Below are 70,328 nucleotides of genomic sequence, written 5' to 3'. Positions count from 1 at the left end.
ATCAGCTTATTTAAATTCCACTTAGTTAACGTGCCACGTGGTATTGGTTGCAGGAGCAGAAGTGATTCATCTGTTACACACAACACCCAGCGCTCATCCCAACAGGTGCCCTCCTTAGTGCCCATCACCTGTCTGTCCCATCTCCCCTCTCCCCCCTCCAGTGACCCCTAGTTTGTTCTCTGTATTTTTTTTTCAACGTTTATTTATTTTTTTGGGGACAGAGAGAGGCAGAGCATGAACGGGGGAGGGGCAGAGAGAGAGGGAGACACAGAATCGGAAGCAGGCTCCGGGCTCCGAGCCGTCAGCCCAGAGCCCGACGCGGGGCTCGAACTCACGGACCGCGAGATCGTGACCTGGCTGAAGTCGGACGCTTAACCGACTGCGCCACCCAGGCGCCCCTGTTCTCTGTATTTAAGAGTCTTTTGTGGTTTCCTTCCTTCTCCGTTTTTATCTTATTTTTCCTTCCCTTCCCCTATGTTCATCTGTTTTGTTTCTTAAATTCCACATCTGAGTGAAATCATATCAAACTCTGGTTCCATCCACGTTGTTGCAAATGGCAAGATTTCGTTGTTTTCGATCGCTGAGTAATATTTCAGCGTGTGCGTGTGTGTGTGTGTGTGTGTGTGTGCGCGCGTGCGCCTGCAGCACATCTTCTGAATCCATTCATTCGTCGATGGGCACTTGGGCTGTCTCCATACTTTGGCTATTGTTGATAACACTGCTATAAACATTGGGGTGCATGTGCCCCTTTGGATCTAGAGGAGAACACAGGCAACAACCTCTTTGACCTTGGCCCCAGCAGCTTCTTACTAGACAATCTGCAGAGGCAAGGGAAACAAAAGCAAAAATGAACCATTGGAACATCATCAAGGTAAAAAGCTTCTGCACAGTGAAGGAAACAATCAGCAAAACTAAAAGGCAGCCACCGGAATGGGAGAAGATAATTGCAAATAACATGTTGGATAAAGGGTTAGTATCCAAAATCCATAAAGAATTTACTTGATCTTTTAAAATACATGGTAATTCTTTACCAAAACCCTCCATCCGGTTTTTCATTTTCTCCAAAGTCACAGTTACTTTGAAAGTCTTGGTTCAATGATTCCAAAATTGTGGGGTCTCCTTGGGTCTACTTCTGTGTCTGTTTTTCCCTTGGTTCTGAGCCTCCCACATGTCCACGGATGCTGTGTCATTTGTTTGCTGAATGTCAGATAATGATGTGAAAATGGTGAGGTGACTCAGGGGTCCAGACGATGCCTCTTCCTTCTTCCCGAGAGGATCCACTTTTGCCTTTGGAAGTGAGGGGACGGGCAGACCATCGTAACCCAGGCTGGGACTGCGCACGCTGGAAGCCAGGCTTCGGTCCTTGTGCAAGCCCGTCTGTTGCTGCCAGGCTTCGGGTCCCGTCCAGAGTTGGGGCACGTGCCCGTCTCCCAGGGCTTGCCCTGTCCCCCACTCCCGCTCTCCCCGGGGGTCAGACGACAGGGACGTGCTTGGTCTCACAGCCTCGCGGCTGCTGCTTCTGATTTGTCTCTCCTTCTCTTGGCTTCCTCACTGACCAGCTTGTACAACACACAAGTCGACTGGCTTTTAGGATTTTCTTAAGAATCAGCAAACACTTCAAGGCAAATAGCGATGCCATCGGGTCTCCTTGTGGTTTCCTTCGGGGCTCGCTGAGCTGCCTTAAGACCTCATTGCAGCATGTTACTGTGGGATATTCTTAGATTCGATTTGTTTATTTTTGTGAGAGAGAGAGAGACAGAGAGAGAAAGCTGGGGAGGGGCAGACAGAGGGAGACAGAACCTCAAGCAGGCTCTGCGCTGTCAGCACAGGACCCAACTCGGGACTCAATCCCACGACCCTGGGATCATGACCTGAGCTGAAATCAAGAGTCGGACGCTCAACCGACTGGGCCACCCAGGCGCCCCTAGGGTATTTTTAAACAAAATTAAAAAACAATTTTTGTCCATAGTTCCTATTTGTTCTTTGGTAGAAGAGCTGATCTGTATAATTTAGTCTATCGTAGGCAAGAATGGAACTCGTAGGAATTGTTGTTTTTTTAACCTCCTTTTATTGAAATTGTAACGTGAGAAGTGCTGGACAAAATCAGCCCTTGGCCCGATCGTAAGAAATGGTTAAAAATTCTGATTTCCTGGTCCTGCCCCGGCCATACTGGATGGGACTCTCCCAGAAGACACCCGGCGGTTCGTGGTTCTGACAAGTACATCCAGCAAGGCGTTGTTGGGAAAAGTGGAACAAGTGATTCTTGAGGGTCCTAAGCGGGGGTATTGTCCTCTGGTTGCCTAAGCATCTTTCTGTGACCCCGGGAGCCTCCCCCCTGCCATAAACCCTCACGTGTGGCGGGGGGCAGCCTGGCCGTCCCTGGGACCCGCTCTGGTTCCTGTCCCTGCTGCAGCTGCAAGAGCGGTGGCGTCCTCTGTGATTTCCAGTTTCTTCCTGAGACGTTTTAATCAGCGATGAAGAATGATTGGTCTTTTGCCAGCATTTCGATCTGAGAGGAAGTGACGTGCTTCTTAGAGGGACATTAATTTCAGCGGCTTTAGTGCAGAAGGCAGTGATGTGGCAGCAAGGGACCCAGAGCCCGGAGACCAGGGATGTGCCGGTATACGTGGTGGCCCAGGGTGGTTGGAGTCCCTCAGCACCTCCTGTCCCTTTGCCCGCTCGACCTCCTGCACATGACCAGTCACAGGACTGGAGTGCACTCTGAACCTGTCCGTGGCCCCCTAACCCTGCTGGCTCCTCTGCTGTCCTGTGGACGCCCTGCGGTCCTGTTGGGTCCTCTGTCTTTCCTGAATGGACTTCCTTACCTTCTTTTCTCTCCCTGCCCTCTCTCCTCCCCCCTGCTCCTCCCCACTCACTTCTGCCCGCCCCAGAATTGGGACAGGGGTTGTGGTACCCTCTGCCCTGCCCTCCCTGTGTCACACTCCCCACCTGTTCTCTCCAGAACTCCCTCACAGACATGTGGCCACGTGGAGCTCAGCCAGGGGCCCCGAGCTGTCACCCCCCCCCCCAGCCCACCTAGCAGGCTGGGGAGCGCGAGTCTGATTGGAGATCTCTTGTTGTCCCGCTCCGCAGGCTGCCCAGCAAGTGCCCAAATCAGGAGGGAAAAGAGATGTGCCCGGTGGAAACAGAGAAAGGACGTGCAAAGGTATTCATAGAAGAAGAGGCAGAAATAGCCATAAATAGACGAAAAACGTCCAGCTGCGTGTACCACCAAAGAAGTGCAAATCAGACCTTGCGAGTGGCAAAAACTAACCAGAGCGGGTTGGGTTGTAGCTGCGACGCAGAGGGGTGGACACTCACCCGTAGTACTGGGTGAGCGTGAGTTTTTCAGACCTTCTGGAAAGCATTTTGGCAAAATCTAACAGCAATAGGATGATTTGCCATGACTTTTGACCCTGCGTTTTCACTTTCCACGAAATAACAGAAGGTGTTTGCAGAGTCATTTGCAAGGATGTCCAGCCTGGGGCTGTTGGCACCGCGGTGAGGGGGCGAGACCGCGGAGTATGGCCACGCGGCAAAAGCGGGCGGTCACATACCAGTGCACGCTGGGTGGCAGTAAAAGCTTGTTGGCAAGTACTTTCAAAGAGGAGGAATGTTCAAGTTCCAGAGTTCTAAGGAACATAGGTTATGGGACACGTAGGCGGCTCAGTCAAGCATCTGACTCTCGATTTCGGCTCAGGTCACGATCTCACGTTTGTGGGTTTGAGTCCCGTGCCTGGCTCTGCGCTGACAGCTCGGAGCCTCCTTGCAATTCTCTGTCTCCCTCTCTGCCCCTCTCCTGCTCGTGTTCTCTCTCTCAAAATAAACAAACATTAAAAAAGAAGAAGGTGGGGCGCCTGGGTGGCGCAGTCGGTTAAGCGTCCGACTTCAGCCAGGTCACGATCTCGCGGTCCGTGAGTTCCAGCCCCGTGTCGGGCTCTGGGCTGATGGCTCAGAGCCTGGAGCCTGTTTCGGATTCTGTGTCTCCCGCTCTCTCTGCCCCTCCCCCGTTCATGCTCTGTCTCTCTCTGTCCCAAAAATAAATAAACGTTGAAAAAAAAAATTAAAAAAAAAAAAAGAAGAAGGAAATTGAAAACAAAAGATGACAAAGTAGGATGTCAAAATATAATTACATTTTACGGGGAAAAAACGCTAGCAATTGCATTTTGTAGGAAAACAAATCAATGGAAGCAGATACACGACGCTGTGAACACGGCTGCGTCTCTGCTCAGGGCCTTTTAAATCCACGGTTCTATTTTGTCCTCAGCGAGCGCATCGCAGCCCCACGGCCCCGGTCAGGAGATCAGCCCGTAGGATGGATTTTGTCACCATTCCCGGCGCTGCCCTGCAAAGGGAAGCTTCCCTAGGGCCCCAGAAGGCAGGGGGTTGAGGGAAGCAGATGGCCCAGCCGAGGTGAAGCTGGTGGGATCTGGGGGCAGAGGGTCCACACGGTGGGTGGGGTCGTTACCAGGGCGAGGTGCCTGCGCTCAGGGGCGGTCCCGGGAGCGGTGGCCTCGCTGGAGGTCCAGGACCGGGTCCTGGTGGCCGCATGCTGGGACTGGGAGGCTCTGTTACAGCGGGGGCCGGCTGGGTGGCAGAGGGCCTGGGGGGGGGGGGCCGGGCTGGGAGCAGGCAAGGCAGGCATTCCTGGGGAGCCCAGAAACAGAGATGGGACGCGTGCCTGTGTGAGGGCCGCAAGGCTGCATTTCTGCAGAGCGGGCGGCTGTGCAGAACCGGTGACAGACGGACCAGCGTGGAGACGACGAGGAGCAATGAGCGCGCTGCAGTGAAAACCGGGCAGTCTGCTCCTGCCCCCTGCCCGGATCCTGACCTTCCAAACCGGTGTCCCCCCCGCAGGGCACCCGGGTCACCGCAGCCATCACCGATGGCTCTTTTTCATGCGTACATTTTCCTCTCGCGAACAAGCACGAAAGGGCGCAGGCTTCCGGACTCCGGAACCGAAGGGCTGGGTTTGCGGCAGAGGCTGCGCGTGGCCTGTGGGCGTGGCCTGTGGGCGGGCCGTTTCATCACTGACGTTTTCGCGACAGCACGCCCCCGATCTTATTAGCCAATTGTGGGCAAGATTAAAGTTCATGCGACTACTCATTCTAGGCGAAATTCCTTCATTTCCGAAAGATCAGAGGAACGTTCGGGAACACGTGAACCGGTCAGTTGCAAATCGCGCAGGTTGATTTATCACCCGTCGTCCGCGCACAGCAACGGGGGCGCGAGCGGCTCCCGGCGTAACGGGCCTGTGAGTGCGGCACACTGTGTATCTTTCCGTTTCGGCCTTGGAAGAAAATACGCCATCTCCCCGCCGGGAGCCATAACTTCACCGACCGTAGGGTGCTTAAGGCTCCGCGGCTCCTGCGTTTGTTACCGCAGATGGATGAGAGCCCACCGTTTCATGAAATTGCTTTGGAATATTTGCAGAATGACCTTTTCCCACTCTCTCTCTCACCAAGATGCATTAACTCCTTCCGCACAAGACGGGAAGACGCTATGCGGGCTGCTCTCCCGCCAGGCCTACGTGCAACACCGCACCCTTCGCTGTGACGGCTTCCCCGACAGGGTCCCCACCATCAGAGACACTGTCCCCCGAGGTTCCGCTCCAGAGAGAGAGGAAAGGGGAAGGCACGGAGGCACCCACCGGGTGGCGCCAGGATCACGATCCGGGGCTGGCTGTCTGCAAAGCCTCTGCGTTTCCCCGCCCTGGGGCACGTTGTGTGTCCCCTGCTGTGGCCTGTGTCCCCTTTCCCTTGAACTGGAGCAACTCGAGCCCGTTTTCCTTCTGTCCGTGCGGGAGCTCCGGGTGCGGCTCTGTGCCCGCTCTCTGCCTCTCCAGGTGCACCTTGCGCCTAGGCGGGTACTCCGCGTGTGAGCCGGGCACGGTCCCCGGAGGCTGGACGCGCGTGCGCTTGCTTCTGTGACAGGGTCAGTTAACAGGAGCGTGATGGTTCTTCTCTGGTGCGGCCGCGGGGGAGGACACGGAGGGCCCCCTCGTGTGCGGTGCGGTGGGGGGGGGAGGGCGAGGGCCCCCTCCCACAACGCAAGTACAAGCTGGAGACCATGAGGACGGGCTGGAGTCTGGGTCCGTTCTTCTCCTCTGACCTAAGGCGCGGGGGCTCTGCGTCTGGAGCGAACTTTCCGCGCCCCGTGGCTGGGGAAGCTGAAGAAGGATTCGGGGAGGATGCGCTGGTCGCCAGCCTGGTCGCCAGCTGGTCGTTGCAGCAAAGAGCTGGTCTGCGGCCCAGTGACCGTGCGTCTGAGCACCACGACTGCTGCTTCCCTGGGGGCGCCCAGGCCTTGAAGCGCGAGCTCGCCCGCCCCGGCCGGCCTGGCCACACACCTGTAGCAGGGGGCCTCCGGAAAATGCGGTCCAGCCCAACCACGGTGCCGCTCGAGAGCGTCACCGTGCTCCGTCCACCCTGGCGCCTCGACACCACACGCATCTCGCTTAGTCTCCGCATACAGACGGTAAAAGGTCACGTGTCTGGGACAGCCAAGCCCACGTGCCACCAAAAAGACACAGATCCCACCCCCAGAGGAGGATATCCGGCCCCCTTTTTGACTCGGGGTAAAGTGTTCAGTCTTCTCTCCGCTGATTAAAACTCTCGCTCTGATGTACGTACGACGCACGTACACACGCGAGGGCGACGGTGAACTGCCGTGCACGCGCCACATCACACGAGGGTTGACGGAGGGGAGAACACAAGTATAGTTGGTTACTACACACAAACGTGTACATCAAAACAGGAAGGAAACACCCATAAACACGAGTCTCCTTTCCACAGCTGGTCCGCGGTCGCAGCTGGTCATTGTCGTAACCTTCCGCCGAACCCGTTACTCCTTCGATGTTCCCTCTCCTTTCGGCAGGCACCCCAGGTGGGGGGCCGAGGCCTGGGAACTGGCGAACCTGTTTTGTAAAGGCTCAGGCAGCACACACGTGGCCTCCGAGGGCCATGCAGCGTCTGTCTCTGCTGCTCAGCTCTGCGCGGCAGTCAAATGGCTGCTGCTGTGTTACAATAAAACTTTATTTACAAACACAGGTAGGGGGCCAGCCTTGGCCTGTGGCCTCTGGTTTGTGACAGCCGGCCTCGGCCATTGGAATTGGATTCTCGTTTTCCAATCTGATCATAAGACATAGGAGACCCGAGAGGCACCCAGGGGACGTCCTGCATTGCACACACGCTCCTCCCGTTTCACAGTGTCACCTTCTGGGTCAGCAGAGCCACCGCCGCGTCCCCTGGCAGACACGTTCTTCCCTCTGGACCGAATGCCTCTAAACCCAGAGCCTAGTGGGTAACTACAGGAGAGGGCGGGAGAAGCCGCTTTCCCCGGAGGGAGCTGCCGGCTCCTGACCAGGTCAGGAGAGCTTAGCAGGCCCATGCCTTCATTCGGTCAGTGAGCACTTACTGAACACCTACTGTGTGTCAGGCAGGCAGAGACCATCACGCCGTTTCTGGAGCTCCCGGTCTGGTAGGGGAGACGCGTCTCACCAGTCAGTAGACACGTGATTGCAAATGGAGGTGGTGACAGAGAACAGAGGGGGCCCTGAAGTCGGGGGGCGAGGGGGAGCCTCTCTGAGGAGGTGGCTTTAGGGTGGATGCCTGAAAGAGGGGCTCTTGCTAAGGGCGTCGCAGCGAGGGAGGGCCTGGAGAAAGGCTGGTCTGTTCTGTCTGTTTGGCCAGAGTACCGAGCCCCACAGGGAACAGTGGGTGGGGAACGGAGTACGCAGGCTGAGCGCTGGCGGCCTGGACCTTGTTCTAGGGGCGCTGGGCAGCGCGCACAGGTCGTAGGTGGGGAGGCGGCCATACTGGTACCGGGGGACGGTGGACAGACAGGCGGCAGGAAGGGACCGGGAGGTCAGGCCGGGCCCTTCCGTCAGACACGGGTGCACGGATCAGAGTGGTGGTCATGGAAGAGGCGGGGCGACCCGGGGGCGCATCCGGAAGGTGGCTTGGACAGTGCCTGCTGGTGGGCGGTCCGAGGGAGGCCGAAAGGGGGTGACCCGGGGCTGGCGTCTGCTGATGGACAGAGAGAGGCCAGAAGGGGGTGAAGGGTGACCCCGGGTTTTGGGAAGGGGGCGTGCACACGCGCACGTGCACAAGATTGGCAGACGGGAGGGAGGGTGAGCAGACATTTAACAGGTTGTAGGAACGTGTTCTCGTCAAGCGGGTCTGTGCACATTTCAGCGGCAGGAACCGGGTTGACAGTGCTGTATGGTCGCGGCCACTGCCCGGCTCCGGAACCGTCTCATCTTCCCACTCGGGAGCTCGGTCCCTGTCCAGCAGGACCCCCGATCTCCCCGCCCCCCTGCCCCCCACACCCCTCCTCCGTGCCCACCCCTGCGTCCTCCCTTGCCCCCCTTTCCCCCCTCCTACCACTGCGCCCCTCCCCCCCGCACCCCCCACTGCGTCCACTCCTGCCCCCGCGCCCACCTGTGTCCCCCTCCCCCGTCCTCCCCTTTCGCACCCACCCCTGTGTCCCCCCGCCGCCCTGACGCCGACTACTGTGTTCCTCCCATGCACTGCACCCCCCACACCCACCCCTGCATCCGTCACCGTGACCGTGCCTGTCACAGGGACCACACGCTTGTTCTGTGATGGCCGCGGCCCACGTGGCGCCGTGGCACCAAGGCTCCTTCCTGGGTGTGGCCCCCGTGCTTCTCTGGTCACCTGCCCCCAACCCTGGCTCGCAGCCAGGTTTTCACAGTTGTGAGCACTGTTGCCCGAACGTGGGTGTGCAAGGACCTGCCTGAGAGGGGTCTCCCGGTCTTCTGGGGGTGGGTGGGGGGATCCCCGTGCCTGACACGGTCTTGCAGTCTTGGGGGGAGGCATCCCCGTGCCTGAGAGGGCCTCAGGGGTCTTCTGGGGGTGGGTAGGGGCTCCCCGTGCCTGACACGGTCTGATGGTCTTGGGGGGGGATCCCCGCGCCTGACACGGTCTGATGGTCTTGGGGGGGGCTCCCTGTACCTGACATGGTCTCCTGGTCTTGGGGGGGGATCCCCGCGCCTGACACGGTCTGATGGTCTTGGGGGGGGATCCCCGTGCCTGACACGGTCTGATGGTCTTGGGGGGGGGCTCCCCGTGCCTGACACGGTCTCCTGGTCTTGGGGGGGATCCCCGTGCCTGACACGGTCTGATGGTCTTGGGGGGGGCTCCCTGTACCTGACATGGTCTCCTGGTCTTGGGGGGGGATCCCCGCGCCTGACACGGTCTGATGGTCTTGGGGGGGGATCCCCGTGCCTGACACGGTCTGATGGTCTTGGGGGGGCTCCCCGTGCCTGACACGGTCTCCTGGTCTTGGGGGGGGATCCCCGTGCCTGAGAGGGCCTCAGGGGTCTTCTGGGGGTGGGTAGGGGCTCCCCGTGCCTGACACGGTCTGATGGTCTTGGGGGGGGCTCCCCGTGCCTGACACGGTCTGATGGTCTTGGGGGGGGATCCCTGCGCCTGACACGGTCTGATGGTCTTGGGGGGGGCTCCCCGTGCCTGACACGGTCTGATGGTCTTGGGGGGGCTCCCCGTGCCTGACACGGTCTCCTGGTCTTGGGGGGGGCTCCCCGCGCCTGACACGGTCTGATGGTCTTGGGGGGGGATCCCCGTGCCTGACACGGTCTCCTGGTCTTGGGGGGGGCTCCCCGCGCCTGACACGGTCTGATGGTCTTGGGGGGGGCTCCCCGTGCCTGACATGGTCTCCTGGTCTTGGGGGGGATCCCCACGCCTGACACGGTCTGATGGTCTTGGGGGGGATCCCCGTGCCTGACATGGTCTCCTGGTCTTGGGGGGGGCTCCCCGTGCCTGACACGGTCTGATGGTCTTGGGGGGGGATCCCCGCGCCTGACACGGTCTGATGGTCTTGGGGGGGGCTCCCCGCGCCTGACATGTCTCCTGGTCTTGGGGGGGGATCCCCGCGCCTGACACGGTCTGATGGTCTTGGGGGGGGCTCCCCGTGCCTGACACGGTCTGATGGTCTTGGGGGGTGCTCCCCGTGCCTGACACGGTCTCCTGGTCTTGGGGGGGGATCCCCGCGCCTGACACGGTCTCCTGGTCTTGGGGGGGGCTCCCCGTGCCTGACACGGTCTCCTGGTCTTGGGGGGGGATACTCGCGCCTGACACGGTCTGATGGTCTTGGGGGGGCTCCCCGTACCTGACACGGTCTCCTGGTCTTGGGGGGGGATCCCCGCGCCTGACACGGTCTGATGGTCTTGGGGGGGATCCCCGTGCCTGACACGGTCTGATGGTCTTGGGGGGGATCCCCGTGCCTGACACGGTCTGATGGTATTGGGGGGGGATCCCCGCGCCTGACACGGTCTCCTGGTCTTGGGGGGGATCCCCGTGCCTGACACGGTCTGATGGTCTTGGGGGGGCTCCCCGTGCCTGACATGTCTCCTGGTCTTGGGGGGGGATCCCCGCACCTGACACGGTCTCCTGGTCTTGGGGGGGGATCCCCGCGCCTGACACGGTCTGATGGTCTTGGGGGGGGATCCCCGTGCCTGACACGGTCTCCTGGTCTTGGGGGGGGCTCCCCGCGCCTGACACGGTCTGATGGTCTTGGGGGGGCTCCCCGTGCCTGACATGGTCTCCTGGTCTTGGGGGGGATCCCCACGCCTGACACGGTCTGATGGTCTTGGGGGGGATCCCCGTGCCTGACATGGTCTCCTGGTCTTGGGGGGGGCTCCCCGTGCCTGACACGGTCTGATGGTCTTGGGGGGGGATCCCCGCGCCTGACACGGTCTGATGGTCTTGGGGGGGGCTCCCCGCGCCTGACATGTCTCCTGGTCTTGGGGGGGGATCCCCGTGCCTGACACGGTCTGATGGTCTTGGGGGGGGCTCCCCGTGCCTGACACGGTCTGATGGTCTTGGGGGGTGCTCCCCGTGCCTGACACGGTCTCCTGGTCTTGGGGGGGGATCCCCGCGCCTGACACGGTCTCCTGGTCTTGGGGGGGGCTCCCCGTGCCTGACACGGTCTCCTGGTCTTGGGGGGGGATACTCGCGCCTGACACGGTCTGATGGTCTTGGGGGGGCTCCCCGTGCCTGACACGGTCTCCTGGTCTTGGGGGGGGATCCCCGCGCCTGACACGGTCTGATGGTCTTGGGGGGGATCCCCGCGCCTGACACGGTCTGATGGTCTTGGGGGGGATCCCCGTGCCTGACACGGTCTGATGGTATTGGGGGGGGGATCCCCGCGCCTGACACGGTCTCCTGGTCTTGGGGGGGATCCCCGTGCCTGACACGGTCTGATGGTCTTGGGGGGGCTCCCCGTGCCTGACATGTCTCCTGGTCTTGGGGGGGGATCCCCGCACCTGACACGGTCTCCTGGTCTTGGGGGGGGATCCCCGCGCCTGACACGGTCTGATGGTCTTGGGGGGGATCCCCGTGCCTGACACGGTCTGATGGTATTGGGGGGGGGATCCCCGCGCCTGACACGGTCTCCTGGTCTTGGGGGGGATCCCCGTGCCTGACACGGTCTGATGGTCTTGGGGGGGCTCCCCGTGCCTGACATGTCTCCTGGTCTTGGGGGGGGATCCCCGCACCTGACACGGTCTCCTGGTCTTGGGGGGGGATCCCCGCACCTGACACGGTCTGATGGTCTTGGGGGGGGATCCCCGTGCCTGACACGGTCTCCTGGTCTTGGGGGGGGCTCCCCGCGCCTGACACGGTCTGATGGTCTTGGGGGGGGCTCCCCGTGCCTGACACGGTCTCCTGGTCTTGGGGGGGGATCCCCGCGCCTGACATGTCTCCTGGTCTTGGGGGGGGATCCCCGCGCCTGACACGGTCTCGTGATCTTCCAGGGAGGCGGGTCGCATCCCTGCAAGCAGATGACTGGATCAGACACTGATTCTAGTTCCAATTTTTTGGAAGAGTCGCCCTGCCGGTTTCCACAGGGTCCCACCGTTTCACATTTCCGCCAGTAATTTCTTCACCCTTGCCAACACTTGTTATTTTGTTTGTTTTTTATAAAAATAACAGGGGCCCCTGGGTGGCTCCGTGGGTCTGACTCTTGATTTCCGCTCAGGTCTGGATCACAAGGTTGGTGAGTTGGGGGCCGAGCGGGGCTCTGTGCTGAGTGTAGAGCCTGCTTGGGATTCTCTCTCTCTGTCCCCCCCTCCACTCGCGCTCTCTCTCCCTTTCTCTCTCTCTCTCTCTCTCAAATAAACATTAAAAAAAATTAAAAAAAATAAATAATAGCCTTTCTAGTGGGTGTGAAGAGATGCTCATGGTGGCTTTGACTAGCGAGAGAAGACGGGTTCGGCTTGGATACTAGGCCTGGGCGTCCCAGGGGGTCAGGCACACAGTATGTGTCAGTCTGGAGCACGGAACAGAGGAGGGAAGAGGCAACACTTCCTGGGTGACGGTCTGCCCCGCCCGGGGAGGGGGCGGTTACCGGAGGAAGGAGAGCAGATCTGTCCTGCAGTGAGGCTGGGGACAAACAGTGATCCCTGGGGAGGAAGAGCCAGGGGCACAAGGAGAAGAGGGAGCTGCACAGAGAAGGGGTGGTTCCCTGTAAAAGGAGGGCCTCAGCAGCCTGGGGGCCCAGCGGGGGTGCCGGGGGCTTGAGACATAACGGCAGGTGTTCACTGTGGCCGCTGAGGTTCTTGTCCTCAGAGACGGTGACTCAACCCTGCATTCCTAACCTGCAGGGCAGGGGAGCCTGAAAACACATTGTTTTCAGTGGAGGATGGCCTTAGACACTGCCAGTGTCTCCTCTGATGCTGGTTTAGTTGGCTCTGCGAGTGTCCAGTTATCTAGAAGGGTACGTCATTCAGGGCTCACACCGGCCACACATAAGAAGAAACAGATCTACCAGTGGCTTAACTACACCGGAATTCATTTTTCACAAATCACAGGAATCCTGAAGAAGTCTATTCAGGACCAGCGCAGCTGTGTCTGGGGTTTTGTTCGTTTTTTGGCTCTCTGCTGTGTCATTCTTAATGTGTGAGTTTTATCCTCATGGTTGCAAAATGGCTGCTCCTCTTCCAGCCATCACTTTCACATTCCAGGCTGGGCACAGGCATAGGCCGGCTGAGTGGGCTTCGTTTTCCCTGAGGCCTCACACAGTAGACTTCTGTTTGCATCTCACCGGCCAACACGTTCACCTGGTCACTTCTAGCTGCAGTGGAGTTGGCAGGGATTTTAAGTTGGACACCTTGCGGTGCTGAACAAAATCAGCGTTCTGTTACTGACATGGAATTTTGAGGGAAGGAAAGAACGGGTGCTGGTTGAGCCATCATCACGGTCTCCCGAGGGAGAAGGAGATGGCAGGCGGGGCCAGCAGAGAAGGGACACCCGGGGTGCTCATTACAAAGCCGAAATGTCACGTCAGGAATTTTTAAGCAGGGCTTGAACCATTTTCACCTCCTTCTCGACTCAGCCAATATTTCAAACGTCTCTTTCTTTACAAATGCCCAACTCGTGAGACCGTAACATTTCCCTTATAAATAATCCTTTCTGGCTGCTTAGGGAAAAAAAAAAAAAAAAGAAGCAGGATAAGTTAAAAATACATAATTACCCAAAGACAGTGTTAATTGTACTTCCAGATCCCAGCAGGGACCTCCATCCTGGAGAATTCATGAATGCCTGACCCAGAGAACTGTAATGAGAAAAAATGTCACTGGAGACCAACATTTTGAATTATTGATTAGAAGGGGGTTTCTAGGCTCTTTCCGTTTAATTACCCAGAAGAGGTGAAGCAGAGAGAGAGAGAGAGAGAGAGAGAGAGAGAGAGAGAGAGAAGACACAGAGATTTGAAGGAGCCGGGGGTTTGGAAACTGCCGTGTGGTACCCCCTTTGTGTAAAGCTGTAGCTGTGGGGCCGCGGGCCCGGGTTCCAAGAAAGGGGGCTTGGCAGAGGGGGCGAAAGAATGAGTGCTGAGGACCCGGCTGGGACGAGAACGCCAGGTCTGTCCTGCCGAGTGAGCAGGCTGGGTGCCCTGCCGGTGGCCGCGAGCTTCCCTCACACGCTCCTGAGACCCCAGGACCTTAGCCAGGCACCTGCAGCCCCGCTGTCCTGAGGATTTGCTGGGCTGCCCAAAAGAAACAGCAGAGAAGCCTCTTGGGACTCAGATCCTATTGGGGTGCAAAGGGATCAAGATTTTGAGAGGAAGAGGGCAGATCGAGGCCGCCTATGTTTGGGGGGGGGGCGTCTACGAAATGAGAGCCCTCTGGGAAGGTGCGCACTGCTGACCGAGCCCAGAGCGGCCCTAGTGAGCTTGTCACAACTTGCTGTCCGGACTGGCAGTGCCCTCTGCGTCGCCCTCTGTGACCTTCCCCCGGGCCAACCCCGTTGCCCCTCGGGCGTTGTCGGCGGTCCCTGTTCAGCCGTGATCGCTCTACGTTGCCGCTCCCTCCAGGAGGACCTGCCCTCCCTTCCCTGCCCTGGACCGAGGCCTCCTGGCACCCAGTCTCAAGCTTCTGATACCGCGTTCTCAGCCTTTAACACTTTACGTGTTGATTCACGGACATAAAGCAGCATCCTAACCACTGGTAGGTGTAGGGGTGCAGTGGCTGCTGTGTGAGCACGTTGCTGTGTGACTGTCTGCCCCAGCCACCTGCAGAGTGCGGCTTGTCTTTTTTTTTTAACATTTATTTATTTTTGAGACAGAGAGAGAGAGAGCATGAACAGGGGAGGGTCAGAGAGAGAGGGAGACCCAGAATCCGAAACAGGCTCCAGGCTCCGAGCTGTCGGCACAGAACCCAATGCGGGGCTCGAACTCACGGACCGTGAGATCATGACCTGAGCCAAAGTCAGACGCTCAACTGACTGAGCCCCCAGGCGCCCCTCCGATAGATATTTCTTTTTTTTTTTTTAATCTTTATTTATTTTTGGGAGAGAGTCAGAGTGTGAGCAGGGGAGGGTCAGAGAGATAGGGAGACCCAGAATCCAAAGCAGCTCCAGGCTCCGAGCTGTCGGCACAGAGCCCGACTTGGGGCTCGAACCCACGAACCGCGAGATCACGCCCTGAGCCGAAGTCCGACGCCGAACCGACTGAGCCGCCCAGGCGCCCCAGAGCTCACTCGTCTTGCTGGACTGGAGCTCCGACCCCCACTCTGGCTCCCGCGACAACCGTGACCTTGCCGTGACCTTGACGAGGCCAGGTCCATCACATTCGCGGGGCCACACGCCGCGGTCTCTGACGCGGACTTCCTTTGCTCAGGGGTCCTCGGTGCTGCCCCAGGTGCAGCGTCTCCCCGTCTCCGAGGCTCGGTGACACGCCCGTGCGTTGGCCACACGGTCCTTCCCGCCGCCGCCGGAGCCGGAACCGCCACGGCGCGATCCGCAGCCGCCGTTGTACGTTCCCGCCCACAGCGGACACGGCTTGCGGTTCCGCCACGGCCCGGCAGTGCGTGTTGTTTGCCGCTTTGGGACGGGGGCCGCCCCGGTGGCCGCGGGGTGGCGTCTCTGGTGGTTTTGATGTGCGTTTCCCAGTGGTTCGCGTGCGGAGCGTTACTGAGGTTGCCGGACTTTGTGATGAGACACTCGCCCGGGAGGCCAGCGGCTCATCCCGCGAGCGTCCCTCGAGGCTGGGAGTCCTGGGGGCGGGGCCGGCCCGTGGTCAGCTCCTCAGACCACCCCCCCCCCCCAGCCCCGCGAGGCACCTTACAGTCCCCGTGTTACAGGTGAGGGGCTCAGAGAAGTCCGGTGACCTGCTGGAGGTCACACGGCCGGTGTGGGTTGAGCCGGGAGCCTTGCTCTCGGCACCCGGGTCCGCGGCGGCTGCCGCACGGGGGTGGGCACCACCCAGCAAGCCCGCTTCAGAGCGGACGGAGGGCGGCCCTGGTCCTGCTCCAACCGACTGGCCTCCCGTCCCGGGATTTGCCGTCGTGGCCTCTCTCCTTGTCTGGGCCCATTCGGCCCGGGACCCTCGCTCCACTTGGTACATGAGGACGCACCATTAGCCCTCTGTTGAGAGTTTAAATCACCCCGTAGGAGTCTGCCTTGGCATCCATTCCGTGTGGCCGAGCAGCCCGCGGGGCCTTGACCTCGCACGTCCCCCCCTCCCTCCCACAGGTCCCAACAGGTGCACACCCTAATAACGGCCCCGGGGGCCTTGACCTCGCACCAGCTGCTCCCGCAGGTGCGCACTCTAATAGCCCACAGGGTCCCAAGTGGGTGTGGGTTCCTGAGGTGGTTCCCCCCCCCCCGCACTCCTGGTGGGGCACAGCCTCTCCTGCCCCCCAGCTCCCTCCCCTTGTGTGGCCCCTTAGAGAAAACCCCTCAGGGCGCAGCCAAACCCTACTCTTTTCAGTGCAAGCCAGCCAGCCATGTGCCTGCCGGGAGTCCCAGAAGCACCCTGTCCGTGGACCCTAATCAGGGCGTGTGCCCGGGTCAGGCTGCTCCTGCCCGGTCCGCACCCCGTGCTGACTCCCCGTGGGGCCCCTCCAGGCGGGGTGCTTCCTCCAGACCTGTGAGTCATTCTCTTCCCTGCTTCACTTTCCCTGGTGGTCCCTGAGCCGTGCCTCCCCAGCAGACACCCCACCCGCACTCGACGGGTGCTCACGAAGTCCAGCACCCCTGTGCTCGGCCAGGCCGGCCTTTGGGATGCCGAGCCGGACTCCCCACCTCGTCCAGCCTGATTCTTCCCTCACTTTTATCCTCCGAATTCAGGACGCATCCCGTGCTAGCAGGATGTGCCATGTGACCGTTGTGAATTTAGGCCATTTTCACCCCAGAGCTGGCCCCTTCCACACTCCGGCCTTCCGTGGGGACGTCCATCCCACCCCCACGCCCTCCACGCGATTCCGCAGCTGGGACTGGGTCCCCGACCCCAGACCATGTGTCTGCCCACCCGCCGTGGGTACTGATCCCGTGGTGGCCCAGGGACCCTCTCAGCCAGGGGGAGCCTGGCAGGCTGTGCGGAAGCAGATGGTGCTGGAATGTGGTGGGCTCCCCTCCAGGGCAGGGGAGGAGAGAGAGGCTTGGACGCGGGGCTGGGTATTATTCCCACACCGAGATGTGCCAGGTGCCTCCTGAGAGCCCTGGGCAGAGCGAGCGGCCTGCAGCCGGATGGGCCCCGAGGCCACCAGCCTGCCGCGCGTGTCCTGGCTGGGGAGGAAGGCATGCGGCGGAGGGGCCCGGAGGGAGGGTGGACAGCCAGCCCGAGCATCTGGCCTCCCTCCCTCCGCCCCTCCTGCACTGTTATCTCAAACCCCTCTTTACAGACTCGTGTCCCTGAGGGTCCCGGCGTCTCGTGCCCCAGGCCCAGCACTAAGCTGGGGGTCCCGGGCCCCACCGCCCGGGAATTCTGGTCCCGCAGGCAGACGCCCTGGAGACGGGACACACCATCCACTGACAGGTGTGAACTTTGCTGCCGGGACGCCCTGAAGAAGCAGGACGGGAGGGGGCGAAGGGATTCCGAGCAGACTTGCTGAGGCGCCCAGGCCGCGGCCGGGAGGACGCATGGGTGCCGAGTGGGGGCAGAGAGAGGACCCGCGTCCCAGGCCACGGAGCGGAGTGTGTGTGGTCAGGAAGGGGCAGGGGGGGCGGGGTGCGGGACCTCTGCTGACTCTGAGATAGATGCAGGGGGGTGGGGGCCCGGCAGGCTCGTTCCGCTGCAGGAGGCACGTTTTCCGGCACAGACGGGGAAGGTGGCTGGTGACGATGGCCGTGGTCCCGGTGCCCTGTGGTGGCAGTGTGGGGGCGGGCTCCACGGGCTCCCGGGTCCCCCCAGGGAAGAAGGGGCCAGGCCACCATGTGGACCCGCAGAGGGTGGCCGGGGCTGCTCGGGCAGCACAGAGGGGGCGCCAGCAGCCCCACACGCACCCCGATTCCCACGCTCATCAGCGCCACCACTTTACGGTCAGGCTGGACGCGAGGCCGGTGATGGAACGGGGTGGAAAGCCGCAGCGTCTCTCCTGCTTGGCCTTTCACCTGCAGGGCTGTCCCATGCCGTCACTGGTCTACAGTCTTCCTCATGCCACCTGGTGTGACCCTCCCACATCTCCAGCCGCCATTTCTGGTGGTGCTCCCTGGCAGCAGGCCACAAACTCGCTTCCCAGCACACAGTGCCAAGCTCTCACTGCCTCAGGGCCCTTGCACATGCTAGGCTGTCTGCTTGGAATTTCCGTCCCCTACTCAGCCTTCTGGTCGGATCTCAGATGTCGTCCCCCACCCTCCTTCCACACAGATCGCGTGTGCTCATTTCCCACCGCAGGTAACCGCGTGCCTGTCTTTGCGATGGTTCAGGTTGGGCATCCCCACGAGGCCTCCTGGAGGGCAGAGTGGGGTCTGTCTTGCTCGTGGCCGCGTCTGCAGCACTCGGCACGGGTCTGCACAGAGCCGGTGCTCAGAAGTAGGTGTTTCTGCGACTCCGTGAAAGGCCGGGCCAGACGCTCGTAGGCCTGACCAAGCTCGCTTTCTGGCTCGCTTCCCCCAGAAGGCCCTGTGTGCACTTCCTGCCCAGAAGGCGGGTCTTTGTCGTGAAACCAGCTTTGCCGCTTTGCCTGGGACGGAAGCAAATGCCACCCGGTCCCTATGCGCGGCTTCTGGCCAGCAGCTTGTCGCCCGCGAGCGCCTGAGTTGGTCTGTGACCCTCAGTACCTGCCCACGCGGTGGGCTCAAGCCCGGGGAGGGTGGCCCCGTGGGGTTAAGCTCTGTCCCCACAGCACTGGGTCATTTGGTGATGTGCCCTTTCCTCCCCGCTCCCCCTCGGCCCCCAAATAAGCCACTTGACTTACTGACTTATTAGCCATGTTGACTAAGTAAACATTAAAAAATTAAAAAAAAAAATAATTCGATACTTTTTAAAAATGTTTTACTTATTTTTGAGAGAGAGCAAGTGGGGGAGGGGCAGAGAGAGGGGGAGACACAGAATCCGAAGCAGGCTCCAGGCTCCGAGCCGTCAGCACAGAGCCCGACGCGGGGCTTGAACTCATATACTGTGAGATCGTGACCTGAGCAAAAGTCAGATGTTTAATCAACTGAGCCACCCAGACACCCTCACTACTGTTTTTTTAATGTTTAATTTTTTTTGAAAGAGAGAGAGAGAGCACAAGCAGGGGAGGGGCAGAGAGAGAGAGGGAGACACAATCCGAAGCAGGTTCCAGGCTCCGAGCTGTCAGCACAGAGCCTAAAGTGGGGCTCGAACTCACAGACTGTGAGATCATGACCTGAGCTGAAGTCGGACGCTTGCTTAACTGACTGAGCCACCCAGGTGCCCCTAGGAATTAGGAACTTTTGTGTTCATTTTATAGATGGGGACGTGGAGACACATCAGAGAGGTAAAGTGATTTGCCCAATGCTGAACAGCTGGTCAGCTGTAGCCCCACCTGCTGCTCAGGGCTCTGTTCTTTCTGTCACTGGGCCCCCGAGGCTGTGGGTGACGGGTCTGCACCACGCGGGTGACTGTGTGGAGACTGGCTGTGTGCGAGGCCCAGCCTGTGAAGGGTGAACTCACACCCAACACCACTGGCCCTTAGAGGTCAGACAGTCAGGCGTAGACGTCCACACACAAGTCCCCAGAGACTCGTGCAGACCCACGAATGCCATTGTGTGCACACTTAGACCCCACGGGGAGGAACGTGCACACCTGCTAGCAGTGACCACGGTTCTCGACGAAAACCAAACAGCGGGACACGTTCGCACACGCGAGCTCAGAGGACCTGGAAGCTTCCTCAGGTTGTCTGGCCCAGCTTCCTGCTTCTAAACTGTTCAGACACCCAAACCAGCACGGAACGAGGCCTTGTCTGCTCGGAAAGGGCACGCCCCCCCAGCCATCGAGTGAGCGCTGGGGACCCTGGGGTAATGACAGGCTTCTCAAAATGGGAAGGTCGAGTTTTCTTTTTGACAGAGGTTGCAGACGTGCCCACCGTGCTCCCTCCCGCTGTTGAGACGTGCCCACCATTGAGAGGAGCCCACCGTGCTCCTCCCACTGTTCAGACGTGCCCACCGTGCTCCCTCCCGCGGTTCAGACGTGCCCACCGTTGAGAGGAGCCCACCGTGCTCCTCCCGCCATTCAGACGTGCCCACCGTGCTCCCTCCCGCTGTTGAGACGTGCCCACCGTTGAGAGGAGCCCACCGTGCTCCCTCCCGCGGTTCAGACGTACCCACTGTGCTCCCTCCCGCGGTTCAGACGTGCCCACTGTGCTTCCTCCCGCGGTTCAGACGTGCCCACTGTGCTCCCTCCTGCCATTCAGACATGCCCACCGTGCTCCCTCCCGCTGTTGAGACGTGCCCACCGTTGAGAGGAGCCCACCGTGCTCCTCCCACTGTTCAGACGTGCCCACCGTGCTCCCTCCCGCGGTTCAGACGTGCCCACTGTGCTCCCTCCTGCCATTCAGACTTGCCCACCGTGCTCCCTCCCGCTGTTCAGACGTGCCCACTGTGCTCCCTCCTGCTGTTCAGACGTGCCCACCGTTGAGAGGAGCCCACCGTGCTCCCTCCCGTGGTTCAGACGTGCCCACTGTGCTCCCTTCTGCCATTCAGACTTGCCCATCGTGCTCCCTCCCGCTGTTCAGACGTGCCCACCATTGAGACATGCCCACCGTGCTCCCTCCTGCCGTTCAGACATGCCCACCATTGAGACGTGCCCACCGTGCTCCCTCCCGTGGTTCAGACGTGCCCGCTGTGCTCCCTCCTGCCATTCAGACATGCCCACCGTGCTCCCTCCCGCTGTTGAGACGTGCCCACCGTTGAGAGGAGCCCACCGTGCTCCCTCCCGCCGTTCAGCCATGCCCACCGTGCTCCCTCCCGCTGTTGAGACGTGCCCACCGTTGAGAGGAGCCCACCGTGCTCCTCCCGCCGTTCAGACGTGCCCACCATGCTCCCTCCCGCTGTTCAGACGTGCCCACCGTTGAGACGTGCCCACCATGCTCCCTCCTGCCGTTCAGACATGCCCACCATTGAGACGTGCCCATCGTTCTCCCTCCCGCGGTTCAGACGTGCCCACTGTGCTCCCTCCTGCATTCAGACTTGCCCACTGTGCTCCCTCCCGCTGTTCAGACATGCCCACTGTGCTCCCTCCCGCTGTTGAGACTTGCCCACCGTTGAGAGGAGCCCACCGTGCTCCTCCCACTGTTCAGACGTGCCCACCGTGCTCCCTCCCGCGGTTCAGACGTGCCCACTGTGCTCCCTCCTGCCATTCAGACTTGCCCACTGTGTTCCCTCCTGCTGTTCAGACGTGCCCACCGTTGAGATGTGCCCACCGTGCTCCCTCCTGCCGTTCAGACATGCCCACCATTGAGACGTGCCCATCGTGCTCCATCCCACTGTTCAGACGTGCCCACTGTGCTCCCTCCTGCCATTCAGGCATGCCCACCGTGCTCCCTCCCGCTGTTCAGACGTGCCCACCGTGCTCCCTCCCGCTGTTGAGACTTGCCCACCGTTGAGAGGAGCCCACCATGCTCCTCCCACTGTTCAGACGTGCCCACCGTGCTCCCTCCCGTGGTTCAGACGTGCCCACTGTGCTCCCTCCTGCCATTCAGACTTGCCCACCGTGCTCCCTCCTGCTGTTCAGACGTGCCCACCATTGAGACGTGCCCACCGTGCTCCCTCCTGCCGTTCAGACATGCCCACCATTGAGACGTGCCCACCGTGCTCCCTCCTGCCGTTCAGACATGCCCACCATTGAGACGTGTCCACTGTGCTCCCTCCCGCGGTTCAGACGTGCCCACTGTGCTCCCTCCTGCCATTCAGACATGCCCACCGTGCTCCCTCCCGCTGTTCAGACGTGCCCACCGTGCTCCCTCCCGCTGTTGAGACTGCCCACCGTGTTCCCTTCCATGGTTCAGACGTGCCCATCGTGCTCCCTCCCACGGTGCTCCCTCCCACTGTTCAGACGTGCCCACCGTTGAGACGTGCCCACCGTGCTCCCTCCCACCAAGTGGCCTTTCTGTGAGCTCTTCCCTCTGCCTCGGATGTTGTTCCTGCTGCTGTTCGTCTAGTTAGCCCTCGTCTGCCCCCAGCTCTCAGCAGACGTCACCTCCTCCGGGAAGGTTTTCCTGGCTTCCCCGACCGAGTCAGTGTCCCTGGTACAAGATCCCCCCCACCGTGTAGTGTCCCCTCTCACTGTACAGTGTCCCCCCCCACCGTGTGGTGTCCCCCCGCCATGCGGTGCGCCCCCTTGCAGTGTTCCCCCACCATGTGGCGTCCCCCCCCCCATGAGGCATCCCCCGCCGATGAATGGGTTGTTACGGTTGCAATCTGACATCTGTGTGTGTAGGTGTTTGTTGTGCGTCTTTCCCATTAGCGTGTAGCGTCCATAAGGATGGGAACTGGTCACCACTGTATTCCCGGCGCCTAGACCGGTGCCTGGCCCGCGCTGGTGGAAGGAAGGAGTATTTGTGGAAGGGGCTGCCAACAAAGGACAGCTTGAGAGAAAGTGAAACAGGGGACAGATCGCGGGGCCAATGCTGGCGGGTGCTCCGGAAAGGCCGGCGTGTCGAGGACGGGGAACGTACCCTTTGGGTCTGGTGAGTGGAGGTCCTGGCGGTCAAGGTCTTGCAGTGACGGAGGCTGGAGGCTGGGCCACGGCGTGGCGGGCAACTGGAGAAGGAGTGGACGTGGCCCCTCCTAGAAGGGCAGGGGGCCCAGAAAAAGGCCCCGGAGGCGGCGGGGGGGAGCCCGACCCCTCCTCTCTAAAGCCTGGTTCCACTGCAGACATGCCCGCCGTGCCCCCTCCAGCGCATGCCAGTAAGCCAACGGGCCCGCTGGAGTCCTGGGGTGGCAGGGAGGCCGGCCTTTTGTGGCCTCCCCAGGGCCGTGTGTGCCTGGAGCCTCCGCGCTGCCCTGGCGCGTCCTTCAGCACAGTGGCTCCTGTCCGGGTGGCTGGTGTCCCGTCCCACCGAGAGCGCCCCTGGGGACGGAGGGACTGGAGCCACAGGGCTTCTTCAAGGTCTAGAGCAGGAGGTAAGCTTGACGGACACAGGTCACTTCCGTGGAAGAATCAAACTGGGCGCTGAGGCCGGGACACGGCGATGTCCTAGTGTTAAGGTGCCGGGAGTGTGCAGACCGGCCTGTGCGTGGAATTGAATGACTTGTGGCCCTCAGACCCTACAGACCACCGGGTTCAGCAGCCACGCGTGTCACGTGGCCAAATGCCAGCAAGGTAGCCGTGGTCCTGTGACCTGACACCTCCAGGGACAGGAGCTCCTGCTTCCTAAGGCAGCCGATGCCATCCCGGGACAGCTCTCAACCGCGTTTTTGTAAAGGTCTCCTTTCTTCTCAAAATAGATCTCCCTTCACATTGAAAAAAGCCTTTCTTCGCCCCCGCGTATCCTTTCCTCCCTGTCGCCTCTCGTCGGCCCATCCCTCTGTAGGCTAATGGAAACAGAGCTACAGAATGTTTTGGTTGTCAGGTCAGGGACCTCAGTCCACACTGCATGTTTCTGGGGAGCAGACCCTGTGGCGTCTCTGAGACGAGATGTCTGCCCTGCGAGAGGGGCCCTGGGCGAGAGAGGCAGGTAGGAGCCTCCCCGGCTGCCATCCAGGCTAAGGAAGGCCTGGCAGAGCCACAGCGGGTCCCGGAGAGGAAGCCGGCCATCGGGGAGCTCTGCGTCCTCCGGGACCTGGCCTGCCTCAGTGGCCCTGCTGGACCCCATCACCGGAGGGAGTTGCTCCTTGGCACAGACGTGAGGCTGGATTTCAGAGGCAGCTGGAGTTGTCAGGGAATTACTCTCTCTGTAGTTGGAGATCCGTGAGGCGCGTCGTGGTGGTCAGTGTGCCACAGTCTCCTCTCTGTGTCTGCCTCAGAATGAAAAGGTGGCCTTGTTCCTCCTGGAGAGGGCTGTTGGTGACCGCAGATATGCACATGTTTGGGTCTAGGGTTCCCTTCACCTTGTTCGCTAGCTCTCCTCCCAGGCAGTCTGCTCTCTGTCAAAAGCACTGCTTCCTCTGATTTTGTCTGCTGTTGGCCCTGAGGTGCCCCTCGGCTCCCACTGCGGGGGGCCCGGAGTGTCTCCGTGGGCACGGTACATTTGCTTCAAAGGGTTCTCCCACCCATTGTCCCATTGGACCCTCACCAGAACCTTGTCAGGTTTCCATTTTATGGATGAAGAGACCAAGACTTAAAAAAGCTAAAAGAGGGGCGCCTGGGTGGCTCAATAGGTTGAGCATCCGACTTCGGCTCAGGTCATGCTCTCATGGTTCGTGGGTTCGCGTCGGGCTCTGTGCTGACAGCTTGGAGCCTGGAACCTGCTTCGGATTATGTGTCTTCCTCTCCCTCTGCCCCTCCCCTGCTTGCGCTCTCTCTCTCTCTCTCTCTCTCTCTCTCTCTCTCTCTCAAAAATAAACGTTAAAAAAAAATTAAAAAAAAGAAAAGAACGGAGAGAGCCCCTCTCATCCCTTCCTTGCGGCGTGGAAGTCCTGCTCTGCCCATCAGGTACCAGGACAGAAAGGGTCAGTTTCTGTTGTATTTGGCCAAGGATGCCCCAAAGCTTCAGAAACAGCTGTACCGGGGACCCGAGAGTAAACTCAAGGCCCCCTGACTTCTGCTCTGGTAATAATAGCTGTCACTATAGGAATGTAGTGATAGTAACAACTAACACTTTAAAAACCATATAACGGCTTACAAAGCGCCATTTGTGCAAACTGACTTACTGCATTTACTTTCTCTCCTGCTTGCAGGTTCTCTGCGCTCCAGAACCACAGGTGACCCTGCGGAGATGACCGTCCTCGAGGTCAGCAACGTGCTACCAATTTCACCTGATCACTGTGTGCAGAATCCGGAAAGCCTAGGTGTGGTCCCCAAGGGTAATCTCCAAAGGGTGCGTCTTCCGTGGCCCAGCTCGGATTTCAACCCCGCGTACTTGCTCGTAGCGCCCCAGCCTCCACGTCACGTTCTTTACGAGTTAACGGTGCATTTACTGAAAGCAGAGTTAGCCCTCTGTTAGGACACACGTGTGACAGTGGGTTTCTGCCTGGCGCGATTCGATATACTGGCTATTAAGCCACCGAAAGACGGCTGAGGTCTAGGTGAGTATTCAAGTTGACTCAGACTAAGGCAGCCCCTACCATGTTTTTGCCAGGAAAGAGGCGGGGGAAGGCAGCCTGATTTGCGTATGCAAATCCGATCACCATACTGTGTAAATACGCATCCCTCGTCCGTCGTCGCTTCTGTGGTCGGCAGCCCCACAGCGAGCGTCCGTGCCGGCCAGGCCTGTTCCTGAGCCAGGAAAGAGACTTCTCCACACGTCATCCAGCTTCTGTGCAAGTGCAGTCTCAGCAGGGCGAATTGGAGGCTGAGTGTGTGCGTGTGTGACGGGTATGGGTGTGTGAGAGTGTGTGTGAGTGAGTGTGTATGCGTGTGTGTGACGGGCATGAATTCAAAGTGACACCGTTTAGTGGAAAGGCTGATTTATGTTCCCTCCTGCCTTGAGAACGCTAATTAGGATAATGGGAGAGCCTTTCTGGTTTGGAAAAGCGTTCGAAGGAGGTCGGGGAGGACTTTTTGTCTCCTCTCTCAGGCCTCCTGCCCCTCAGCTGTGGCCCGTGGGCTCACGGGGTGACACGGGGGAGGACAGGTGGCTGTTAGGGACACTTTGTAGACTCCAGGGCGCCTGCCGACATCACGGGGGCAGAGAGCTCACCACGTCTCCTGGTCGGTAGAGTCCACTTTGATCAACGTGTCCACGAATCAAAGTCCTGTCATTCAGACCAAAAGAAGTAACACCAGGGCGCATAGGACGTATGACAGGACAATCCTTACAAAATTCCAGCTGCCGTTTGGGACTAGGACAAGCTGGTCCTAAAATCCAAATAGAAACGCAAAGAACCCAAAATAGGCACAGAGAATTTATCGAAGAACTCACACTTCCCAGACTCAAACTTACTACAAAATGACACAAATCAAAAGAGTGTGACGCTAACACAAGGGTAAGTATACAAATTAATGGGATATAGTCGACATTCCAGAAATAAAGCCTCACGTTTATGGTCAACTGAGATGTGACAAGGATGCTAAGACAACTCAAAGGGGGAAGGAGAGTCTTTTCGACAAATGCCGCGGGGACAGCTGGACAGCTCACACTGAAGAATGAGGTTGGACCCCTGCCTCAAAGCCCTGGCAAAAATTAACTGGAAAGGAATAGACGTAAGCACTTTAATTATAAAACTCTTAGAGGAAAACACAGGAATAAATCTTCCTGATGTTGGATCGGGAAATGGTTTTACAGATACAAAGCCAAAAGCAAATGTGACCAAAGAAAATACGGGTATTTTGGACTCGCAGAGATTTTTAGTGCTTCGGAGGGCACTATCAAGAGAGTGAAGGATGGAGGAAAATATTTGCCAGTCAGGCGTGACAGGACTGGTTTTCGGAACTCTCAGGCCCGCGTAACAAAAAGACAAAAAAGGGCAAAGGATCTGAAGAGACTTTTCTCCAAATAAGATGTGTAAATGGCCAGTGAGCACAGGTGTTCACCTCGCTGACTATTAGAGAAATCAAAGTCAAGACCACAATGAATGACTGTTTCACAGCCATTAGTGCTTCTAAAGTAGAACACTCAGGTAATTACAAGTGTTGGTGAGGATGTGCCGAAATTGGCACCCCCATTCGCTGCCGACAGGGATACAAACACGGCTCAGAACGTTAACTATAGAGTCGTTACTTGACCCGCAGGTAGGAGACAGGACAGACCCGCACAAACGCTGTAACGTGAATGTACGTAGATTAACGTGTAGTGTGTAAACGGCCACGGTGTATAAGCAGTCCCGATACGAATCAATTGGGGAACGGGCAAACACAATGTAATCTGTCCGTACAGTAGAACGTTTTCGGTAGTACGTGGGAAAGTTGATTCACGCTCCAACGTGGATGAGCCCTAAAACATTACCCTGAGTGAGAGAATCTAGACACAGAAGGCTGACTGTTGTATGATCCCGTTTGTAAGAAGTCCTCAGGCGGGGACCTCTGTAGACACAGAAGGTGTAGCAGCAGCTGGGGAGGCTGGGGCTGGGGTATGGTGGGTATTTGCAGAGGCGTTAAAATGTTCTGAAATTTCCTGTGCTGTTGGTTGCACAACTCTGAATATACTAACTGAATCGTACAATTTAAATTGGTGAATTGTACGGTATGTGGATTATTTCTCAATGACACTGTTAAAACAGGGTGCAAAGGTAAAGGCCCCTTGTCTCTCCTTCCCCGTGTCTTCCCTCCTTTCAGAAATAAGGGTGGCTGTCGGTGGCACCAAATCCCGTTAAGTAAGTTTGTAAAGTTCCTAAGCTGTGACTTGAAAGCCGCCCCTGTGACTCCTTTGCGGGGAGGCGTCTTTATCTGAGGGTCCCACGCAGGGCCACCCTCAGGGGAGGCCTGTCACTGGCTGCTGGGAAGGGACCAAGGATGGATGAAGGAGCAGGTGTGCGTTCAAAGCTGGTGAGACCCAGAGCTGAGATTTCAGGAGTTGGGTGTTTAGGAGGTCCTGAGGGTGTCCTGATCCTTGCGTCCGGGCGGCGTGGCTCCCTGGGACTGGTTCTGTTTTGGGGAGGAAGTGAGTGGAGAGAGGTGTCAGTGAGGCTGAGAGAGCAGAGGGCCGGGGTCCTGGAGCAGAGGTGGCCCTGAGAACCCACAGCCGCCAGGATCCACAGACACCGTGATCCCTCTCAGGGCTGGAAAGAGAGAGTTTGCATCAGGCCTGCCTAAATCTTGAGACAAGGTGACCCTAAGATGGGGTTCACGTGCTGGTGAAGTTCTTAGTTCAGAGCAGGCTGTGAACAGGTGCCCTTTCCGCTGGGTCTCCCCTGGGGGAGGGGGGGGCTTCTGCTGCAGCAGCGTGGCCCCTGCTCTCCACCCCTCCTTCTGTCCCCACCAGAAGCTCAGAGAACATAGTGGCTGACGCTCCGTCTGGACAAAAGCTTGCCACGGTTTCTGCCCAACCAGGACCTGTCTCTAAAGAACCTCATCCGCAGCTTCAAAAACGTTTGGGGGCATCTGGGCGGCTCAGTAGGTTGAGCGTCTGCCTCTTGATCTCGGCTCAGGTCATGATCTCACGGTTCGTGAGTTCGAGCCCCGCGTCGGGCTCTGTGCTGACAGCATGGAGACTGGAGCCTGCTTCGGATTCTCTGTCTCCCTCTCTCTCTGCCCCTCCCCACCCTCTCTCTCTTAAAAAAAACTAAAAAAGAGTTTGGGAGTCAGACAGGATCGGCATCACCGTCAGCCAGCCTCCCGGACCCTTGGGTATCTTGCCTTCTCCCTTTGACAACAACCCGTGACCCTTTATGCTGTACGAATCTTCGTTACTGTAGTCACTTCACGTCTGGCTCCTGTCGGACGCTTCTGGACGGGGCTGCACTTCTCCCGGACACATCAGTCACGACGGGGTGACCCAGGGAGGCTTGCCGCTGGTTCGGCCGTTCCTTGTACCGTTTCTGTAGGCTGTTCCGTGTCCTTGCTGGGGCCGTTTCCAGGGACAGAGCGGACGTTTGCAAGCCCTTCAGATGAGTCAGGCCCTTGACTCCACATTTACCCTGGAAAAGAGGCAGGGCTCCCGTGTGGACTTTGTCTGCACCAGAGGTGGTCAGTGGGGGCAGTGGCGCCCCCGGGGAGCACTGTCGACGTCTGCAGACATGTGGGAATGCCAGAGCTCGAGAAGGGGCTCTGGTGTCTGGTGGGTAGAGGCCAGGAATGCTGCTAGAAGTCCCATAGTGCACGGGGCTGAGAACTCCAAGCCTTGGGGTGTGTGTGTGTGTGTGTGTGTGTGTGTGTGTCTGCTCACAAGTGACCGACACCAGGGGTCTTGACTGGCTGGGATTTTAGGGCTTGGATGTGAGGAAACAGGGATACAAGCAAACACCGACTTTGCAGTAAGACAGATGAAGATATTAAAGAGGGAATATCAACCTCTCTGGTCAACGTGGAAGAACTTTCTATTCCTAGTGGAAAACAAACTAGCGAAACTGAAAACCGCCACCTTGGGGCTTCCAGGCAAGTCCACAAAGAACAAAACCAACATGATAGGCCCCCCAGCGCCGTCACCCACCCCCCTGGCAAACTAGGACTTCCCTTGTTTAAAAGGCTGTCTAGACGATGGTGTCTGCAGACGTGTTTCGCACTATGAGGGACATTTTGGTTCTGAAGAATGATGCTTAATTACTCTCCAGGCACTATGCTAATTTCTCAGTGGGGCATATTGGAAATTCTGTTTACTCTCAGCAAACGTGATTGGCCGGCATTCTCAGCGATGTCACTTCAGACGGGGGCTCATTAAATTCTGGCTGAATAACCAAAGCATCGGCTTAACAGAACTACCTTTCCGATGACTCATCTACTCAGCTACTTGGTTTAATTAAACATAAACGTGTGCAGCTTCAAATGCTTATATTTGGCTTTCCCTTCAAGACTGGCCGGGACCCTAATTTGGCAATTACCCGTGGCAAGGAGCAAGGGGATGTCGGCATCTGGTCCCAAATGCCCATCCAGCCAGGGGCAGGTCCCCACATTCCCCAGAGCCTTTGCACGGGCATCTGGATGCGTGAGTGCCAAGGGCTCGGGGTGAAGAACCCATAGGCCAGGCCCACCTTCTCCCCCAGGATCCTCCTGAGACGTCCCTCGCCCATTGGCTTGGTCACCATTGGGGCGTTTGATGACCCCCTTTCATCGGGCGTTTGATGACCCCCTTTCATTGGGCGTTTGATGACCCCCTTTCTGCTGTCTGCAGGGAAAGACCAAGACCAGGACCCCGGCTGCTGTCGCCGGTGTGGCTGCCTTTCCCACTCTGTGCTGGAAACAGGTCTCTTGAAACATAAACATGGTCTCTGAGCCAGACCCAGGCGAGCCTGTTCTGTTGTCGGGCCCCAACTTGGCCAGAATGGCGAGGTGTCCTCACCTGAGAGTGTGGGGGGCGGGGTCTCCTGCCAGCTGGGGGCTCTGCCTTTCCAGAATTAAGCCCAGCAAAGCGCTTCGACGCACACCCCTTCAGGTCGGCATCGCAGCCCTCTCTGGACCACAGCTTCGTAGCCCTCGGTCCGTGCACATAGCTGCCGGGGTCCTTGAAGCTGCTACCTCTCCCCCCCAGCTGAGGACCTGCCTCTTCTCCCCTCCCCGCCCCGTCATCCAGCTCTCGCCTCTCGGACCAGATCCAGCACTTTCTCTGCATTCCCGAAGCCAGCGTCCACAGACCCGTCCTCTGTCTTCTGCGTCCACCAAGCTGCCTGTGGATTGTGTGATTTATGGAAACACGTCGCCCACACGAGAGGTGAAGCTCCAAGTAGCTCGGGACAAGCTGAGATTGTACTCAGCAAAACAGCCAGCAGCCAAGAGCAATTTTAGTTTTTTTAAATTTTTTAATGTTTATTTATTAAAAAAAAATTTTTTTTTTCAACGTTTATTTATTTTTATTTTTTTTGGGACAGAGAGAGACAGAGTATGAACGGGGGAGGGGCAGAGAGAGAGGGAGACACAGAATCGGAAACAGGCTCCAGGCTCTGAGCCATCAGCCCAGAGCCCGACGCGGGGCTTGAGCTCACGGACCGTGAGATCGTGACCTGGCTGAAGTCGGACGCTTAACCGACTGCGCCACCCAGGCGCCCCAGTGTTTCGGTTTTTAGGCGTTAGTTTCTTGGAGGAGACGTTATTTGGGTATGGGGAGAGGCTTTTCTTGTCTTAAGCTTTTTTTTTTTTTTTTTTTTTTTTTAGCGTTTATTTTTTAATTTTTTTTTCAACATTTCTTTATTTTTGGGACAGAGAGAGACAGAGCATGAACGGGGGAGGGGCAGAGAGAGAGGGAGACACAGAATCGGAAACAGGCTCCAGGCTCCGAGCCGTCAGCACAGAGCCCGATGTGGGGCTCGAACTCACAGACCGTGAGCTCACGACCTGAGCCGAAGTCGGACACTCAACCGAGTGAGCCACCCAGGTGTCCCCAGCCAAGAGCAATTTTTAAAAACTTGCCATTGTGCTCCTGTCTGTGGACGTTGATGGGAACCCGGTGAGCCGTCCACAGAAACAGTTCTTTCCTGGAGATCACGCGTGGGTACTGGGATCTGGGCTGGGGAGGCGCGTCTAGAGGCTACCCGGCAGACACGGGGAGGGTGACCACGTCTGGCTGCAGCAAGTCCCAGGTGTCATGGCTGGATCCCTGCCTGCGCCTCTGCGGACAGTCCCTTTATCAGTCCGTCTTCAGATGACCCGGTCCCGGTGTGTCCTGTGCGTCCGGCCGGGGCTCTGCCTGATGCCGGAGTTAATCACGTTCTCTCTACACCCTCGCGGCGCCTTGTGCCCACCCCTGCTTCCGCACACACCACGCCGTCTCGTAGGACCCGATTCCGTGCTGGTGTTCCTGAGACAGCTGTGAACTCCGGGGGACAGGGACAGCGTCTCGCTCACCACTCTGCCTCGGGGCCAAGAAACTGTCTGGGGGTGTCTTTGCGGATGCAGGAGATGTGGGAGAGAGTCCCAGGCGGTCCTACCAGGCCGTGCCGCACGTGGGCGGGGGTGTCTCCCACGAGGCAGGGGTGGGGAGCGGGTCCAGATTCGGGAGCAGGACTGTCGGCCGTGCGCCTAGTGTGCCCGCCCAGGAGCCAGACGATCTGCGTTTGGAGCCGACTTCATCGGCTCACCGGTTGTGTGCCTTTCCCCGCCCAGGTTTCTGTGCCCATCGTACGGTCATGAAACAGTGCCCACCTCGCAGGATCCACGTGTAGATGGGGTGTGATGCCACGTGCGGGCGCATGGTGAGCCCTCGGTCGCCGTGAGCTTGAGCATAAGCAGGGCTCCCAGGGTTCAGGTGCAGGCCGGGGCACAGAGGGGTCTGGGCTCTCAGGTCAGCTGTGTCGTGTGGCCGCGACAAGTCGGTTCTGTCCTCTGGGTCCGGAGAGCGCTTCTGGGCCGACTTTCTCGCACCTACTGGCCGAACAGTTGTATCCGAGCTAGTCTTCGTGGGTTTCTGTAGGTAGAATGGTCCCTCTCCTCTCCCTGTGTCACTGCCGGAGCCCCTGAGCCCTGGGACGCGGTTTCTGCCCGTCTCTCACTCTTTGTTTGCTCAGCACTTGGGGACGGAGGTGGCCGTCCCCGGGCTAGGACCTGTGTTCTGCGTCTCCATCTGTCCTGGAGCCTTGTGACCTCCTGCCTTCTCTCTGCCTCCCATGCGTGATAAGGCACCCAGGACGGGTGTGGCCCCCATAGGGCAGGGTGGGAGTGGGGTGGGGGGGGCCCCCACAGGGCAGGGTGGAGGTAGGGTGGGTGTGGCACCCCCACGGTGGGGGGGAGCCAGGGCAGGGTGGAGGTGGGGGGGTGGCCCCTAGAAGGTAGGGTGCAGGTGGGGCGGGGGTGGCCCCCACAGGGCAGGGTGGGGTGGGGCGGGACGAGGCAGCCCGCAGTTACCAGTGGTCCTGCGCAGCCGGGTGGGGGGAACGCTCTCCTGCGGGCCCACGTGGGACGTTCCCGTCCTGCCCGACCGCGCCGACCCCGCCAGCACTGAGGCAGGCACTTCGGTTCCCGGAGATTCCCGTGTCTACTTCTCACAACGTGGAACAGAGAGGGGCGTGGACAGGTGTCGCCCTCAGTCTCCAGCGCACGCTGGGCTGACTGGGGAACGCTCTTCGCGGCCCCAAGGACAGTGACCAGAATCCTGCCTGGCAAGGCCTGACGGGCACAGCCGGTGGAAGTGTTCGTGACGCTGCCTGGGGTGTGTGGCCCGGGGCCGCGTGTCCCGACTGGTGTTTGTAGGCGAGCCGTGGGTTCGTTCGGTGGATGCTGGCCGCACGGGCTGCACGGATGGGCCTGTGGGCCAGGCAGCTGCCCAAGCAAGGCTCTGCCTCGTGCCCACCTTGGGGCGAGCCGGGGACCCCCTGAGCGTGCCGGCTGAGGGGGGCCCCTCTCTGGGCGGGAGGCTCGTCTGAGGGAAGGGCCTCTGAAGAAGCGGCTTCACTCCTTGGGACCTTCAGCGTCCCACGCGGGGAGGGCAGTCAGTCCTTCCTCCTGGACTGCGGGGGAGGCGGGTGATGGGGCCTTGGGCTCAAGTGCGCTCACTGAACCCCAGTGTTCACGGGCTCGCTCTGCTGAGCGCTGGGGGGTGGCAGGTAAGTGCGCGTTGTGGTTCCTTCCTCCTTCATCCTCTCCGACCTGGTTAAGGGACTGGTGTCCGGCAGGAACTTTCCCCCTCCCGTCGGAGCGGAGAAGCTGGAGCAGGGCAGGGGAGAGTCAAAGCCGAAAGGCGAGCACGTGGCAGAAGGTGTGGCCTATCCTCGGGGTTCCGAGGGAGCCCCCCTGGGGCCGAGGGACTGTTGGCTGTGTGCCTGGCTGGGGAGGAGGACCCGGGAGCACCGTGCCCGGTCGGGGAGGAGGACCCGGGAGCACCAGTGCACCCTCGAGGCCTATTTCATCCCCTGAATCCCCCAGCGAACGCTCACGGGTGGGAACTGCAGACAAGCCTTGCACATGGCGGGCATCCCGGCGGGATCGAGACGGAAGGGTTTCTCTTCCCTCCCATGATTCCTCTGTGGCCCTGAGACGCCCCTGAGTCTCTACTAGAGGGCTTGCTCACGCAGGAATGTGGGTACGGGGACCCCTGAGTGCAGCTTTCTGCAGACCTAACGTGCCCGGGCTGCTTGCTCCAGAGTCGGGGGGGTGACGGCGGCCGAGGGCCGGCGATTGTGTTCCGTGTCCCGCCTGCTCGCGGGCTCTAGGGTGTGGGGCTGGGAGAGAGAGACCGCAGGGACTGCCAGTTGCCGACAGACGCCCCTCCGTGCCCAACCTCCGATGGCCGGCCGGACGGACTGGGGAGAGAAACAGTTGTCAGGGTTCGCACCGACACTCGGGCATGAGAGAAGGGGACTTGTTTTTGTGCGTCGGGCTTTCCTGGGAAGTGAGATGGGAAGGGGTCCGGGGCTCCATGTAGGTGACAGGCTTTGTAGCTCCTGGAGCCATTCTCTCGTCGCCTCCAGGGGCCCGTCTGCACCGTGTGGCTCCGTGTAATTCAGCATCACAGCGGGAACAGCGTGTGCCTTCTGGCCTGCAGGTCACAGTGGCCTTTGGTTAACGTGTCGCGTGGGGCCACCTCAGCGTCTTTCGAGGGGCAGAAGGTGAACAGCCCGTCCCTGGTCCCAAAGGAGAGGTTGGTGTCCGCAGGGAGGGGGGCAGGCCTGTGCCTCTGCACAGGGGCCCTCGCACGCCTGCTTGACCACAGGCTTCCGTGCTGAGCCCAGAGGGCAGAGAGTGAGGCGTGTAAGAGGGGCCAGCTTGTCCCCTGGGAACCTCGCGTTGTGGAGGGTTGGGGACCTGGGTGGGGGGGGAGGTGACTCACGGGGCTGGATTCCCCGGCCTGGAAGGGGTGCTCCTGGCCGGCTACCGGAATTGCTGCCGTGGCCTCCTCTGTGTCACAAGTCCACCGGGAGGCGTCCAGCCGTGGACACCTGTGGCTGGGAGGGCATCTAACTCACGGGGAAGGAGAGCCCGCCGCCATCAGGCTGGCACGCTGATCCCCAGCCGAGTTCCGTGGGTCTCCCGGCTGGAAGAGGGAGAGTTAACGAGCTCTCTCAGTCCCGCACTCGTTCTCCCTTCCATGTGGCCCCGGCCTCACGGGCAGTGCTCCAGCCATGGGGTCACGTGTGGTGTGGCCTGCACACAGCCTTGCCAGTGCCCTGCACAGGCCACTCCTGTGCCGAGGGGCACGAGCTGTGAGGGCGTGTGGATGGGCCTTCTGGAGGCCAGCTTGGTTGGTGCCTGGTCCGCAGTTGGCACTCAAAGACCAATTACGGAGCCACTGTTCCCTAAAATTCCAGAGAGGGGGCCGCACGTGTCTTTGGAGGGGGGGCCGCACGTGTCTTTGGAGGGGGGGGCCGCACGTGTCTTTGGAGGGGGGGGCCGCACGTGTCTTTGGAGGGGGGGCCGCACGTGTCTTTGGAGGGGGGGCCGCACGTGTCTTTGGAGGGGGGGCCGCACGTGTCTTTGGAGGGGGGGGCCGCACGTGTCTTTGGAGGGGGGGGCCGCACGTGTCTTTGGAGGGGGGGGGCCGCACGTGTCTTTGGGGGGGGGGGCCGCACGTGTCTTTGGAGGGGGGGCCGCACGTGTCTTTGGAGGGGGGGGCCGCACGTGTCTTTGGAGGGGGGGCCGCACGTGTCTTTGGAGGGGGGGCCGCACGTGTCTTTGGAGGGGGGACCGCACGTGTCTTTGGAGGGGGGACCGCACGTGTCTTTGGAGGGGGGGCCGCACGTGTCTGTGCTGGAGACATCTTACAAAACAGTGAGACTCCTCCACGTGCCCAACCTGAAATTTGTGAATATTTGATCGATTTTTCCCATTCTGCCAGGTCTTACCCATGGTTTGAGAACTCACTGGTTAATCTGAGAAGGAACTTTCCAGATGCAGAAGTGAAGGAGCCGCCACCCTGGCACTATTCCCGCCTGGGCCCTGGGACTCGGCTCCGGGGAGGGACGGGGCGTGAAGCATCCTCGTGCTTTCTCTGTGGGTCGCATGCCGACACGGTGATATTCGGGTTCATCGTGTTAAATAAAATGCGTATCAGTACTTGTTTCCTGTTTCACCTGTTTCTTTTCTCCTTTTCTGTCTTTCTTTTTTTGTTTTTTCATTTTTAGAGAGAACATGTGTGCAGGGGAGGTGCAGAGAGAGAGAGAAAGCGAGAGAGGGAATCCTAAGCAGGCTCTGGGCTGTCAGCACAGAGCCTGACGTGGGGCTCGATCCCATGACTGTGAGATCATGACCTGAGCGGAAATCAAGAGTCGGACACTCAACTGACTGAGCCACCGGGCGCCCTTGTGTTGTTGTTGTTATTGTTGTTGTTTTTACCTTTTTAACAAAATGCGGCTGCTGGAAAATTGTAAATGAACGTGTGGCCATCGGACAGGGCCGTCTTAACACTTCAGGTGTCTCCCCATCGTGGGCCGTTTCCGGGGACCAGGACGGCACCGGTTTGCACCATGTCCTCACCGTTCTCTGCCCTTGCGTCACTCCTGTTAGCGTGGGCTCCACGCTGCGCATGGTCACTGCCACACTCTGTGAGTCTCATGACTGGGTGGAGGAAGGGACCTGGCCCCCGAGTCCCGCCAGCAGGAATCAGCCTGAGTGTGCGCACGGCCGTGACGCTGCGGCTGGGTGAGGGTGAGCGGGACTCCAGCGGCCAGTGTGAACGTCCCGTACGTGACTCATGGCCCTGACCTAGGCGCGCTGGAGGGGGATGGGCACAAATGCTCACTTCTCCGCTGATGGAGACGTTGGGTGTTTTTAACTTCACGGCTGAGCTGCATCTTGAAGATAATCAGAGAAGGAACCGGGCTCTGTGTCCAGGCACACAGCCAGGAGGGGTGCCGCATACGACACGGGACGAGGGCGTCGCCTTTGGAACGGTGACCCGGTGCCCCAACCGTGGCTCCTGCACGCTCAGTAGGCTGCTGAGCTCCGGTCACGACACGGCAGTTTAAATGGCCCGATTTTTCTTCACCAGAGTTTACTTAACACGGACTCATTGAGGTGGAAATCTATTTGTACAGAATTACGTACAGTTTGTTGGTTTTTTAAAAAAGGCTCTGCTTATACGAAGGCACTTAATGGGCCCAAATGAGCCGGCCTCAGAAGCCCGAATCGTCTCTCGGGTCTCGTCTCATCAGTGCCCCGCTAATGCGCGGTGACATGTTTCCTCATTCCTCCTGTTTTCCTGCCGCTGCCCTAATTTCTGGTTTAGTCCACACACTGGACACCCTTGTCCTTTTTCTGCCTGGCATCTCGTGCCGTGTCTTAGTGGGACAGGGTACCTCCTTCCTACTACAGAGGCCAAAACCTCTAGACGTTTGCTGTCCTGCGTCCTGGGAGCCGGGGCGCCCTCCGTCGTGTGGCCCGGGCCTGTCCAAGCACCTGTTGACGCCGGAGACTGTGAGGCTGGGGCCAACGAGGCAGGGAAGTAGGGGGCGTAGGCTCACCCGCTGACAGTGACGCCCAGTGTCTCCGCGAGACCGTGACATGAACGGTCCCAGCGGGCAGCAGGGGCCAGCGGCGGTGACACAGGTGGGGCAGTGATGGCCCGGGCTGGAGCCCTAATGTACTGAGGCCCTTCCCGCAAACTCGCTCCCAGCACCTCTCGCCCCCGTACCTTTCCCTGCATTTTTAAAAGGCTGCATTTGCCATCTTTTGACACACTGTGTTATTTACGTATTTTTCATATTTGCTGCTAATATGTGTCCAGAGTGAAGTCCACGGGATGAGCACTTCTGTCTGTTTTGTGTGCCCACGTGTCCCAAGTATGTGTCCCAAGTACATGGCCCGTGTAGGCACTCAGTCCGTACTTGTTAAGTGACATGTTGGTGGCAGGAAGGAATGAGGTCCTCCCAGGATGGGGTGGAGGCGGCCGGGCCTCCCTCTGCTTTCTTCTGAACCCCGACCTCCGGAATCTGCCGCTGCCCACATGTTCCCATTCGTCCCCTTCCCCCTTAACTTAACCAGAATCGGTAGCAGCCGTTTGCAGGCAAGGTCTGCAGGGGCGTGGGGTCACATCCCGAAACTTGCAAATGGCTGGGGCTCGTTTTGTCCCCAGGGACGATCTGGCCATTTCCAGAGTCAGCTTTTTGTCACTACGTCCGGGACGTGCTGCTGGCGTCCAGCGGGGGAGGCCGGGGAGGCTGCTGAACGTCTCACACAGCAAAGGCTGGCCTGGAGGGTGGTCCCCTGGCAAGTGAAGGAACCTGGCCGCGACCCCTGTAGTTTCAAGGTCACACTCACCACGGGTGGAAATAGAATCAGGGAACAAGTAAGGCACGTGACACAGAAGCTGATGCTGTCACACAGGAGACTTAAAATAACAATGCTTCCTGTGTTAAAGGGTTAATGGAAAAGATGGGCAACGCGCATGAACAGACAGTGATTTAACCTGAGAAGCCGACCAGTGAGAGTAACCAAGTGAAAATGGGAGAATTGAAAAGCGTAGTAACAAGGATAAAGAACGCCTTCTTTGGGCTCACTCGTAGACTCAACACAGCCAAGGGAAATAATCACTGAGTCTGGAGGTAGGGTAATAAGAATTACCTGAGTGAATAGAAAGGGAAAAGAGTGGGGCGAGGGGCAGACCAGATCACGCTAGACCCTCATACAGCAGCATCGGTGGCATACCACAGCTGGCTGGCATTGACTTATGGAAGCCAGTTACGCACCTCTTTCCTGCTCTTTGTTCAGTGGCAAAGAACCGCGTTGAAATCCACGAGGACGCAGTTGTTTATACCAATGCCACAAATGGCATAAATGCCACCAATCAGGGCTTTTTCTCCCCTGGACAGCTGCTGTCACACACTGACCAGCACACCACTGGACACACGCACTTGGATTCCCAGACTGGCAAGGGGGAGGCCAGGGGGCAGAAAAAAACGGTGACAAGAAATTTCAAACTTAATGACAAACAAGTCTGGGAACAAATACCTGGTCTGGGAAGTTCAGAGACCACCAAGTAAAAGAAAACAAAACCATCTAGGTGTACTATCTCCAAAGTACCGAAAACCGAAGACTAAGACAAAATCTCAAAGGCAGCCAGAGAAAAAAGGCGCATTACACAAAGAAGATATTTGTACAAAGATAATCATTACAGCCGATTTCTTATCAGAAAATATGTGAATCGGGACGACGAAGCAGCATCGCCTGGCGCTGAAAGAAAAAAATAATATCGTCAGGGCAGAATGCTGCACCCAGCAACATGTCTTTCAAAAACGCAAGGGAAATAAAGACTTCCTCATAGAAAAAACCCGAGAGGATTAGTTTTCGGAATACTTGAACTACAAGAAACGCCAAGGAAATTCTTCCGGAAGGAATATGGTATCAGTACCAGACGGAAACTTGAATCTATCCAGAGAAATAAAGATCATTCGAAATGGAGTAAAGTGAGAGAAAGTGGAAAATTAATTTTTCCCTAAAAGATAATTGATATCTAAAGCAAAAATAGTAGAAACGTATTGTGTGTTTCTGATATAGGTAAAAGTAAAATGTATAACAACAATGGCACAAAACATGAGAAGGAGAAATTGAGAGTATGACATTGTAAAAGGCTCACATTACGTGTGAAGCCATATTATGTTATTCACAGTTACACTTGAACTCAGATGTATATTGTAAATCCTAGTGGAATCACTAGAAACCTTAAATTTGTTTAAATTAAACATTAAAAAATAGATACAAGTAATAAGACAATAGTGGAGATAGGACAGAATCATAAAAAAATAAAAAATGAAATTAAGTATACAGTTCCATTGACAATAGCATGAAAAGAATAAATTTAGAAACACATTCATGGAACGCCTGGCTGACTCAGTCGGTTACGATCGGCTCAGGTCATGATCTCATGGTTCGTGAGTTCGAGCCCCGTGCCAGGCTCTGTGCTGACCGCTCCCTCTCTACTGTGTCTCTCTCTCTCTCTACTCCTCCCCTGCTCCCACACTCTCTCTCAAAAATGAACAAACGTTAAAAACAATTTAAAAAAAGAGACACATTCATGATTTAGGATTGTATAATTTATACAATTATATAATAACACGTATTAAGTAATATGTACATAATATAATATCATTATACGTTATATTATTAATTAATATTAATATACTTATCACTATTATATTAGTAAAAGAAAGGCAATATTTGTGTGCTGGGAGGACAAAATACTGCTTAGGGACAAATGAAGGTCTCCATCAACGAAGAGACATTTGTGTCTGTGGGCTGGAACTCAACATGTTGGACAGCACTCTCCTCATCAGTATAATCCACATCAAAATTCCATTGGATCTTTTTTTTCCAGAAGTTGATAAGAAGATCCTGAAACTTATATGGAAATGCACAAACATTTTGAATAGTCAAGACAATTTTGAAAACAAAACAAAACAAAACAAAAGTTGGAGAGTTTTTATTTCCTGACTTCAAAACGCCCTTTACAGATCTTGTTACCAAGATAGTGTCGAACTAGAATCAGGACACACATATCAATCAACTGACCAGGATTAGGAGTCTAGAACTTAATCCTTACGTCCACAGTAGATTCAGTGTTTTACAAAAGTGTGAAAGCGGGTGTCTGGGGAAGGGACAGTCTGCTGGACGGCTGGCTCTGGGACAGTTAGACGCTCACATGCTAATCGCCCAAGGTCTGCAGCTTACCTTAGGGTTTGCTCTTGGTGTACGTTCTGTGTGTTGAGACAAACGTATAATGACATTTATCCATCACTATAGTGTTACGCAGAGTATTTGCACCACCCTAAAACGCCTCTGTGTTCTGCCTTGACTGCCACCACTGGCAGTGACTGACTCATTCGTTGTCTCCGCGCTCTTACTTTGTCTGGAATGTCGATTTTGTTGGAATCTTAGGGGGTTGGCCTTTTCAGATTGACTTCTTGCACCGAGTAATACGCATTTAAGTTTCCTCCGTGTCTTTTGAGCCTGATGGTCATTTGTTTTTAGTGCTGAGTCATATTCCGTTGTCTAGATGGAGACGGTTTATTAATCCACTCACCCGCTGAAGGACATCTTCGTTGCTCCCAAGTTTCGGCGATTATGAACAAAGCTGCCGTAGACATCCGCGTGCAGGTTTTCGTGTGGACGTGAGTTTTCAGCTCCTTTGGGTAAACGGCACGGAGCGTGATTGCCGGATTGTGTGTAAGAGTGTGTGCGCTTTTGTCAGAAACTGCCGACTGTCTTCCCAAGGGGCCGCCCCATGTTCCCGCCAGCGGAGAATGGGGGTTCCTGTCGCTGCACGTCCCCGTCGGCGTCTGGTGTTGTCGTGGTTCCAGATTTTGGCCATTCTTCCAGATGCGTGGTGGTGGCTCCCTCATGTTTTCGTTTGCGTTTCCCTGGTGACCTGTGACGTGGAACATCGCTCTGTGTGCTTACGGGGCGTCGTGTATCTTCCGCGGTGGGGCGTCTGTTAAGGTGTTTGGCCCACTTGTAATGGATTGTCCGTTTTCTTATCGTTGAGTTTTAAGAGTTCTTTGTGTGTTTTGCATAACAGTCCTTTGTCAGATGTGTCTCGTGCAAACGTTTTCTCCCGGTCTGTGGCTTGTCTTCTAATTTCTTGACCGTGTGTTTCACAGAGCAGACGGTTTTAATTTTAATGAAGTCCAGTGAAACGTTATTTCTTTCACGAGTTGTGTCTTTGGTAGTGTATCTAAAACGGCATCACCACACCCAAGGTCATCGGGGTTTTCTCTTCCGTGATCTTCCGGGAGTTTTCTAGTTTTGCATTTTACATTTTGGTCTCTGGCCCATTTTGAGTGGATTTTTGCGAAGGGCGTAAGGTCCGCATCTAAATTCGTTAATCTGCACGTGGACGGCCAGCTGTTCCGGCACCATTTGTTGGAGAGACTGTCTTGGCTCCTTTGTCAAAGATCAGGTGACTGTATCGATAGGGTTTTCTTCTGTGCTCTTTGTTCTGTTCTGTTGATCTATTTGTCTATTCTTTTGCCAATACCACACTATTTTTGTTAGTACTGGTTTGTGGTAAGTCTCAGTGTCGGGCAGCATCGAGTCCTTCAACTTTGTTCTACTCATTCAGTATTTTGTTGGCTATTCTGGGTCTTTTGTCTCTACATATAAACTTTCTTGAGAATCAGTTTGTTGATAGCCACAAAATAACTTGCTGGGATTTTGGTTCGGATTTCACTGCATCTACAGATCAATTTTGGAAGAACTGACATCTGGACAAACTGAGTCTTCCTGCCCATGAACATGGACTATCTTTCCATTTATTTAGTTTTTTTTATTTCATTCATCAGAGTTTTGTAGTTTTCCTCATATAAATCTTTTATGCATCTTGTTAGATTTATGCCTAAGTATTTGGGGGAGGGGTATTGATGTAAATGGTGTTGTGTTTTTAGTGTACACTTCTACTTCTTCATGATTGATATTTAGAAAGCAGTTGACTTTTGCATATTAAATCCATATCCTGCCACCATGCTGTATTTGACTGCTAGTTCCAGAAGATTTTTTCTTTTATTCTTTTGGATTTTTTACATAGATGATCGTGTCATCTGCAAACAAAGACAGTTTTATGTCTTTCTTCCCAAAGTGTATTCCCTTTTCTCGTCTTGTTGAATTATCAAGGACTCTCAGTGTGATACTGAAGAGGAGTGGTGAGGGAGGACATCCCTGCCTTGTCCCTGGTCTTAGTGGGAAAGCTCAGAGTTTCTCCTCATTAAATGTGATGTTCGCTGTAGGGTTTTTGGAGATAGCTTTTATCAAGTTGAGTAAGTTCCTCTCTATTCCTAGCTTATTGAGAGGTGTTTTTTTTTTTTTAATCATGAATGACTATTGGATTTTGTCAGATGCTTTTCCTGCATCTATTGATATGATCATGTGATTTTCCTTTATTAGTCTGATTAACATATGGGTCGTATCAATCGATTTTCAAGTGTTGAACCAGCCTCACGTATCCCAACTGGGATACATCCCACTTGGTTGTGGCATATATTTCTTTTTATAATTTTTTAAATTCAATTTGCTAATATTTTGTTGAGGGTTTTTGCATCTATGTTCATGAGAGATATTGGTCTATAGTTTTCTTGTAATGTCTTTTTTCTGGCTTTGGTATTAGGGGAATGCTGGCTTCATAGAATGAGTTAGGAAGTATTTCCTCTGCTTCTACACTCTGAGAGAGATTGTAGAGAATTAGCATAATTTCTTCCTTAAATGTCTGGTAGACTTCACCGGGGAACCCATCTGGACCTGGTGTCTTCTATTTTGGAAGATGATTTTATTGATTCCATTCCGTTAATAGATCTAGGCCTCTTCAGGTCATCTGTTTCTTCTTATGTGAGTTTTATCAGTTTGTGTCCTTCAAGGAACTGGTCTATCTCATCTAGGTTGTCACATTTATGGGCACAGAGCCATTTGTAGTATGTCGTCATGTGGTATGTCTTTCATTTCTGTGGGATCGATAGTGATCTGCCTTCTTTCATTTCTGATATTAGTACCCTGCAGGCTCTCTCTTGTTTTCTTAGATAGCCTGGCTATAGTCTTACTGACGTCATTGATCTTTTCAAAGCACCACCTTTGGGTTCATTTATTTGTCCGTTGATTTCTTGTTTTTAATTTCACTGGCTTCTGCTCTAATTCTTGCTTCTTTTCTTCTGTTTTCTCTGGATTTGCTCTCCTTTTTCTAGTTTCCTAAGGTGGAAAGTTAGATAATTGATTTTATTTTTAACTTTTTTGAGGCTCCTCCGAACTGTTTTCCAGAGAGACTATAACCAGTCTGCATTCCCACCAACAGAATGGGTTCCCCTTTCTCTGCATCCTTGCCAACATCTGTTGTCTCTCGTGTTGTTGATAGATAATTGAATTTAGATCTTTCTTCCTTTCCAGTATATGCATTTGATGTTATAAATTTCTCTTTAATCACTGCTTTCACTGCATCCCACGATTTGTGATAAACCGTGTTTAATTTTTATTTAGTTCAAAAATATTTTAAAATTTCCCTTGAGATTTCTTCTTTGACCCGTGTGTTACTTAGAAGCATGTTGTTTATTCTGCATGTATCTTGGGATTTTCTAAAACATTGATTTCTAGCTCAATTTCACCGTGGTCTGAGAGCAGGATTGCGTGATTTATATTCTTTCAGGTTTGTTAAGGTGCGTTTAATTTTTTTTTTATTTGAGCGTAGATGGCACACCGTGTTACATTAGTTTGAGGTGCACAACACAGCGATTCGACAAGTTTATACATCACGCTGTGACACTCGTTACAATACAGATGGACCCAGAGTGTGTTATGCTAAGTGAGATAAGTCAGTTAGAGAAAGACAAATACCATATGATTTCACTCATATGTGGAATTTCACGTGTGCTTTCCGGTCCAGAATGTGTTTGGGGAATGTTCCCTGTGAACCTGAGAAAACAAACGTGCATTCTGCTGTTGTTGCATGAAGGTGTCTACGGAGGTCAAATACGTCCATTCAGTTGGTGGTGGTGAAGGTCCACTATGTCCTACTGTCTTCCTACCTCCTGGCTTTGTCCGTTTCTGGCGGAGGGTTGGTGGAGTCTCCAGCCGTCACAGTGGATTCAGCTGTTTCCCCTTGATACTCTCTCAGTTCCGCCTCAGCAAAAACCGGATGATTTGTTGTTAGGCACACGCAGTTTAAGGGTTGTTATATCTTCTTGGAGAATTGGCTCCTTTAGCCTCAAGTACTGCCTTTCGAGATCGCTGGTAACTTTCCTGACTTTGGAGTCTGCTCTGCTTTATTGATACAGCTACCCTTGTTTTCTTTTCGTTAGTGTTAACGTAGTATGTTTCCCCCATCCATTTACCTTAAATTGATACGTGTCTCTCTCCATGAAGGGGGTTTCTTGTAGGGAACACAGAGCTGGGTCTTGTTTTTTGATCCACTCTGACAATCTTTTTTTACTTGGTGCACTTAGGCCGTGGACATTCAAAGTGATAAATATTAATATATTCCTTTTGTCTTGATGCCTTGATCTTTCAAATGTTCAGAGACTCTTTGCTTTCTCAGGTGGGCAGAGAGAGGTAACTGGCTTGCCATTATTGAATTTTAAGCTGTTAAAAACTATGTGGATCATTTTCAAATCTTTTGCCTTCAGAAAAAGAGGACAAAAACTAATTTTTTTATAGTAGTTTGTCTTGTTAGATTAGATGTCTATTTACCGGGGAGGGGTGGGGGGAAGGGAGTTACAGCCACAGGCAGATTTTCAGTACGATCCACCCCGGTGGGCTGAACGATGGCTTTTCCCTGCCCCTGGTAGGGTCTCGGCACCAGCTGGGCACCACGGCCGCGTGCGTGGTGGGTGTTAGCTGGTGATGCCCTAGCTCACCCACCCCCACCCCCACCTCACCCACCGAGCGCAGGCTCCGAAATGTGTTCCGAGCTCTGAGACCTCTCTCCTTCTTAGGAGTGTGCGGACCTCTCCCTTCTGACTATCCACTCCGGCCTTGCTGCTGCAGGTTGAGAGGTGGTGTTTTTCACTCTAGAGTTCTATTTTTTTAATGTGATTTATCGTCAAGTTAGCTAACATACAGTGTATACAGTGTGCTCTTGGCTTTGGGGGTAGGTCCCCCTGATTCATCACTAACATACAACACCCAGTGCTCATCCCGGCAGGTGCCCTCCTCCATGCCCATCACCCATCTTCCCCTCTCCCCGCCGCCATCAGCCCTCAGTTTGTTCTCTTTATTTAAGAGTCTCTCATGGTTTGCCTCCCTCCTTCCCTCTCTGTAACTATTTTTTCCCCTTCCCCTCCCCCGTGGTCTTCTTTTAAGTTTCTCAAGTTCCACATACGAGTGAAAACATATGGTATGTGTCTTTCTCTGCCTGACTTATCTCACTCAGCAGAATACCCTCCAGTTCCATCCACGTTGCTGCAAATGGCAGGATTTCATTCTTCCTCGTTGCCAAGTAGTATTCCGTTGTGTATATAAACCACATCTTCGGGGCGCCTGGGTGGCGCAGTCGGTTAAGCGTCCGACTTCGGCCAGGTCGCGATCTCGCGGTCCGTGAGTTCGAGCCCCGTGTCGGGCTCTGGGCTGACGGCTCGGAGCCTGGAGCCTGTTTCCGATTCTGTGTCTCCCTCTCTGTCTGCCCCTCCCCCGTTCATGCTCTGTCTCTCTCTGTCCCAAAAATAAATAAACGTTGAAAAAAAAAAATTAAAAAAAAAAAAAAAAACGTGGGCTGTTGGGGCGCCTGGGTGGCGCAGTCGGTTAAGCGTCCGACTTCAGCCAGGTCACGATCTCGCGGTCCGTGGGTTCGAGCCCCGCGTCAGGCTCTGGGCTGATGGCTCAGAGCCTGGAGCCTGTTTCCGATTCTGTGTCTCCCTCTCTCTCTGCCCCTCCCCCGTTCATGCTCTGTCTCTCTCTGTCTCAAAAATAAATAAACGTTAGGGGCGCCTGGGTGGCGCAGTCGGTTAAGCGTCCGACTTCAGCCAGGTCACGATCTCGCGGTCCGTGAGTTCGAGCCCCGCGTCGGGCTCTGTGCTAACAGCTCAGAGCCTGGAGTCTGTTTCAGATTCTGTGTCTCCCTCTCTCTGACCCTCCCCCGTTCATGCTCTGTCTCTCTCTGTCTCAAAAATAAATAAACGTTAGGGGCGCCTGGGTGGCGCAGTCGGTTGAGCGTCCGACTTCGGCCAGGTCGCGATCTCGCGGTCCGTGAGTTCGAGCCCCGCGTCGGGCTCTGGGCTGACGGCTCGGAGCCCGGAGCCTGCTTCCGATTCTGTGTCTCCCTCTCTCTCTGCCCCTCCCCCGTTCATGCTCTGTCTCTCTCTGTCCCACAAATAAATAAACGTTGGAAAAAAAAAAAAAAAAAAAGAGTTGGCTGGGGCGCCTGGGTGGCGCAGTCGGCTGAGCGTCCGACCTCAGCCAGGTCACGACCTCGCGGTCCGGGAGTTCGAGCCCCGCGTCGGGCTCTGTGCTGACATCTCGGAGCCTGGAGCCTGTTTCAGATTCTGTGTCTCCCTCTCTCTCTGCCCCTCCCGCACTTGCCCTCTGTCTCTGTCTCTCAAAAATGAATAAATATTTTTAAAAAAGTGCTTTAAAAAAAAAAACTTAAAAAAAAGAAAAGAATTTCTTCTTTGTTAGACTGTTTATGGTGTGTGGTACCTTTTGCCCACTACTTGCTAACTTTGCGTGTGTTCTGGGTGTCCCAGTTAAGGATTCGGATTGCCGTTGTTTCGGCAGAAATCTAGTCTGAACATTACAGGGTGACAGGGTGGAAACTGCTGTGTTTCTACGCTGTAGCCATCCTTTCTCTTTCTCTTACTAACGGAACCCCAGTGTTGTTGAGAATGGCATTGTGCCTAGATCAAAGATTATTATTTTGTACCATTCTTGAAGCCAGTACTTGTCAAAGAAAAACTTGCTGAGGCTTATTGAGAGGGTTTTACTTTCCTGATATAGATACCATGCCTTCCTCCTTCTGGCCCTTCCTAATTCTCAGAACTCGGATGTGATGGCTGGAGCTGAAGCATTCATCTTGCAAATGTGAGGGAAAAATGAAGATCATCTCAGAGCCCCTGGTCCTGATGTCCTTGAGCCACCAAACCAGTGTCAGAGATCACCTAGCTCTAGACTTGCTGTTACAGAAGAGAAATGAACTCACCTCTTGTTTATGCTTCTCTTACTTTAGTTTTCTGTTATATTCAACCAGACTCGCTTGCTGACGGACGCTGGCAGTGCATTTGGGATGTGTTCAGATGCAAGGAAACATGACGTCCACTCAGTTCTGTCCCAGATGCACCGAAGAATTTGAGACCGGAGCCCAGCATGGGGAGGGAGAGTTGACTGAGTAGGTAAGTACAGGGCACTTTCAAGAGGGAAAGCGGGTCACTGCTGAAGCAAGAGAGGCGATGGCCCTGTGAAGGTCCTGCCGCATCCTTTTAGGCTGCTTTCTGCACGTGTAAACTTGGCTTTGAGGGGCATGTTAGATTGACAGCTGGTGGTTATATAACATTTTGGCTTCTAAGCATGTGCCTGCCTGTGAAGCCTTCTGTTATAATTGTATTTATTTATGTGTTGCATATTTGTGAGTTTCTAACAACCCTTTGCTGTGACCTTGAGGGCAAGGTGCGCCTTTGTGCGCATTCTCAGCTCTCACAAGTCCCCTGTGGCTCTTGAGCCCGCTCTGTGGCTAAGCCTTTGCTGTTCTGCTGCCCGTAGAGGTGGCTCTGAAGGTGTGGCTGTTAACCCTTGGGGGTGGCCGGCACCTGCTTTACCCCTCCCCGCTCACGCCTAACTGCCTAACATCCCCCCGCCCCCGCCAAGTGATTGGACCCCAAATCATCGGGAATCGGGGCGATGACCACCCTGGCTTCTTCATGCTGTCAGGGGGTGTTGTGGGGATTTGGGGCACCCATCACTTGCCGACTATCGAGGAGATAAGGCGATGGCGGCTGGCCGTGTCCATTCAGGGGCTTCCGAAAGGGAAAGAGCTGTAGGCATCTGATGGTTGATATCCTTGGTTGAGGACCAGATGGAAAGAGCTGTAGGCATCTGATGGTTGATATCCTTGGTTGAGGACCGAAAGGGAAAGAGCCGTAGGCATCTGATGGTTGATATCCTTGGTTGAGGACCGAAAGGGAAAGAGCCGTAGGCATCTGATGGTTGATATCCTTGGTTGAGGACCGAAAGGGAAAGAGCCGTAGGCATCTGATGGTTGATATCCTTGGTTGAGGACCGAAAGGGAAAGAGCCGTAGGCATCTGATGGTTGATATCCTTGGTTGAGGACCGAAAGGGAAAGAGCCGTAGGCATCTGATGGTTGATATCCTTGGTTGAGGACCGAAAGGGAAAGAGCCGTAGGCATCTGATGGTTGATATCCTTGGTTGAGGACCGAAAGGGAAAGAGCCGTAGGCATCAGATGGTTGATATCCTTGGTTGAGGACCGAAAGGGAAAGAGCCGTAGGCATCTGATGGTTGATATCCTTGGTTGAGGACCAGATGGAAATTGATGGCCTGTAGCCTGGAGGCGACAAAAGATACCAACATATTGATTAGTTGTGGTCCAGAGAGTAACACTAAGAGAGCCACTAGAGTGAGGGAAATCGGGGGAGTAAGGGTGTAATTGTAGTGGAGGGACCAGCGAATTTTTATCTTACATGATAAAGAGCCCGCTGATAGGACAGACTTGAGGTGTGGCGCTCCAGAGCGCCAGCTGTCCTTCTCTGTGGGTCTTCGCTCCACGTCTCTGTGCCCGGCGCCTTCGTCCTCGGGTCAGGTCAGGTGCGCGTCTCCACCCTGCACCCTTCACTGTCCGGTCAGGTCAGGTGCGCGTCCGTGCCTGGCAGGCAGTGAAATCTCCTAAGAATGTCTCCAAGAGCGGAAAGCAGAAAGCATCGCTCCCTCAGAAGGTGGGTCATTAACTAGGGCACCTCGACCGCGCACGCCCATGTGGAGATAAGCTGGAGACCATCGTTACCGACTACCAGACACCCGGCCCGCACCTCACAGGCCACGCTGACAGCTTAGCCTCTCGGAGCCTCCAACGTGTTTGGTTTTGGTTTTTCTTTTGGTAAAAGCAGGATGCTAAGAATTGCATTACCGCGTCTCCCTGCTCAGAGGGCAAAATAATTCTGTACAAATGTATGTTGAATAAGTGGGGATAAAAACTGAAATCGAATAAGGGGGGGTTAATTCCTCAAACACTCATGACTAACCACTCTGGGCCAGTAGCTGGAGATAGAGTCAGGGGAGACCCCAGGTGTAAGCTGGGAGGAAAGATGGACACGTGAATAACTGTGTCACTTACAACGTGACAAGAGCAGGCCTGGCTCTCCTTGTGGTGCAGCTTCTAGAAGAGGGCGTTTGAAGGGTATATTCGTTACGATACCGTGGGCTGTAACCGCGGCAGTGACGACGACGAAATCCAAGCTTTCAAGGACTTGACGTTACAAAAGACTTCTTACTCATTTAATAGCCAATTGCAGGTGCCCTTGGCTGTGGGGAAAGGAGTTGGCATGAGGCATTGAGGAGATGGATAAGTTTTGCTCCACGTTTGGAGACCAATAAAGGTCCTGCATCTTCAACACGTTGTGCCTTCTCGCATCTCCGCAGCCGATGGGGGAATAGGGAGATGTGGGGTGGCACTCATTTCTTTCCCTTGTATTTCACTAGTTAGGACCAGTCCCGTGGCCCCATCTAGGCCCTAGAGGGTCATAAATGCAGTTGCTGGCCAGGCCGACTTTCTCCAAACACGGCCGAAACCTACAGAAAGAAGGCGTGAGTCTTTGATGGGCAGCAAGCCCGTTGTACTCCAGAGGGCTTCCTGGAGGAGATAGGCTTAGTGCAGACTTTTGAAGGATGAATTGGAGTTAGTAACTCCAGATACTGACCTGCATTCCAGCCGGAGGGAGCTATTTGCGACAATAATCATGAGAAGATTTGTGAGAGATTTAGAATCATCTTTGTCCGTTGAAGAGCTTCCAGAAGTTTCATATTTGACCAGAGTGTTATGATCCGTCTGTGTGGGACGAAAACCTATAAACCCAGTTCTGGGTGAAGAGTGATGACTTCAGTTTTCTTGCTGAAGACTCGTCTGGGTGTGGGGTTTGATCGTTGAGTTATCTGAGGTCTGGACAGAACCCGGTGGGTACTGGGCGTGCTCCGTCCAGGGGCCCTGAGCGCAGTGAGCTGACCATAACCTTGGGGCCGGGAACAGGCCGGCCAAGTTGCAGCGCTTGATGGGTCTTGAGCAGCAGGGACAGCAGGTGGGGCGGGTCTGACCAAAGGGTCAGAGTAATGACTGGTGTCTGTGAACCTTGGCTTCTTCGTCTGCGAGACGTGGTTCACGTGGTTGTTGGGGAACAATAATGAGCAGACGAGGGGAGATCCAAACGGGTAAGTAGTGTAGACGGAGGCACTTGTAAGAGACTAGATGCTGTGCATATTAGCCCATTAATTAACCTGCACTTCCCTTCCGTGGCGCTGGATGGATACTTGCTCTGGACAAGACGTTGAGCTAGAAGGTAATGAAGGGCAGTGAACACGAGGCGACGAGCGGGAGCATGTTTTCTGTAGGCCGGGGACCGTGCTCAGCTGAATGGCCCGGGAAAAGCAATCTTTTGAGAGGACCGGCTGGTGGGCATGTGACGATTGCGGCCCTGTGTTTTCCGAATCGCTCTTGAATTAGCTCCCTCCTCCCCAGTCCTAGAGGCATCCCCATAGTTCATATCCTCCTGTCTGTCTCGTGGAATAGATATTGCAGGAAAATCTCCGAAATGGTCATTTTGCCTCTAGCTCTGTTTGCTCATTGGCTCCTTCCTTCATTCAACACCTACTGAGCTGCACCACTCGTGGGGCCTTGGGCGTGTGGCAGCAAATTCCGCCAAAGCGTCGGTCTCCCCACACGGCCGCTGTCTCCCACCGACACAAGAAAGCGGAACCCCGAGCATGGCACAACAACACCGTCCACCCCCCGGACTCGACCCGTCTCCCCAGCCTCATGGCTGGGAGCCCCTTTCTCTGCGTGACAGTCTCCTCATACTCTGCACACGCTTTGCTCTTGAAGTGCTGAAAAGGGCTCCAGGATCGAGACTGGGTATGAACTCTGGTTTGGAGAAGTCACTTAGGCTCAGTTAACTTACTTGTAAATAGGAAATACAAACGGGCCTTGACCTCTAGCGTAAAAAGCCACTGACGTAGGAACGTAAGCTGATTAGCACCACGTCCTAGATGAGTTGGTGTGTGTTTGGTCACAAGCAACAGAGAACCTGACCACAGAGTTTTAAACAAGTGAATGTGTACAGACTGAACGTAGTTTTTGATGTGGCTTCAGTGGCTCAAAGAGACAGGACTGAATTTCTCGACCCTTCCCTCGTGCTGGTCACCTCATGCTCAGAGGGTGGCTGCGGTGGTCCCAGACTTCGCATCTATATCCCAGGTGGAGAGAAAGGGAGAGGGGCGGTGCCTGCCGGGTCCCTCCCGTTTCCATCAGGAAGGCACCGCTAGCCTGGACTGCACACGGCAGAATTCCCATTAGGTCATCTGGTCTGAGAGCGGATCACGCGGCCTTCTCCAGGTGCCAGGGCGGTCGGGGACTTGGAGAAGGTTGAAACAAGTGGCGATCGGGGCTGGGCTCGCTGTACTCCGAACGCATCTGGAGGTCTGCCGACGGAGGAGAAGAGGCCAGCGTTGCCTGGAGTGACCGAGCGGTGTCGGCAGACCTTTTCCCCCCGAATCGCTGCCGCGTGCGAACGAACGCCCCGAGCGTTTGCAGGTGGTGAGTCGTGAGGGCTCAGCACCGTCCCACCAGCTTTGTCTCGTGTTGTGTTCTTTCTTCAACCTCGGTGTAACTCCTCCAGGACACGCAGAGACCCATGAACTGGCCGCCCAAGGACTAAACCGCCCCTCTGCCTACCTCTGTTGTCTTCAGTTTGTCCATTATTTGTCATTTGTCCATTATTCCAGTTTGTCATTATTCCCTCGCTGCACAGAGGGTCGCGTCCAAACCTCGGAACCCTTCCGTCACCTAACACGCATGTGAGTGCAGGGCACGGAGTGAGTGTGCCCTGGCGAACCGTAGAGCGAGGTCGCGCGCACGGAAGGTGATGTGACCGCAGAGCCTGTGCGTCTGGTGGGGACCCGCACCCAGATGGACGCCTCTGTGTGAAGGCCAGCCTGTTCAGGGCCTCCGGGGGTCCCGTCCCGTCCCCACAGCCTCCGGGCTCAGAGTCTAGCCTCCCCTGGCTCTGTGGCAGCTTCCCCTGGATGGACTCCTTCCAGGCTTACGTAGGCACCTCCTGGGGTCCCCTGGTGAAGCCGAGGCGTGACGTCCAGGGACCCTCTGGGCACACACGTGCAGCCGGGAAGTGGGAGGAGTGGATGCCTCCCGGGGCAGACCCCCCCAGCCAGCGGGGGCCGCAGCCCCCGGCCACCTCCTGCACACTTCCTCCCTGCAGGCGGAGGTCTAGACTCTCGGTCGCCGGACGGCTTTGTGGGAGGCGGTCTCGTGAGGTCCAGCAGTCAGTCTTCCTTCTTCCGGGCAGTGGCCAGCTCGGCAAAGACCCCCACAGGCCATGGGGGCCCTTTCCTCTCTGCCTCATTCCTCCGTTTCCCCACGCCGTCTTCCTCGATCACCAAGTGTTAGCACATAAATGTTTATAATTTCAGCTCGGCTTTCCGCGTGGCCCAGGCTGAGACCGTGCGTGACGCTATTCCACTATTTGGGATGATTTCCTTTGTCTAAAAACGTCCCCGCGGTGAGAGTCCTGAGTCGGAACAAAGAAGTATGCTCACAGCTTTGAGAACTTTATCACAGACTGCGAATCAGCCCCCCCCCCCGGCCCTCGGCTGACACCACGGAGGAGTGTCTCCGTGTCTCTGAGTCAGACTGTCCTTCCTCATCACGGAGCCAGGAGTGGAGCCAAGGCCCTGCCGGCAGTGAGCACGGAGAAGGCTGCAGACAGGAACGCGTGTGGCCACGACATTTCTACAACCGGAGCCGCTGCGGTGTTAACGGATGGGGACGCGTGGGCTTCGCCGAAAGGGCTGTTCGCCACTTGGGTGCACGTCTCCAAGGGAAAGAAAACCCAGGCACACGGCCTTTACGGGGTGCGGCCCCTGTAATTGCGCTAATTACCTGTGAGCTGATCAGGGACCAGTACGTGGCCAGGGGTGAGATTCTCATCCCTCACAGTGTGCACTTCCAGCGAGGGGCTCGCGATCTGTGCGTCGCAAGGTGAGCGTTCCCTGCTGACTTCCTCTCCTCGAGTGCGCGCTGGGCTCGCCCCGGGGCCGCCGCCCTCAGGAGTCATTGGGCAGAGCCCAGAGAAGCCAGGAAGAGGGCGCGGGCTGCCGGAGCCCATGGACAGGTCTGCAGTCGAGCGCACCCCGGAAACGAGTCTTTGGGGGGAGATGGAATTTGGACGGCTCTTCGCCAGAGCTGCTTTTGAGTCTGCTCGTCACACTAACAGGCTTTCCGGAAGAACCCAGACACCAGCCACCTCGCCGAGTCAGAAGGCCATTGTCCGGGCCCTGAGAAGAGCCCAGGAGAGCCTTCCGGTTGCCCGGGTGGGCCCGCCATGTGAGTGGAACACTAGACATAGCAGCACAGGCAGGGGGGTCCCCGTGGCCACGAGCCGCTTGGTTCCTCTCTGCTTCTCCGCGGACTTTCTCCCTGCGTGTCTGAGGTCTCTCCGGTGTCCCCAACGGACGGAAGTCTCCGTCCTCAACCTTCTCACTTCATGCCAGGGTTGTGCTGTGTTCTCACCTTCCCCGAGAAGTGAGCGAGAGGAGACGGAAAGGTGGCCTCCTTCGCTGGTCAGCTCTGACCGCAGACGGGGGGCTGCAGGACCGGAGGTGCCTGGGGCGGGCTGTGGCCCCGGACGGACGTCGGTGCCCATGGCCCGAGCCGCTGGCCGTGCCAGTCTGCGGCGCCTTGACGTGTGAATTAGAACAGCATGGGTATCGCAGCTGTTCAGAGGTTACTAGACTGCACGGTCTGTGGGGTGGGGTGGGGCGGGGGTCGAGTTCCTCGTTCTCCTCACTGACCGTGTGGTCTGGTCCTTTCCCTCCTCCTGCGGCCGGAAGGTTAAGATCCAGAAGGAACAGGAGCTATCTGTCCCTGCCATGTTGGTGGCTCCTCGCGGGTGTCCCTGCTCAACAACACATTTACTTTACCCTGAACTTGGCCTCACGACAGCACATATACCTGATAGCCACGCCAGCTGAGGTTGGATTCCTGTCCCCCCAGGATCAAATGTCCCCAAGTCCCTTCTGCTAACTGCCTGGAATCCAGTTGTTTCCGAGTAGGTTGACATCAGAATTGAAATCGGTTTGCTCTGATCATTTGCTGAGCAAACCCCCTCCCTGTCCGCCTCCAGCCGCAAAATCCAGCCACGAGCCCCCTGCATTCGCCTTCCCTGGCTGGGTAACAAATCAGCACGAACTTAGCAGCTTGAAGCAACGCTTCCTCCCCGTTCGTCATCTGACGGGCTCATAGTTTGAAGCCCAGGCAAGGTCAGCCGCTCGTCTGGCGGAAATCTCGGTGCCTGCGGCCTGCGCTCTGACCTGGAGGTTCTGGACGCAAGTCCACTCCCAGGCTCTTGGGGTTGCTGGCAGAATTCAGTCCTGAGTGGTTGTATGACTGAGGTCCTGCTTGCCTGCTGACTGTTCGCTGGAGTTCTCAGCTTCTAGAAGCTTCCCCTGTCCCCCGACTTGTGGCCCCTTTGTCTATAAAGGCTGCAGCGATGCCACAAATCCTTCTCGTGCTCCAGACCTCTTGGACTTTCCCCTCTACCTCCAGAAGAGTTAATACCAACTCTTCTCAGACTCTTCCAAAAAATAGAAGAGGGGGGAAAACTCTTCCAAAGTAATTTCCCAGGCCAGCCTTGTCTTTATCCCCAAACCAGACAAGGATGCCACAAGGAAAGAAAACACCATACATGCACCCTACACAAAAATAAAGTAAAAATGGATCAAAGACTTGAATGTGAGACCTGAAGCCGTAAAACTCTCAGGAGAGAACATCAGTGGCAGAGCTCCTTGACATTGTTCTTGGTGAGGATTTGACTTGATTTGACAACAAAAGTAAAGATAACTGAGTGGGACCACCTCAAACCAAGCAGCTTCTGCATCAACAAAATGAAAAGGCAGTTTATGGAATGAGAGAAGATATTTGCAAATCACGTATCTGATAAGGGGTTAGTCTACAAAATACATAAAGAGCTCATACAACTCGATAGCAAAACGAAACCCCAAACAATCCAACTAAAAAAATGGACGGAGGCCTGGAACAGACACTTCTCCAAAGCAGACATCCAGATGCCAACCGGCACGTGAGAAGACGCCCAACACCACTCATCGTCAGAGAAATACACGTCAGAAGTACAAAGAGTTATCACCTCCCATTTGTCAGAACGGCTAGAATCAAAAACACAAGAAACAAGTGTTGGCAAGAATGTGGAGAGAAGGGAACCCTCTTGCACTGTTGCTGGGCATGCACACTGGTGCAGCCGCTCTGGAAGACAGTGTGGAGGCTCCTCAGAAAGTGAAATAGGACTACCCTACGACCCAGCAATTGCCCTGTTGTGTGCTTATCTGAAGAAGGCAAAAATAGTAACTCAAAAAGATATCCGCCCCCCCCAATGTTCACAGAAGCATTATTTACGATACACAAGACATGGAAAGAAACTGAACACCCACTGACAGCTGAATGGATGAAGACGATGTGAGACAGATGCCATATGATCTCACTCATGGGTGGAATCTAAAAACAACGCCACACAAAAACAAAAAAACCAAACCCAAATATGAGTGGAATCGATGTGGAATTTAGGAACCACATGCGAAGTAACCGCTTGAGCTAAAGCCGACCCTAAATGTGGAATTTAAAACAAGCAAACAAACAAACAAACAAACCGTAGATACAAGCTCACAGATACGGAGAACAGACCGGTGGTGGCCAGAGGCAGGGGGCGGGCACGGGCGAAATGGGTGAAGGTGGTCAGAAGGTACAAGCTTGTAGTTATGAGATAACTAAGTCCCGGGACGTAGCATACAGCATGGTGACCGTAGTTAACAATACTATATTGCGTGTTTGAAAGTTGCTGAGAGAGTGGATCTTAACAAAGTTCTCATCGCAGGGAACAAGTTCCGTGGCTACGTATGGTGATGGGTGTTGACCAAACACCGTGGTGATCGTTCCACAGTATATACAAAATACCGGATGGTTAGGTTGTACGCCTGAAACTAACATGGTGTCATGTGTCAGTTACACGTCAGCAGAAAAGGGTGCATTCTACTGGGGACCAGTGTCCGTGCCACGTCATAGGGACTGTTTGCAGTAAAGGTGGGCGCAGCGTGTAAGGGTGGCGATGAACAAGGATGACCGATTCTGCTTGGGGCAGTGGTGGGGAGGTGACTCCGGGGGAGAAGTTTGCCGAGAATTTGGATTTCTGGCTGGATACGAGCTGATGGGCTTCTGCCCGTCCGAATACTACTTGGCAAGTTCCTTTTCCTCCGAGAATCTCACTTCCTCGTCAGTGTTGCGAGACAGCCTGTCTCACGTCTCTTGCCGTTGGAACTTGAGGTGCTGGGAGCATGCGTGTGAGTGGGCAGGACGGTCGTGCGGACGGCTGGGGACAACGGGGTCAGAGCGTCTCTAGGGCCGTGTCTTGCCCACCTGCTTTCACTGTCACCTGGGTCCCTCTGCCCCGCCCAGAGGGAGGCCAGAGATGAGATCTAGACCCCAAGCAGGGCCCAACGCAGACGGAATTCGAGCGTGACGAGGGGCACACGTATTCTTCCCGAAACCCCGCGGGCTCCACTCTCCTCCCTCCAGCTCGGAGCTCCAGACGTCACATGTGCAGTAACCTCTGAACAGCTGCGATACCCATGCTGTTCTAATTCACACGTCAAGGCGCATTCGTCGGTAAGAGCACGGAGCGCCAGGACTGACTGGGACTGGTCTACGCACGGGGGAGTGGTGAGGACTCCCGGCCCCTCCCCTCGGGACACAGGACACTGGGCCTGGGGAGCAGCGGTCAAGCCCGCTTTGCTGGGGCACCGGTGACAGTCACTGTTGCGTGGCTGTCTGGGTAGCAGAGTGGGGCGTGTGGGAGGGCCCTGCAGGGGCACAGGTCAGCCCAGGGCAGTGATGATGGTGACACTAGGGACATCGAGGCCATCGGTCAGCGTCTGAAAGCCGCCCAGCAGTGAGTACGTGCAGCTCAGAGGCCACGTGAGCAAATCCTGTATAAACGGGCTGTGCCCTTGGAATACAACATAGGTATGTGATGCTCACTTAAAAATGTCTTGTCTCTTTAAATCCAACCTTCCTTTTTTTCCAGGCAAAATAAACAAATCGAGTGCAAGGCTCCGTTCCGCAGGCTGGGGCTCGGCGCCCCTGGCTCAGCCTCGTTCCGGAGGTGCAGGAATTCATAATTGGCGTCCCCTTGTCACCAAGGCACCTTAGTGGCATTTTAGAAATTATTTGTGGTGCGAGCAACGTTGATGGAAACCAGACTGAAAAAAAGTTAAGCCATGCTCCAACCATATAACGAATCAGCTGTTCTTGGTTGTTGACGTTTTGTCCGAGCTGTTGTCTGTGTGCACACAGAATCCAGTCGCAGGACTGTCCTTATGGTATTGGCACACTGTGACTGTATTCTCTGTCTATTGTGCTTTTTTTTTAATGTTTATTTTTGAGACAGAGAGAGAGAGAGCATGAGCGGAGGAGGGTAGAGAGAGAGATGGACGCACAGAATCTGAAGCAGGCTCCAGGCTCTGAACTGTCAGCACAGAGCCCGACGCGGGGCTCGAACTCACGGACTGTGAGATCATGACCTGAGCCGAAGTCGGACGCTTAACCCACTGAGCCACCCAGGCGCCCCTCTATTGTGCTTTTTAAGGGCTGTCGGGTTTCTTTCTTTTTAAGTGTATTTATTTTGAGAGGGAGACGGCGAGCAGGGGAGGGGCAGAAAGAGGAGAGAGAATCCCAAGCAGGCTCCACACTGTCAGCACACTGTCAGCCCAGCCCGGTGCTCGAACCCACGAACCCCGAGATCATGACCTGAGCCGAAATCAAGAGTGGGACGCTTACCCAGCTGAGCCACCCAGGCGCCCCCAGTGGCTTTGGGCTTTCTGCCCTTGCTCTCCCCTCCCCTACCCAGATCTGGAATCGATTTGAGGTCAAGTTTCCCCTGCTCCTGCTTTGTTTTTGGGTAAGGCGTTGCCGCCGTCAGGCGAAGGAAGGCAGGCTGTCGGGACGCAGCAGGAATTGTGCGTCTCCAGGGAAGGCCGCCTTCTTCTGCAGAATTTGTTCCCCTTAATGATCTCGCTGCTTTCATTGTCCAAACATTTTCCCGACTCTCTTATCTGAGAGCCTGGGAATTGTGCGGTCTGGAGACCAAGGCAGAGTGAAGCCTCATTAGAGCTTTGTCTTAAAATAGGGCAGCGCAGACCCAGGGTGCGGAGGTAAGCCCCGGGCAGCGCGGGGTCACCGTGGCCCCGTGGCCCGGCCTTGTCCTCCCTCCCGGGAGGACGCGGGTGCTGTGTCCTCACCTCCTTCACCCTGAGCTCAGATGGAGACTCGGGGCCGCGGTCCTCGGGCCATGAGCGGCCAGCAGCAGCTGTGGTCCACGTGCTGTGTCCGGGTCAGGGGCAGAAGTGCAGGGAGCCTGCAGGGGAGCGTGTTGTGACTTCCCTCTGTGGCCCAGCCGCCGGAGGCTCCCAGAGGCTGAGCCCTGGGGAGACCTGGGGGAAGATGTGAATTCCAGCAGGTGTGAGCCGACTCACCTGTGGGATGTCCCGGGAGGGACCGAGGGCAGCACAGCCCTGGGGAACTGACACCAACAGCTCGTCACCTTGAACACAGTGGGACCCGCGGCCTCCTCCGTATGAATGAGACCTACCTAAGGGCTCCTGTTTCCACAGCCCCCACAGCAGGGCTCCCCCGTCTCAGGGCTGCGGCCCTCCTCACAGCACATCACTGCTGCCCAGAACCGCCGTGGCCCCAAGCAGGCCAAGGCACGCTCCAGTCCTACGGGTGGGGCCGAGGTGTATGTGTGAGCTGTCTGCGGCCGCCCAGCCATGAGGATGTCTGGGCCGTCCTTGCCGTCATTGTCACAGTGAAGGACAGATGAAGCTTGCTTGCAAGAATGATCATGTTTTATTTTATTTTTTTCAATGGAACGAGAAAAGATATTTGCAAACGACATATCAGATAAAGGGTTAGTATCCAACACCGATAAAGAACTTATCAAACTCAACATCTAAAAAAACCAAATAATCCAGTGAAGAAATGGGCGAAAGACATGAATAGACACTTCTCCAAGGAAGACATCCAGATGGCCAACCGACCCATGAAAAAATGCTCAACTTCACTCATCATCAGGGAAATACAAGTCAAAACCACAACGAGATACCGCCTCACAACCCTGTCAGAATGGCGAACATTAACAACTCAGTCAACCAAAGATGTTGGCAAGGACGTAGAGAAAGAGGATCTCTTTTGCATTGTTGGTGGGAATGCAAGCTGGTGCAGCCACTCTGGAAAACAGTATGGAGGTTCCTCAAAAAAACTAAAAATATAAGTACCCTATGACCCAGCAATGGCACTACTAGGCATTTATCCAAGGGATACAGGTGTGCTGTTTTGAAGGGACACACGCACCCCCGTGTTTATAGCAGCACTACCGACAATAGCCAAAGTATGGAAAGAGCCCAAATGTCCATCTGTGGATGAATGGATAAAGAAGAGGTGGTATGTATATACAATGGAGTATTACTCGGCAATCAAAAAGAATGAAATCTTTCCATTTGCAACTACGTGGATGGAACTGGAGGGTATTGTGCTAAGCGAAATTAGAGAAAGACAAAAATCATACGACTTCACTCATATGAGGACTTTGAGAGACAAAAAAGATGAACATAAGGGAAGGGAAACAAAAATAAAAACAGGGAGGGGGACAAAACAGAAGAGACTCATAAATACGGAGAACAAACTGAGGGTTACTGAAGGGGTGCTGGGAAGGGGGATGGGCTAGTCAGGTGATGGGCACTGAGGAGGGTACCTGTTGGGATGAGCACTGGATGTTACATGGAAGTGATGAGTCACCGATTCTGCTCTTGAAGCCAGGACGACACTGTATGCTAACTACCTTGAGAGTAAAAAACATTTACAGTTAGTTTATTTATTTATTGGTAGAATCCCAAGGAGACCCTGTTGTCAGCACAGAGCCCGATGCAGGGCTCGAACTCACGAACTCACGAGACCGTGGCCTGAGCCCAAATCAGGAGTCGGTCACTTAACGCGACGAAGCCACCCAGGCGCCCCAAGAATGACCATGTTTTAAAGTTTACAGACGAACACTCGAGCACAGAAACGTCCTAGACGCAGCCTGCCCCAAGGGCCGATTGTGGGAGGAGCTGGGGGTCTGCTGATGGGCTGCGGGTGGGATGCTGTGTGCCAACAGCACCTTCTCGTCCCATCACCGTGTCCGGTGACTGCTGCCTGCTCTGGAGGGGACGTTGAGGCTCCTGCCTCCGAGGGCTCGGGGACGGGGCGGTGGCCCAGTGGTCCCTCTGACTCCTCCTGAGCTAGGCCCTGGCCTGGACCCGCGTTCTGGCCTCCCTTGTTGAGTGATGACAGCATCTGGTTCCTTCCTGAAGTGCCCTTTCAAACCAAGCTTCCCTCCTCCCCAGGCTGGTCTCCTGTCGGGGACGTCCGTCCGTCGGAAGCACTGCCTCGGCCCCGCTTCTCTCGAGCCACCCACCTTGATGCTTGTTCCCGGGAACCCCCGTGTTAGCGGAGAAAGTCTGGTCTGAAGCATCTGGAAGGCAGGATGGTGCCATCGAGGGGTGTGCGTGTGACCTCAGAGGGTCTGTGACCACTCTGAGAACGGAGAGGACCCCGTGGCTGTGACGGTGTCAGGCAGGAGTGGCTGCGGCGCGCGGGGAACCCCCACCTCCCGCTAACGTTCCCGCTCTCCTCGTCACCACGGACGTCGTGATGGGTTCGACGGGGTCTTTGCAGCGTCCGTCGTGAGGGAGCCTTGTGATTATCTGTCACTCGTCACTTGAGCACAGGGCGGCCCCGTGTCTGCTCCGTGGACGCCGTGGACGGACCTTCACACCGCAGGGCTCCACCCTGTGTCACGGAGCGCACTGTGGACGGTCAGCGGCCTGTCTCCGTGACACCTCGGACAGCATGCTGGGTTTGGGCGACGTCACCGGTCGGGGGGTCCGGGTTCGCTGCGGAGATAAGTGGGCCCTAGATCTCAGCTGCTTGCGGCCGCAGGGCTCGCGCGGGGTGCTCGTCCCCCCCGGAGGCTCCACATCTTCCCCGCGCGTCATCCAGGAACGGAGGCCGGCGGGGGCTTCACGGCCACCTGCGGTCAGCCGCCGCGGGGGGAGGGAAAAGGGAACGCGTGAGTTACGCACTGGGGTGCCGCGTGTTTGCGCTGGGCGGCTTTTGTTCGCTGTGGGGGTGGGAGTGACCGAGCGTCCCGGCCTGGGTGGACTGCAAGTGCACAACTCGATGCATTTGGGGCCCACGTGTCTCGTGCCACCGGCTCCCCAGGGCCTCCCTCCCCTGCCCTGCCTTCCGTCACTCGTGGTTCGCACGGCCGAGAGTATTTTCTGAAGGAGGTCGTAGCGTGCCCCTCTTCGGGGGGCCTCGTTCACACAGACCACCGTCTGCAGGAATCACCCGTCCCCATGTGAATCTCTAGCCCACTCTGTGTCCTTGCCAGGCACCCTCCCCCATTCACATAGGCCAGATTTGTTTACTCACCTGCTGTGGACATTGGGCTGTTTCTAGCTTTGGACTGTTACAGGCGAAGACGGTAAGAACATGTGGGTGCAGGTTATTGTTTGACTTTATTTATTTTGATAGAGAGGGAGAGAGAGAGAGAGAGAGAGAGAGACAGCATGCTCGAGCCAGGGAGGGGCAGAGAGAGAGGAAGAGAGAGAACCCCAAGCGGGCTCCCAGCCGTCAGCACAGAGCACGACGTGGGGCTCGAACTCACGAACCGTGAGATCACGACCTGAGCGGAAGTCAAGACTCCGTCGCTTAACTGACCGAGTCCCCCCCGGCGCCCGCGGATGCAGATGTTTGCGGAGACACAGGTCTGTGTTCACCCTGGGTGCGCAGCTGGGAGTGGAGGTCCCTCACGGTGCTTGTGTCAGTTTGCACCCCCTCCCGCCACCCCCGCCCCTGCAGGTTAGGGGAGTTCGTTTCCTCTACACCCTCACCAACACTTGCTGTGGTCAGTTTCTGAATTGTAGCCAGTCTAACGGGTGGGTGGTGTTGTCCCCTGTCTCTCTGGTCTGCACTGCACGGCTCATGTAGCTAAGCACACCCCGTGTGGTTCCCGGCCGTGTCGTGTAGCTGCTGACCTTGGCGGGTTCGTCCGCTTGGTAGAGTGACCTACCTCCGATCTTCCCCGGTGAGGCTACCGGCCCAGGACTGTGGACGGAAGCACCCGCTCGCATCCCCGCACCGCTCTGTTTGGTCTGAGCCGGCTTAACCTCTCCGTCTCACCGGGTGGTGGGGACAGGAGGCCGTAGACACAGGCGGTGGGGAAGCCGGTTCGCAGGGACGATGCAGCGGCACCGGGGGTCCTGCTAACGCACAGATCCCGACTCCGTGCGTCTGGGCCCCACGTCCTGTGTTTGTCACCAGCTCCAGGTGACGTCTGGAGCTGCCGGTCCCCGTGGACCATGAGTGGGGGACTCAGAGGGTGACAGCAGGAATGAGGACATCGAGGCAAAGGGTAGTCGTCAGGGAGCAGAAGGGTGACGAGCGTGTCTGCACAGGTAGTGTCAGACAGTGACAGGGGCAGAGAGCGGGGGCCTTCCGCTGTGGTCCCCCTGGCGGGGTTCTGCAGGTGGGGCTCCGGCCGCCTGGCGCGGAAGGACACAGGAACCCGCCCCGGCTGCGACGCCCCCCCCCCCCCCCCCCCCCCCGCCTCGGGGCTCGATCCCACACTTAGCCTGTCCGGGTGCCACTGTCACACCAGGCCAGCCCTTACTGGGTCCTTGTGAGTATTCGGCAGGCCACCACTTGCAGAGGGGCTCGGGCGGGCCTGCCCGGTGGCAGGTCGGCCTCGTGGTGGCCGTGGGGGTCAAGCCGCAGGGCAGGGCTCCCCAGTACCAGCAGGAGGGGACAGGCGAGTTTGCCACAACCACAGGGAGCAAGGCAGAACCCCTGTTGTGTCTCGGGACGCGAGGGGCACCGGTCCGGGGGATGAGGAGGTGGCCCCGGGGCTGCCTCCGCCGTTACCCCATGGGGTCCGTGCCCACGGAGCCCGTGTCCGTGACAGCCTCGCAAGGTCGAGTCGCGGTCGGTGCCCGGTCCCCACGCTTCACCTCCGGGACCCACGGCGGCCAGGGGCCTCTCGTGTGGGTTCACGGGGTCAGCTGGGGGAAAGCGGATCACAGAAGCGGATGGACACTCGGCAGTATTTATATTATTTGGCCTCGGGAAGGCCCCCCCCACCGCCCCCCACGGCCGGAGACCCTCTCTGCTCCGCGATCCCTCGTGTCACAGGGCCGGCCTCTGGGAGGGCCCGCCCAGGCAGCCACAGCGGGGGCCTCGGTGCCCCGTCATCTTCCCGCCTGCCGTCTCTACGGCAGGCCTCCTCCTCCCCTTCCCCCTCGTTCCTTCTGGACTCAGGACCCTCCCAGCTGTCCACGACAGGACCCCACTCAGTTCTGTGAAAAGAATCAGGTACGTTCACATCTCACTTAACGGGAACATGCCCTCACTGTCGAGCCTCGTCTCCTGACCGCTTCATCCTGCGAGCCTGAAGCTCGGTCCCCATTAAACGGCCAGCCCCTGTCCCCCCGCCACCTCCTTTCTGGCCTCGGCCCCCCATCTTCCCACCTGGGAACCCCGCGGGGGCGAGAGAACGTCTCTCCCAAGGCCGTATGTTAATCCCCTGTACCTGGGGTGAGGGGCCCGCCTGAGAGAGCAGCACAGCAGACCGGCCGACAAAGCTCTGTTCCTGATGACGCCCTTGACCTGCTCACCAGAACTGGGTCTCATGACCTCCAGACGTGCCCTTCACTGCCCCGGCCTCTGTCTGTGTCACTGCTTCCAGGGAGCACATGGTACCTGCCGTAGGGCGTAAACGCAATAAAACCTCACCCTAGGAAAAGACGGGAAACAACGGGCTGTGATCGCTAGTCCTGCCATACAGGAAGAGGCAATTTCCTCCTCGGACAGTGGAGTCGTTCATCAATCAATCATATTGGCCACCCTTCATTTTGTTCTCTGTGAAGATCTCTCCTGTCCACCGAGGAACAGATTCAGCTGCTGTGCTTTGTTTTTTTTTTTTTTGGGGGGGGGGCCTGGAATGCAGATGTGATGGCTGGGGTTGTGGCAGTTATTTTGGGTTCATGAGGAATGGCCAAGAACATCTGAGACTTTTAGCCCTCGGATCTTAAATCTGCTGGATCAGTGTCACCAAACCATCTACCTCCAGCCTTCTTGTTATATAAGGAAAAACATTAAATAAATACTAAGTTTCCTCTGAACCTGTGCTTCATCTTTTTTTATTTCTGCGTCTGAGTCACAGGCCTTGATGTTTTGCGTTATAGTTTCCCTCAGATGTGGCCTTGTGTCAACATGAAGCTCAGAACGTGAAGCTCTTCAACATGAAGAAGAAACCCGGGAACTCCATCCCCTGAATGGGACCCCCCATCAGTATCTGTCTCCGGCTCCGTCCAGGGCCCAGTCTTACCCTCCGCCGTGTTTCCTCTTCACTCCCAGGAAGCTTGTGATACCTTTATCTTGGGGTGGAGAACTTGAATTTGTCAGAAGAACCTTTGTAGACACAGCCGGGGCCCATAAAATGCCCAACAGTGGTTTCAGAACCAAGTATGACAAGTTGCACTTAAGTTCCACTTAAATAGAAACGCATTTTTCATTCATAGCCAAATTAAAAGGCTTCGGGATCTGTGAGTAATCTTGGGCTGCTCTCCCCCCCCCCCCTTAACTGTCAGTCTCCTAATTTAACCATCTGGAATTCTTTTTAAAGTGCCATCCTATTCAGCATTTGGAAACGAGGGGCCCGACTCTAAATGGGAGAAAATCTACATTTCATTGCAGAGGGAGAACTCGACGCCAATGTCCTATTCGACAGAGACCGCAGCAACCTGTATGCCTCGGATGCATCAGCAACCCCCCCCCCCCACCGCCCCCGGCGGGTCTGGGCTGCCTCTCCCCGCGTCCTCACAAGCACCAGGGGAGGCGATGGTTAGCGCAGCCGACGGGTGACCAGCTCCGGTGGGGCGCAGACCTGACCTTCCTGGCCCCCTGGACCCGACAGCTAGTTCTGGCCCGTGAGCGGGAGTGAGTACGTCGTTCCTGGGTTGGGGCGTTGAATAGCCTGCGTGTGACTTTCTAGAATCCCCCGCTGAAGTAATTACGGAAGCAGAAGTGAATTTGGAGCCCCCCATAGGCTCAGACCCCCGAGTGGCTGGAGGGACCAGAGTGTCCCTGCCCACCTGCAAAGTCATGGAGCAGGAGGGAGAAATAAGTCCGTTTTGAGCCTGAGGTTGGTAAGCCACGGCCTGCAGTCCAAACCTGGCTCGCTACCCGTTCTTTAAATGAGGTTTGCCTTGGGGCGCCTGGGTGGCGCAGTCGGTTGAGCGGCCGACTTCGGCTCAGGTCACGATCTCACGCTCCGTGAGTTCGAGCCCCGCGTCGGGCTCTGGGCTGATGGCTCGGAGCCTGGAGCCTGCTTCCGATTCTGTGTCTCCCTCTCTCTCTGCCCCTCCCCCGTTCATGCTCTGTCTCTCTCTGTCCCAAAAATAAATAAACGTTGAAAAAAAAAATAATAAATGAGGTTTGCCTGGGTCACAGCTTGCCCGCTCGTTCATGGGTTATCTGTGGCTGCTGTTTTGCTGCAATGACAGAGTTGAATAGTTGTAACAGAGACCCTGTGGGTCACAAAGCCTCACGTATTTCCCATCTGGCCGTTTACATAGAGAGTTTATCAGCCGTGTTTTCAGCCACTGCCTTTTTGTGACTGGTTCTTACCACAGCCTAACCAGCCTCTCCCGGTGGCTTACTGAGCACAGTCTTTAAAGCTTGTTAATCTCATGGGCTAAAAAAAAAAATAGGGTTACGTTATGTTTAATTTACATTTCTTTGATTATTCCTGGAGTCCCACCATTTTCCATTTGTTCAGTGGCCGTATTTCTCTTTTGACTGTTGATACTCGTTGCCATTTTTTTCATGAAGGGCTGAGTGATTTTCCTCTTGATCTGGTTGAGTTCTCAAAGGAGGGAGGGTATTAATCGTTTGTAGCTTACATTTGATTTATTCTACCGAGTCTCAGTTTAGGAAAGAAATAGTCCCTTCCCTCCAGAAGTTGGATGAATAGTCAGTTATATTTGCTTTAGTCTTTGTATTGGATTTAAAAGCGTATTTTAATCCAGCAGCAATCTTAGCACAAGGGAGAGGGTAAGGGACGGGGAGGGATGCTTGTCTCAAACTATTTGTCGCTCAGCTTCCCCTCACCCATCGTGTTTTTGATGCTTACCTCTTGTCGTTTGATAAGTTCTTCTGTATTGAAATGGCCCATGTTAAGGCTGGTTTTTCTGTTGCACGGATTACCCTGATGATTGTCACAAAATGCTTTCCTCGTAGTTTCACGGTTTACACGTGAAAAAGTAGGCGTGAAGGTCTCACGTGTGCACACAGTCGACCGCACAGAGAGGACTGTCGCCACAGTGAGGCAGTACCCGTCGTAGAAACAGCCCGGGAGGCAAGAAAAACTCTTAAGACGTTAAGCGGTTTTACAGTTTTCTCCATCTTTCCAGTTCTGGCCATTTTCACAATCTTCTCATATGCACAGTAATGGAAAACTAGTTTATTTTATGGGAAAAATCGCATCCCAGGATGGAACCTCGCTCTCCGAATGCCTTCGCCTGCCTGCGCTGTTGACTGCCGTCGTGAGGGTTCTGCCTGCGTCTGGAACGCTCCTGCCTTTTAATTTCTCCGCGGCCGTTTTCTATCTTGCCAGAAGCTGCCGCGGTCACCTCCTTAGCTACTCACACAAAGACCCTTATATCCTTCTGCTAGTTTTTCTGGACTCGGTCTCTGTTGAGATTTAGATCAGTTCTGGTGAAAGCCTGACTCCCGCGGGGAAGCCACGGGAGGCCGGCCGCGGGACCTAGGAACCGGGGGCTTCCAGAATTCCGGGCCCACATCCCCGCCCGCCCGCCCGCCCCACCTACCAGGTTCTTTTCTCCTCCGCCTTTGTGTGCCCCCCACCGGCCTCCCCACCACGCTGGCTGCCACACCAGAGACTGGAATCCCGCTCCCTACTGACCGCCCTCACCGTTAGCACCGCCGGGCTCATGCGCCCCCCGGAGGCCCCCGTCCGCCCGTGGTGCACGCCTTTGCCGTCACTCGTTTGCGTTTAGCGGACCTCCTCCTCTCTGGTCTAATACACTCTTCTAGCGTCCCAGGGCCTTCCTTCTAGAACACAGAGCTCAGATCAGGGTGTTTGCCCAAAACGCCTACTGTTGATTTTGCTGCCCCGACACCCGTCCTGCTCTCACCGCACAGTGTCTGTGTCTCATACCCTTGGTACCTGAGCCTCAGCATTTCCTAGAGCGGGAGCTCATCATGCACAGAGCTGCTCTTTGTTTCATCACGAGGGCCCTCCTTCATCCCCAGCATCTATGTCTCCACACCCCCCTCGTGACCAGCCGTGTGTGCTCTGTAGTTTGCTTTGCCTCTTTTCTTTCTTTGTTCATTTGTTTCTTAAAGTCCACGTATGAGCGAAGTCCTGTGATACTTGTCTTTCTCTGACTAATTTCACTTAGCATAATCCCCTCCAGTTCCATTCGCGTAGTTGCAAATGTCAGGATTTCATTCTTTTTGATTGCTGAGTAATATTCTATTGTATATATCCCACATCTTCTTGATCCATTCATCCATCGGTGGACACTTGGGCTCTTTCCGTACTTTGGCTATTGTCGATAGTCGGGGTGCATGTGTCCCTTCGAAACAGCACACCTGTATCCCGTGGATAAATGCCCAGTAGTGCGACTGCTGGGTCGTAGGGAAGTTCTATTTTTAGTTTTTTGAGGAACCTCCATACCGTTTTCCAGAGCGGCTGCACCAGCTTGCACTCCCACGTGCAGTGCGCGAGGGTCCCCCTTTCTCCGCGTCCTCGCCAACAAGAGCTATTCTCCATGGAGCATTTTTATATGTCAGGCGCTGTGCTAAGAGCTTTATATACATTAACGTATGGATTTCTCATAACTCTGTAGGGATGATATTATCAGTATCTTCATTTTGTAGACGAGGATACGAGGTGTAGGAGGCCCAGGTAAATCGCCCGAGCTCTCACGACCCCTGCCAGGTGCGGTTGGGAACCCTGGCCCGACCCTGGCCCGGTGTCTGTGATGCCAGAGCCCACGCTCCTGGCCACTGGGCCTCATTTCCACGCTTTCTTCTCTGACTTGCTCTTTCTGGGTGTCTGTGCCCTGTGCTGACCCAGGCAGACATCCACACCCTGGGTCGTGCTCGTTTGGACCCCTAAACCACGACACCGACACTGGCCGTGAGGGGCAAGGGGTTTATCCAGAGCAGGAACTGGCACTGGAGGCCCTTGGCGGCCCCTCCCGGCTCCAGACTGGGTGATTTGTACAATGCGCCCTGGACCGCGGCCAGGGACCAGTCAGGGCACTGCGGGAAAACGGAAGCGTGTTTGGGACGTCGTGTGTCAGCTCGGCTCTTTGTCCGGGTTCCTACTTCAAGACGGGAGAGGGGGACAGCTATGTGGTCAGCCCGGGGTCAGAAGGTTCCATGTCCCGGGCCGCGTCGGCGTCTTGCGGGGTGGCGTGGGGGGCGGGCTCTTCCTGGATGTTGTGCTTTTCCAAGCTCCGGCTTCAGTGACGTCGCTCTGTCAGGCTGACCCTGACGTGGATGGGAGCATTTACACCGTGGGAATCAGCACAGTCTATGCAGCACTCAGCAGAACACCACCGGGCAGGATCCACTGGTTCCGTGCGCAGACTCCACCGTCGCGAGGCCTGGGTGTGCGTCCCCACGGCAGCACGCACCAGCTGGATGGCTTTCTGAGCCTCAGTTTCCCCGATGGCCAAGACAGGGATCCAAACAGCAGCATCAAGGGCAGGCGTGAGGCTTACGTGAAACGATGCGTGTCCAGGGCTTAGCAGAGCGTCTGCCCCTTGTCAACCCTCAACAAGGGGTGTCGATTATTTAAAAAAAAAATTTTTAATGTCTATTTACTTTTGAGAGAGAGAGAGTGCATACGAGCGGGGGAGGAGCAGAGAGAGAGAGGGAGACACAGAATCCGAAGCGGGCGCCAGGCTCCGAGCCGTCAGCACAGAGCCCGACGCGGGGTGTGAATCCACGAACCGGGGATCATGACCTGAGCTGGAGTCGGACGCTCAACCGGCTGGGCGCTGGAGGTGCCCCAGTGGGTGTTGATTATTATCACTAATAAGAGGGATAAGGAAGTGCACAAAAATGACGAGGTGAGCACGGCCACTAAAATGCCCTTGCGCCCTTGACCACAATACACGGTGCCAGCGAGACACAGGAGCCAGAACACCAAGGATGCGCGTTCCCGGCAGGACAGACGCGCGTCAGGGGGTCCTGCACGAGCCAGGAGGTAGTCGACGGGCAGGAGGAGGCTGTTCTGGGCAGACGGAAGGCATGGCTCTCAGTCGACTCTACTCGTGGGTTTCAGAGGCGGAGCCACGGGGCCGTGTCGGACGGGGCCTGAAGTCCACAGACCAGGGCACCAGTCTACGTTTGGCGCTTCTGTGACCTTGACCTGACCTTTGCAGGCCTTTGCTGTCTCCTCTCTGGACTGAAGAGAACCGACTCCTGCTGGAAGAATCACAGCCAGCGCTGCGTGTGGGGATGACCTCCGGGGAACCGCCGGGCGGCTGTGTCATCAGGGGGCCCGGCCGGGGCCGCCGAGGGCACGTGGAGCCTCGATGTCCGTCCGGCACGCCGGGCGGGGCCCCTTCCCGGCAGGGGCGCCTCAGCGCTCTTTCGGGAGCCGTGTCTCCTGCTGCAGAGGGCCTGGAAGTGGGGACGGGGTCCCCGGGGCCGTCCGCGTAGCCGTGTGTCATCCGTATTAACAGGGGACGTGCTCGGCCTTTCTCTGACTTGCCCTTTCCCGGCCTAACGGATGTGGTCTTTGTCTTCCCAACGCGGCCGCTCCTTGCTCGTCGTGTCCCTCGGGTGTGGCTGCGTGGGTTCAGCCGGGTGACGTGTGCAGACGCCTCTTCCGCCCGCGGACACAGGGGCGCCCCGTGGGGGTACGAGCCCCGACGGCCGTCCGTCCTGCGCCCTGGCTGCCGCTGCCTGTTTGTCCGCGCCTCGCGGTGAGAGGTTACTTCCGTCACCCCCTGGGGCGTGGCTTCGAGACCCGCAGTTCAGGGGGGCACAGGGAAGGCACCCCGGCCCCTTCTCCACGCGTCACGTACGGCCGGAGATCCTGAGGAAGCTGTCAAAAGTGGAAACAGCCCCGGCGGGAGAGAAGCTCCCTGGCACG

At 56.1% G+C, this 70,328-nt stretch overlaps 1 long non-coding RNA gene across 1 annotated transcript; it reads left to right on the top strand.

Moving 5' to 3' along the window:
* Window positions 1-24,449: 24,449 nt before the first annotated feature.
* On the top strand, window positions 24,450-64,944 carry LOC115515412. Its single transcript, XR_004343733.1, has 3 exons — window positions 24,450-24,908; window positions 46,985-47,126; window positions 64,886-64,944. It is a non-coding gene; the product is annotated as an uncharacterized LOC115515412 (long non-coding RNA).
* The last annotated feature ends 5,384 nt before the right edge of the window (window positions 64,945-70,328 follow it).

Source organism: Lynx canadensis, chromosome B3 (genome assembly GCF_007474595.2).
Source record: "Lynx canadensis isolate LIC74 chromosome B3, mLynCan4.pri.v2, whole genome shotgun sequence".
Lineage (NCBI taxonomy): Eukaryota > Metazoa > Chordata > Mammalia > Carnivora > Felidae > Lynx > Lynx canadensis.
The sequence above is the reverse complement of the archived record's forward strand: the minus strand, read 5'-3'. Positions and strand labels throughout refer to the sequence as shown.